Source organism: Phocoena sinus, chromosome 13, assembly GCF_008692025.1.
Source record: "Phocoena sinus isolate mPhoSin1 chromosome 13, mPhoSin1.pri, whole genome shotgun sequence".
NCBI classification, from domain to species: domain Eukaryota; kingdom Metazoa; phylum Chordata; class Mammalia; order Artiodactyla; family Phocoenidae; genus Phocoena; species Phocoena sinus.
Window position 1 is genome coordinate 58,281,727 of NC_045775.1, and position 56,648 is coordinate 58,338,374.

Here is a 56,648-nt window from a genome sequence, read left to right on the forward strand (position 1 = left end):
GCTCAGTAAGCTCCTGTATGTGCAGCATCCATCTAGGCTGCTCTGTCTTTTCTCACAGCAACTGGGGACAAGAGGAACAACAGAGACATGAAGCCTATCCTGCCTACTGTGTTGTGAGTAACAAAGTCCTTTGTCAAATTGTAAGGTCCAGAAGTCTGGTGTCTTCCAGCGGCTTCCGACAAAACTGTACAGACTAATTGTAAGCTTGCACGTAGGTAAACCTCAGACTTTTCTCTGGTTCTGACACCTTCATTTAGGTTGAGTACTAACCGTATTCCGATATTTCTCAGCTAGATGTAAGCCTTTTTTGGAGTTACCAATGCTGAAGAATAAGTTTTTAAAATTTTAAATTTAAAACGTTTCAAAATAAAATCATCACTCACATACAATAAAAGGAAAATTTTATTTAGCTCATGAATTAAAGTGGGAGCCAGCCAGCTGTCACAACTGGTTCAAAGGAGAAGTCAAAGACAAATTGATATGGAGTAAAGGAATGCTAAGATCAATTTACAAATGGACAAAAAACTGGCTTTTTCCACGGGGAGTAGGGTGGGGTTGAACCTCCACCAGACAGAATTTATTTGCATGTCCATAGACAAGAATTATTTGCATTGTTATCAGGTATCCACAATTTATAGAGTTGTACAACAATTCAAATACATGGAAAGCACAAACTCCATAGAATCAGATAACCTGGAAAGGTGTGCTGTAAATGATGCCTAGTTTTCCACTGGAGACATGCAGTAATCTTTTTTGCTTATTCCAAAGTCTTAAATATTCTTTACACCAATAAAATGTACTGTAAGAATTGTTTCCAAGGTATTGATCCAATGTGAGAGAATTAAAAGGAGGACAGAAAGAGATTTTTTAAAGTAAGACTAGAAATATACACATAAAAAAGATATTGGAAGAGGTTCTAATTATCTGATCTGGGAACAGAATCCATCAGAGCAGAAGAGCATTTGCTCAGACTCCGTCCAGTAAGAGAAGGAAGTCCTAATATGTCGTTGATTCAGACAGTTCCCTCTAGTGACCACTAGGGGTCGCTAAGCAGGCATTGTGACCCCTGACCGGAGAGGCAGGGGTGGCAGCATCTAATCCAGCCGTGGTAACGCTCACCTGATTAACACATTTGGGAAGCTCATTGGTGGCAAGAGATTTTTACCTAGTCCAGGGCCTGGCACATAGTAAGTATTCAATACATATTTCTTGAAAAGAATTATTCAGAATGCAGGGGGTGCTTTTACCCTGTAGGCATCTAAGAGATACGATATTTCAGAGTAAGGATTCGTTAAGACTTCTGGTCATATTAGGACAAAAGGAGAAAACATTATAAATTAGAAGTCACTAGGTTAATTAAACAAAAAGAGATACATTTAGCCATGAAATTAGACTTGGTAAATCTGTGAACAGTTTCCATTGCCTCTACAAACACCAACGCAGCAAAATACTTGTTTCAACGCGGACCTGCCAGTCCTCCTTTTCTTTTTGCTCAGGTGCCATCAAATGTAGATTCTTCTACTCCTATCCCCCAACACTTTCTAATTTCTTACTGATTTTGGTGCAATGAGAAACTGATGGCAAGTCATCTATAATTCTAAGGAATCGATTAGGATAAGATGAAAAGTGAAAAATAGAGGGGCAGTGACTATGGGTTAGATCCACAGCTGGAAGGAAGGAGGAGAGCGAATCAGGAGGCTCTTAGAAAACCCCAAGAACAGATCTTCTCCCTGCCCTTGACTTTCTGGCTCCTGACACGCCTTCTGTGGACATCTGTTGTTTTTGCCTGCCTAGGGGCTCTTCCCTCTTCTACTGTTGAGAGTGCCTTGATTTTACCCTGGGGGGATGAGCCCCTACCCGACTGGATGGGGCTGTTCCTTCATGTGCTCCCCCCATCCGATGGCTGAGGGGTAAGCACTAAGCCAAGCTAGGCCAACCAAAGGCCCAGTCACTGGAAACTCTTGTAGAGCCTGAAAACCACTGGACTTCTTTCAACTTGGTGTCTCAAAGAGACCGTCCATTACTTCTTGCTTTGTAGAATCCCACAGCTGTGCTGTTTTCCATCCTTTCAAAGACCTGAGTCTTTATTTTTTCCTTCAAGTCCATGAGCCACCCCACATTCATCTAGTAAACTCCTATTTGCCTATATAAGCCAGAGTTTGTTTCTTCGTGACTGCAGCCAAAGAATGCTGACTGATGTAATGGGAGAAGGAAACTAGTCAAAAACCTAGTCCTATGTTACTTCTATAATCTCAGTTGAACTTATCATTGAAAAGGACTAGCCGTAAGGAAACGGAGACTCCTTGAAAATGAGGCATTACTAACGTTTATGGACACATTATGTTCTAGACACTTTTCTAAACATTTACAAGTATTCTTATTTAAGAATACTTACCTAAGAATGACACCATTGAATAAATGTTATTTTTTCCCATTTTACAGATGAGAAAACTGAGGCACAGATGATTAAATAACCTGCCCATTTTCACATGGCCAGGTTAACATTCTCAAAGTTTATTCTGTAGAATACAAGTTTTTCAGACGTGTATTAGTTTCCTAGGGCTGCTATAACAAAGCACCACAAACAGGGTGACTTAAAACAATAGAAATGTATTGTCTCACAGTTCTGAAGGCTAGAAGTCTGAAATCAACTGGCAGGGCCGTGTTCGCTATGGCTGCTTTAGAGGAGAATCCCGGCCTGCCTCTTCTAGCTTCTGGTATTTGCCGGCAATCCTTGGCATTCCTTGGCATGTAGAGGTATTCCTCCCATCTATGCCTCTGTTTCTCTCTGTGTGTCTCACTCCTCTTCTCCTAAGGACACTAGTCATATTGGATTAAGGGCCCACCTACTCCAGTATGACCTCATCCTAACTGATTACATCTACAGCACATTATTCCCAAATAAGGTCACATTCTAAGGTACTGGGGGTTAGGACTTATTTTGGGAGTCGGTCATTTTTAGATATTCATGTTAAATATGTTTTTGAGGGGTTTTTTTCCACTTTAACTCGTCACAAGAATGTTGATAGCAATTGCTCAAAAAAAGAATTATGTGGTCAAATAAATTTGAAAAACACAGGATTAACCACCATTACAGTAGGATTCTCGGTTGTAGTGCTTTGGGAGGGTCTTTAATTTGTTAAGCTGAAAGGGAGCCAGCAAACGGGGACTGTAACACACAATTTCTCAAACATGTTTGGGTATGAACTTCTTTCTACTGTAGGGTTAGTGGTGTGTGTGACACAGATCACAGGCCCGATGCGAGGTAGCAGCACCCTCCCTACTCTTCTGGTCCTTAACACAACTGCTTTCTTCTCTGAGCATGAGTTTCCTTATGTCTAAGATAGAGGCAACAATATCCTTTCCCCTGTGGGTTTCTTATAAGAACTATGCTAAATGAGGTAGGCTGAAACACACCTAGGAGAACACCTGGGACAGAAGTAGACATTCACTTAATAGTCGTTGCCTTTGTTATGCTAACCAGACAGTTCTGAATTTCTGGGCATTTTGATTCAGCCTTTCTAGACTCTCGGATATAATTCCTAAGCCAGGAAAATTTCCACTAGTAGGGTTTTCTTGTTCATTTTCCTTTTCCGTTCACCATTTTTTTCTCTTTAGGAGAATTATTTCCTTTATGATAATAAAAATTGACCTTAGGTAAATATTCGACCCAACCGTACTTTTGACAAATCTCCAATGTTAGCAAAGAATGGGTTGTTTCACTCTGCAGTTCCTTATTCTAATCTTCCACCCCGGTGAGGGGAAGAGGATGTGATCACGCGATTGCCAGCAGAGGGGAAACTGTGAAAGGGCCCTCGCTCTAGAAAAGCAGCCCACAACGGCCCCAGCTCTCAGAGGAGGACGAGCTCCTGAGGCGACTTCTGCGGGGGGACTCGGCCATCTCTTTGTCCATCCGACATGGAACCAAAGCGGATCAGGGAGGGCTACCTTGTGAAGAGGGTAAGCAAAGTGCCACCTGCAAGGGTGTCCCTGGAGATAGGGTGGGGGAGGATTGGAGTCCAGCTTTGCACTCTCTACCTGCTGAACCTATTGGGCTGAAACGGGAGAGCATCGCAGCCTGTAGAAGGTCGGAGCGGTGCGGAGAAGCCAGTACGTGTTCCATTGCCTTCTGGTTCTTAAAAGTGAATGAATCCAGCTGAGGCGTCAGCACAGCTTGATTTTGTGGGGCTGAGAATTCCAGACGACAGGGTCTGGAAATCCTTCAGGATCTAAAGCATCCTTTTCAAGAGTCACACATGTGTGTTATGCTAGAAGACTGAAACTCTTCTATAGAGGTTACTAGGAGAAACTATTCATTTGTTATTTAAATTCTTCTTCCCCTCTTTTTTTTTTTGGAAAAGAGGAAGAAGAAAATATTAAAGATGAGCGGATATAATGATACAGTAATGGTAGCTTATTCATCCTTTTTTTATTGGACTGAAATCTCTTCACTCACAGTGAATTTGTATAACATGCTCTTAAGGTGGTAGGTAGATGCACCATTTTAAAGATTAGAAAACAGAGACACAAGTTTACTCAGAAATGCTTGGTTTCACTGGTGTGGCATCAGGAAATTGAATTTCGTTAGCACTGCTGGTTTTTCTCCTGATGGTGGGTGTATGCTGTGTCACTGTGATACTCCCCAAGAGGGTGAGTTCACACATAGGGCTCGTTGGCATCCTGTGGACAACACCTATATGAACATGTAACTCACAGTCACCCAAGTGAGTTCAGGGCGTTAGAAGTGAACTGAACTCAGTACGTTCCAGTTTTTAATTGAATGAGAGCATAATGGGACTCTGTTTTAGGCCATCCATGGTTTAACATTTTAACCTGAAAATTCTACTAAGAGGAGGTTAAACTGCTCACATTGCTGCCTGGTTCTGTTTTGATTTAAATCTGGAAGGGGCCTTAGACCGTCTGACCTCATTCCCTCATTTCCACAAGAGTAAGCTGAGACCCAGAAGCTGGGTGACTGCTCCAAGTCACATGGCTGTGACAGATTTGGGACCAGAAACTCACTCCCTGACTCCTGGCACTGAGCTCTGTCCAGTACACCGGGATTTTCATTGAGTAAATTCAATCTAAGTTAGGGTTTGTAATGTGTCTATGGTCGTGAGAGTTACGAGTAGATGCCAGAGAATAAATGAGCCCTCAGCTGGTATTCTTTCTAGCTAGCCATATTTTGAAACATCCTTTGGAAAAGACACATGTATGTACACAGAGGTGTATGTAGACTCTTTGCAATAGGCACTAATACTCTCTTGAGAGCCAACAGTAATTAATGTTGACATTTCTTTCCTGGTCACTTAGGCTAGTATCCTGAGAAGAACAGGTGAATGGAAACATTTTCTGCAAAGGTTTTTTGTTTGTTTGTTTGTTTAAAGAAGCAATTTAAGCATTTTGTAATTAAAATTGCTGTTATACTGTATACTTACATTTTAAACTCTATAAATTACAAATGATTAAAAGACTCAATCTCTAATAAGTGAATCTGCCCCACTAGAATATGACAATGAAAGAATTAGGGTTGGCAAGCATAGGGACTTAAATTAATAAATTTTTAAAGCAGTGAGGGTAATTCTCTCAGATCATAGCCTGTAAAAGTCAGTCTAGAAAAAGTACCTAGAAAAAAACATGGTGAAATTTCATATTTATTTTTCCAGTTTATATCTCCCATAATTTTCCTGTCTACAATTTACATCTTCATACTTTTTGCATTTTTCTCTGGGGCCTTTTGAACACTCTCTGTTATAATGTGTTAGGATTCTCTAATTCGTTATTTTAAAGAAATGCTTGATTCAGAGATTCCCTTTGCCAGCTGCAGAACTGAAGTCAGAATTTCCCAGTAAGGTGCTAAACTTCCTAACTTCTTTAGACGTCATTCTTTTTTCTTTCAGATACTTCATATACATGGGTTAAAAAGTATTTGTCAGGAACCTAGCACACAGTAGATGGTCCCTAAGTCACAATGATTATTAATATCAGTATTGCTATATACTTCAGTAGATAGGGAGTCCTCTCCTAGACGCTATTGGTCATATGCCCTGCTTCCTGGATTGGTTGCCAAGTTAATAGTGAAGAAAAGAGCATGAAGATCTTTCTCTGACAAGGCTGGGAGATGCCTTGACTATAGTCATTGACGTTAAAGCACGACAGGCGATAATATATGTCTCCCTCAGTTCACCTTTTTTTCTTACGCAGTTTAAGATATCTGGGTGGTAATAGAGAATATATTTCTCCTTATTCTTGTTTTATGAAATAATTTTATTGGCTATAAAGATGTTTTGGGTGGAAAAAAATATAACATTAGAATATGCTAGTACAAGGATTTTGTCAAGTCAGTAATCTTGGGGTCGGTAGTCAATGGTATCGACTATATAATGTTTCTGCTTTTCTTCTGTGAAAGATAACTGTCCACATTTCACAGCTCAGGTTTCCTCCTTTGCCTCCCTCCTGAGATCTTTAAATAGGGTTGATGGTTAAGAGCAGGAGGGAAAATACATGATTCTGTCATTTTGCAGCTTTTTCATTCTAAAGAAGACCCAGATTTTCTTGCCTCAAAGTCTTGCCACTTTGACTTCAAAAAAAGAGCACTTAGAGCCTGCCATGTAGCAACTAGCCACTGTATGAACTCCATCTCATTCAATCCTATCCACCCTATACCCTTATCCCCATCTTACAGATGAGAAACTGAGGCTCAGAGAGAATAAGTGGCTTGCCGGTAAGAGGACAACCTGGGATTCAAACCCAGGCTTGCCCAACCACAAAGCCCACCATCTCGTTGATCCCAGGCAGCCTTCTGAAAAGCAGGCTTCCCAAGCCAGCAAAAGGGAGGTGAGATGAACTTTGCAGAGCCAGAGTGGGGCCTGGACAAACTGTACTGTGGGCAAGAGTGTGTGTAGTGACCTCAACCTCCCTTTTCCTCTGATTAGGGGGTTACTTCCAGCTAATAAACATATTTTGGAGGTCCTTGAAAATATACTACTGATTTGGATATGTTTATAATCATAGCTTAAAAAAAGAGAGAGGAGCAGGTTACACGCAACCAATAACCTAGACTCCACCAAGTCACGCCACCAACCAGTCTCATTCCTAGAGGTTTATGCAGCCAACTTTCGTTTCTATGACAACAGCCAGCATGTTGAGTGGCAGGACTGACCCAAGGAGTGTATTAGGAATTTAGGTGGCCTGTGAGGCTGGGGGACAGCATAGGAATCGGGGTGGTGAGAAAGAGAAGGACAAGAGGCTTGGTCAGGAAAGAAAAGGGCTGCAAAAAAGCTGGTTCTGATAGAAGGAGGAAAGCCTGGGGCAAAACAGAGAGCAGGACTCAGGGGTCTCTGCCCAGCAATTCTTTCAAACGGCTACCTTGTCTTCCAGACACCATGAAATAATCCCTCTTGATTTGCACACATTGATTCATTGTCATCAGAGTAGCTAACATATGTAGAGCTTACCCTGCAGCAGGGACACATCTAAGCATTTAATGCATTAATGCAATATATATATATATATATATATGTATATAGTGGGTACAACTATTACCCTTACTTTACAGGGGAGAAAAGTAAGGTACAGAGAGGCAAAGGGCCTTACCTAAGGTCACACAGCTATTCAGTGGCCGAGATTGACTGGAACCCAGCAGTGTGGTCCCAGTGTCACAGACAGCTGTGCCTAACCGTGTTGTACGTGGACCTCATGGGCTCAGATTGCAGTGATTTTCTTTTCCAAAGCACTGTTGTGATGCGTGGTGCCCGGGAGAACCTTAGGCCAGAATGACTTCATAGTATTGCCTACAAAACTGTGTCATCTTATCTGCCTATATGGTTACCATTTTTTGAGCACCCACTACAAGCTAGGCATAGTGATCAGCCCTTTAAGTGTATTATCTTATTTAATCTTTAGAACAATGGGAAATTGGTAGTATTATTATTTTCATTTTATAAGTGAGGAGACTAAGTTTTGGAAAAATGAAGTAGCTTGCCTAAGGTCACACAGCTTAGAAGAGGCAAAGTTGAAATTTGAACCGAAATCCCTAAGGCTCCAGAAATCATGCTGTTAGACACTTTGTGGCATTTTTCTATCGCTAACCTTATATGTTTTTATTGAGAAATTGTCCAACCTGGAAGAATTTTTTTATGTAAAAAATATTCTACCGAACAGATTCGTTTCCTTGCCTTCAAAGTATTTAAACTGGCGCAAAATGACCATTGATCGGGTCACAAGTGATGTCATAGATCAGGTTGGCCAACTAGATGAAGCAATTTATGATGTAGCAGAAATAAGGACTTCATAGAAGCAACACCAACTTAAAATAACATGTCCCATGAGTGTGGGAGAATAGATGATACTAACTCACAGTTCTACTTTAGTTCAATATGTCCTTTTGGCCATCATATAGTTTTCCTTTAAATTCTAGCTATATGTCAACATAGGAAAAGAGAAGTTTGAAGAAAAGGAGAAGTGAAAGGAGGTGTCTTCACTTGGTGGGAGATGTCTGGGAGGGGCTCGACACCACAATCAAGCTGTCCCCTCCCTCGGCAATGAGTCATGGCTTCTTTCTGTGAAGCCACACATGCACAGGAAGGCCTGTCTCAGCTTGTGCATTCATCACACCGCCCTGGAGTTGCAGGTCAAGGTCACTCTCCCCCCTGTTAGATTGTGAACATCTTGAGAGCAAAGATGGCGTCTTGTTCATGTTTATACCCCAACACCCAGGCCAGTGTCTGAAGCATGGGAGCTGCTTTATCTATCATTATTTGTAGAGAAACCAAAAAAATCTCGGGGGTTCATATTATAGTAACTTAAAAAAATAATTTCTAATGGGGTCACTTTTAGATATTCATGTTAAATATGTTTCTGAGGGTTTTTTTTTTTTTTGCAGTTTTGTTTCATTTTTGCTTGCAGGTGAAGCCCAAGTGTTCAGATGAAGGCAAGGGCACCTGGAATTGGAAGACTAAAGGCATAATAGTAATAACACGTTTTTAGAACAGATGTGTAGAATCTGAGGATTGAAAGGAATGTAACATATTTTGATAAGCGTTTAATTGAACTTCTCATCTGTGGCCTGAATTTCTTTTACTACTCTGTTCACAAGCGTGCTAGAAGACCTCTTGTGCCAGGGAACTCACTAATTTAACTTTCTCCCTTAAGTTATGCAGCAAACTGTTTTTTTCTGAAACTTTCACCTACTGAGGCTTCAAAACAATCGAAATGTTTCACACCCTTGAAGACAGTCCTTATCTACCCTGCCTGTCCCTTTCTGGGCTAAAACCTACCAGTTCCAACAATTTCCCCAAGAGAGATGCCATCCTGTCACTCTCTTTTGAACAGGCTTCACTTTATCTGTAGCTTTGAGGTTTCCTGAGGTCAAGTTCATTCTCCAGGTGCAACCATAAGTACAGAATTACAGGGACTAGATAGTATTTATTGGGTGCTCCCTATGTTCTGGATATTGCCCTAAGCAATGTTCGTGGATTATTTTATTTAATCTCCCAATCATCCTAAGAAATAGGTGGTAGCATTATCCTCATTTGCCAGATGTAGAAAATGAGGTTTAGGGGCTTCCCTGGTGGCGCAGTTGTTGAGAGTCCGCCTGCCGATGCAGGGGACACGGGTTCGTGCCCTGGTCCGGGAAGATCCCACATGCCGCGGAGCAGCTGAGCCCGTGAGCCATGGCCGCTGAGCCTGCGTGTCCAGAGCCTGTGCTCCGCAACGGGAGAGGCCACAGCAGTGAGAGGCCCGCGTACCGCAAAAAAAAAAAAAAAAAAAAAAGCCTGGGCTACCCAGCTCCATGGTCACCTACCGGTGATGCTCCATTTAAAGTTCCAACGTTACTTTCCTATGCTTCTATTTATATAGCCTACAGATGACTTTAGTTATTTTGATAGCCCACATCAAACTGCTGACCAATAGAGCTCCATTTTTTTCCCCCACGCGCCCATTTTCCCAAATCTTCACCAATGCATTTTATAAATCTTTTTAAAAAAAGTATTGAAGAATAAGTTTATATTTTGTTTAATTTACATTTGTTTAAATGCTGTTGAAGCAGTACATTTTTATGTTTATTGGACGCAAGCATTTCTTCTTTTGAGAATTGGCTGTTTCTATTGTTTGTCCATTTAAAAAAAATTGAGAGGGTTTGTATATTTCTTTTTAATTCTAAAGGGTTAAAAAATATATTAAGGATATTAACCTTTAATTATATGATACTGTATTATAAATATTCATACCTTTTAATTTGCTTTTCAGTTGTTCAGGGTTTTTTTTGTTGTTGTTTGTTCATTTGTTTTTTTACTGTACAGAAATTCAATTTTTTTAAGTGGTCAAATATCTTGAGCTTTAAGATTTCTTCTTTTGGTGTCATGCAATGTCAGACTCTTATGCACTAAACTAACCACTTCCATGATGATGTACAGTGACTCACTTGGAAACTTTAAATTTGACTCAACATTTAAAACCTGCCCATTCTGACAATGTAATTGTATAGGTTTTGGCCTATAATGGAAGAAAGCAGGCATATGCCACATATATATTTACTTACATATATAAACCTTATATATTTATAGTATCATAAAACATATTATTATATAGGATCATATTATGATGTGATTTACAATTTAGATATGTTTTATGATTTTATGTACACACATATACACATATATGAGGTTATATATATATAGCTGGCTAAGTGGCCTAAAAATTGATTTATATTCAAGAATGACTCAGTGAGAACCAAAATGAAGATGGCGTCTAAGGGGAAATGGAAAGAACATAAAATTAGGAATCAGGAGGCCTGGATTTTAATCTCAGTCCCACATTAACTGGTCAGGTGTACTAGGTCCAGTCACTTAAAGTGGCCTCAGCTTTCTTACGTGTATGATGAGGATGTTGGTAGATGATCCTAAATGCCTTTCTAGCATGGGCAGTCCGTGATCACACTTCTGGGTTTGCTCTTGGGTGAGCACCAAGAAGGTTAAGGACAGAGAAGGGTAAATATAGCGGTCATGGAGAGGAGGTGCTGTCAGGTTATCCAGGGAGAAGCCAGCAGGTGCAGAGGAGAGAGATGACCCAGAATTCCATCATCCTAACCTAACTAACCACTACCAAGACTGGAACAAAGTCCCACTTTATAAACTGTCCGATTTCCCTTGTTTTACCAAGTATCAGCCTCCTCAATGGGCATAATGCCCCTGAATCCCAAATGACACATCCTCTACCCAGTGAGCTGTCAGACCCTGAGGCTACATTTGAATTAGTAAAGCACAAACTCATTTTGAATCGTTGGCTCCGGAGTAGTTTTATTTTATTTATTTTTTTTTTGCGGTACGCGGGCCTCTCACTGTTGTGGCCTCTCCCGCTGCAGAGCACAGGCTCTGGACGTGCAGGCTCAGCGACCATGGCTCACGGGCCCAGCTGCTCCGCGCCATGTGGGATCTTCCCAGACCAGGGCACGAACCCGTGTCCCCTGCATCGGCAGGAGGACTCTCAACCACTGCGCCACCAGGGAAGCCCGGGAGTAGTTTTATTTTAATGGTCTATGGAAGGAATGTAGTGCTGGCTGACGTCTCCTAATTTTATCCCGGTTCCAAGGTCAAAAGCCCTGAGTGACTCTGGCAGTTATAAATCTTTGATAGGTTGGAAGTGGAATATAGAATTTGAGACTTGAAAGGCATTTCAGCAGTCATCTAGTCCAACTTCTATATTTCCCTAAAAGCACATCCCAAATTTTAGTATGTAGTAGTATCATGTGTTGTTCATTTATTTATTAATTTTTCCCAATTATTTTGAACATTTTCAAATCCACAGAGAAGTGGAGCAAATAGTATGACTACCTATACACTCTTTCCCTAGGTTTATGAATTGTTAACACGTGGCTACATTTGTCTTATCTCTGTATTTCTATATAAATATACACACATATTTTTATGCTGAGATATTTGAGAATAAGTCAGCTTATCATGCTCCCTCATGCCTAAATATGTCAAAATATATCTTCTAAGAATTAGAACGTTCTCCACAGTTTTCTAAATTGGATGTACCATTTTGCACTCCTGCCAGCCATGTATGGGAGTTCCAGTTACGTCCTTGCCAAGTCTTGCTCTTCTCAAGCTTTCAAAATTTTAGATGATCTAGTGGGTGTGCAGAGGTATTTCACTGTGGTTTTAATCTGCATTTCCCTGATGGATAATGACGTTAAACACTTTTTCAGAGGTTTTTTTTTTAATGTAGTGCCTCTTCCAGTCTTCTGCCCATTAAAAAAAATAGATTACTTGTATTTTTTCTTATTGGTTTGCAGGAACTCTTTATATTATGAGTTTCCCTCTGATAGATGTAAAACAGAAGGACATTTGATTGAAATTATTTCATGTGTTGGCATAGTGTCTGACCTTGCCCATTTTTTCAGAAAGGGAAATAATTCAGTGCTAGCATGAATAATTATTCTGCATGTTCAGAAAAGAGATAGTGTGTATTAATTTAACACTTTTTTTCCCAGTAACTAAAACAAAGGAAACACTTGGACAAGCAAAATGATAGTCCCACAAGTATTTATCTTCTTTGTATAAATAGTTTTCCTTTTGGGAAACTGGACCTTTATATAGAGGCTCTTTGTATTTTAAGATAACCAGCAGGATCTTCTGGGAACTGGGTGATAATCCCATTTTGTGGTAGTCATGACAGGGTGACATCGTGGGGTCAAAGATAAGAGGCATAGAACCCTGTTCTCTTCCTTTTCCAGAACCCTCCCAAAATATAGATAAAAAAGAGAGACTTCCTTGATGTAGTCAGAATGGTTATCTGTTGATAAAGGGACAGTTGGCATTAACCCAAACTGAAAACTTTTAAAGTAAGGATATTCCTAAAGGCTACAGTGACATGAAAGCGTCATGCTGGCATTAGAGACGGTTCTGCAGGTGATTTTCATACCTCTTAGCCATGCCTGTACACAAGGCTGTGCTCTGAGTTTCTTCCTGATGTTCATATCCAGATAAAATCTGATTACACCAAGGGGTGGAAGTAACTGCAGCTAGCATGCCACCATTTATGGCACACGCTATTGATGGTGGCATTTTTCCAGTGAGTCCAGCTTCAGGCATCCTCTACTCTTCAGTCTGAGTCGGCACTTGAGGTAGAATCTATTTGCCATCCCTAAGTTGAATGGAACACAATGGGCAGGGTTGGGAGAAAATAAGCCACAGATAGTCAAGCTGAAATGTACAAGAAGGAGAGTTGAGATTCACACCCTATTCTCTTGGTAATGGCCCAGGAGAGGCTTATGGTCTAATTATGGATGTGTATATATTTTATCTTAAAACTTTTTTTTAAAAGTTCCAGCAGAATGGTACTCCCCTTGTCCCCTGAAGGCTGCTTTCCTAGCAGCCTGGTCACACAAATGTGGGTCGCCTGTGTCCACACTGGCCAAAGCTAGGCTATTTATCAAGCCCTTTGCCACCTATAGAAGAGTTTTAGAAAACATCATTACCCGGCTCTTTCTGTTGTCATTACAGGGGAGCATGTTCAACACCTGGAAACCCATGTGGGTTGTATTGTTAGAAGACGGAGTTGAATTCTACAAGAAGAAAAGTGATAACAGCCCCAAAGGAATGATTCCCCTGAAAGGAAGCACTCTGACTAGCCCTTGCCAGGACTTTGGCAAAAAGATGGTGAGTTGTTGTCGTTAACCACCATGAATACCTTGTCAGGGGCTGACCCTTGAGACCATGCATAGCCTGCAATGTGAATGGAGCTTCCTGGGCCAGTCCCTCTCCACACCACCCACCCTCTACCCTGGGCATTTGGGTCTTTCTTGGCCAAGCACTTCCAGAACAGGGTTGGCTCAACTGCTGTACTTCATAAGAGACCTCAGCCCCTTGAAAGGAGTCATTCCTAATGGGATGTGTTTTGATTTCAGTTTGTGTTTAAGATCACTACGACCAAACAGCAGGACCACTTCTTCCAGGCAGCCTTCCTGGAGGAGAGAGATGGCTGGGTTCGGGACATCAAGAAGGCCGTTAAATGCATTGAAGGAGGTCAGAAGTTTGCCAGGAGATCTACCAGGAGGTCCATCCGACTGCCAGAAACCACTGACTTAGGGTGATTTTCTTTTTTTAAAAATTATTTTTTATTTTTTTTAACATCTTTATTGGAGTATAATTGCTTTACAATGTTGTGTCAGTTTCTGCTGTATAACAAAGTGAATCAGCTATACATATACATATATCCCCATATCTCCTCCCTCTTGCATGTCCCTCCCTCCCACCCTCCCTATCCCACCCCTCTAGGTGGTCACAAAGCACCGAGCTGATCTCCCTGTGCTCTGCGGCTGCTTCCCACTAGCTGTCTATTTTACGTTTGGTAGTGTATATATGTCCACGCCACTCTCTCACTTCATCCCATAGGGTGATTTTCTATGTTTGCTTCCCTTCACTCTTCCCTCCTCCCACCCTGCTTCTTGAGGAAATCTCACAACAGATCCTGCTCCAAGGCCTGCTTTGGTCACCTCTGAAGGCTGTATCCACCCTTCCAGGTCCTTAGTACTGGCGCTTGGTATACTAAGATGTTTACCTGGGTCTGAAAGAGTGATTGTGGCTTCTCTAAGGTCTAGCAGCTGAGGAGAGGGGGCAGTGGAATTTAAATTCCCTCATTTTGGGTAATCTTGGCAGAGAGAGAGATGGGGGATGGAGAGAGAGAGAAAGAGAGAGAGAGAGAGAGAGAGAGAGAGATGCGTCATTGTATTTATGAAGTAGCCATAATAAATTACTCTTAAAAGAAAGCTTCAGGATCTATAGGTAGGTAGGAAAAGGCACGGGCTGTGTGTCCTAGTAGGTAAGGTTTCAAGTTCAAGTTCACACATTCAGCAAGGGTGAACACCTCTCCTAGCAGGAAGCCGTTTGTGCCTTGGCCTAGATTAATGACCTCTGATGTTGACTGGCCTGGAATTGCAGGTGATGGTTGTTGCCTAAAGGTTGATATCACATGAGCCCCTTTCTCTAGGAGTCTTTTTACTTTTTGCTGGTTTTTGCTTTTATGTGGAACGTATCCTGTAACAGGAGAGGACTGGCCATTCTGAAAAGCTCTTACTCATCCATGTGTTTTCATCTGTGCAGTGCCTTGTATTTGTCCATGAAAGACACTGAAAAAGGAGTAAAAGAGCTGAACCTAGAGAAGGACAAGAAGATTTTCAATCACTGCTTCACAGGTAAAAGGCTTTGTGAGTCTGAAGTGGGGCTTCTGGGGCAGGCGGTATGGAGGCCTCGCTCAGCCTCACATGTGGGTGATGGATGTAGAGCATGGGGGCGGGGAGTGGGGTCACGGAATGCAGGCTGGTGGACATGATCATTGAACTTCCCCAGCGTGGAAGGAGAAAGAAGGGTGAAACAAAACTTTGTCGTTCAAGATAAAAATCTCAGAAGTTCCAGCTATATCAATCAAAGGGTCATATTTTGTTTTCCAATAAATGGCAGGATGTTGAAATAGACACAGAGGTGAATAAGGTGATAAACAGGAATCAAGATACCCAATGTAGGGCTTCCCTGGTGGCGCAGTGGTTGAGAGTCCGCCTGCCGTTGCAGGGGACACGGTTCGTGCCCCGGTCCAGGAGGATCCCACATGCCGTGGAGCGGCTGGGCCCGTGAGCCATGGCTGCTGAGCCTGCGCGTCCGGAGCCTGTGCTCCGCAAGGGGAGAGGCCACAACAGTGAGAGGCCCGCGTATGGCAAAAAACTAAAAAAAAAAAAAAAAAAAAAAAGATACCCAATGTAAAATTTAGGTGGCAACATTCGGGATGTCTGAGGCTGCACAGGGTGAGGCATTATGTATTATGGGTTTAGGGAGGTGGTGTAGTGGCTTAAAGCATGTTCTTTGGAGGCAGACTTCCTTGGTTCAAATTCTAGCTCTTCAGCGTACTAGCTGTAAAAGCTTAGGCCAACAATTTAGCCTCTCTGTGCTTCACTTTCCTTGTCTATCAAATAGGGATAATCGTAGTGCACCTACCTGAAGGCTTGCTGTAACTGTAACGTGTTTAGAACACACGCTAAGCACTATATGGTACACGCTCTCAATGCAGTTATTATGATTAAGGAGTCACACGTCTGCACAGACAATCAATTCTGTGTTCAGAAAAGAGGAAGAACTCAGGGGTATTTGGGATGAATAGAAGGTGATACCTAAATTCTACTCTGGAAGGTGGGTAGAGCTTCTTTAAGTGTTTGTGGGAAGGAGTTCTGATAAGGATAGTTAGGCTGAGCAGATGGTGAGGACAAAGTTATGGGGCTGAGATTTCCAGAATATTCATCAGGGAAAGAAAATGACCAGCCTGGTAGGACTGATGGTTCCTTAGGGGAAAAAAAATGAGAAGTACAGTTCGGGACTAGGTTGTCAGATGTCAGACATGGCTGACTTATGGTGGCAATAGAGGTCAAGAGAGGAAAGCGCTGAGAAGATGATACAACAGATGGAATCTGAAGGGCTGTCCAATCAATAGATAATGCACAAAAAAACGGTAGAGGTCAAGGTTAGGAAGGTGGAGGATAAAGGGTGTGATCTGGGGTAATGGGGGGAGGGGGTGGGTAGTATCCCAGGGGAATTCAGCCTCAGAGAGTCGAGGCAGTAGCCCATTAGCATGAGAAAAGCCAGGGTTGAGATTTGGAATCCAGATGCCAAGAATAAGGCAGGGCCCTAACTCAAGTAGGACTGAGGTCACTAAGACAAAGCCTCTGGAAAAAGAAACCAAGGGGAAGTTCTGATATAGATCTGGGCACAAGGTCCAGGTCAGACTTATTTCCTGTGAAATGTCTTACTGAGTCCCAGAGTACTGGGCTTGAACTACTTAAGTTCTCTCCATCGAAGGTCAGACCAGATTCTAGAAATTCAGGTGGCTTGAGCCTTCATGTGGGACTCGGGTGGTCTCCGCAGAGAGACAAGCCTGTGGCAGAGACTGGGACTCAGGCACTGGTGACATGTGACGGAGGACCTTGAATGTCAGGTGATGGGGAGATTAGACTGAAATTGTCTTTCGAGCTTCGGCATGCCTAGCTGAACACATACGGAATCTAGGATTAGAACACTTAAGTGAAGGTCCATTGCAGGTGTAACTCGGGCCTAAGGTCACTTAAACCCTCTGAGTCTTAATTTTCTCATTCTTAAAAGAGGTCTGTAATTACCGCCCTACCTCTTTTACAGGGTCACTACAAGGATTAAAGTCAGAAATGCAGTATTAATTAGTTTATCCTTCTAGAGAAAGAAAAGTGGGCAAAGCATTTTGTATATGAAATTCATGGAAGGTGCACTAATCAACTGCTTTCACTCTTGTTTCAAGGATGGCATATCCTACTGCTCTTGCTTTGATGACCTGGGACCTGTTATGTTGGCTCCCTGGTTGGCTACATTTGTACAGAATACCTATGTGTGTGTGTGTGTGTGTGTGTGTGTGTGTGTGTGTGTGTGTGTGTATATATATATATATATGTATGTATGTATAAAATGTTTGAAAGAAATTTGTTTTATTTATTTACTTATTTTTATTGAAATATAATTGATTTACAATATTGTGTTAGTTTCAGGTGTACAGCACAGTGATTCATTTATACATACATATATATATATTCTTTTTCAGATTCTTTTCCCTTATAGATCATTACAAAATATTGGGTATAGTGCCCTGTGCTATGTGGTAGGACTTTGTTGGTTGTACAGAATATTTTTCATTAAAAGTTTCATTATAACCTGCTAATAATCCAGTTGATGGCTCCTTGCAATCCTCTCTTGAGGCAGAAGGCTGTTTGAATGGCTTCTCAAGGTCTCTGCTAGACCCTTGTCTAAGGTGTGACATTCGGTGCAAGGGACATCGTCAAATTCAAATTTAGGACATACACGTACTGTCATGGTGTTTTCTGCTTAAAAACTTGCAATAGCTCTTCACTGCCAAATATCCTAATGTACCATCAAAGCTCTCCCCACTCACACTGGGCCTTCCTCTCTCTCTCTTGTCATTGTTTGCCTTCTTTCCACCAACTCCTCCCCCTACCGACCAGCGGGGCTGCTTCATGCCTGTGTGAGTCTGTTCACACTGCAGCTCCCTCAGCCCCTGCTGGTTCCTCTCGGCCCCTGCCTGAGTAGATGCTTGGCAAGCATCCAGTCAGTGTCACTTCCTCTGTGAAACTTTTCCTGATGGCGCGCACACGGTAGCCCTGCCCCCACTGCCCCCACCCACCCCTCCACGCCTTCCTGCAGATTTGACCCAGCAGCTCCCTGTATCCATCCACAGCAAAGCACTTGTCACAACACTTAGCACGCAGATCCCCTTTTTAGATTCCCTGAGGAAGCCTCCCCAGTACCCATCACAGAACTTAGCTCCTAGCAGAAGTTCTAGGTCATTAATGGAATAAATGAGTGGGTTAGTAAAAATCATTTCTTTATGCACGCCTTGTTCCTTGAGGAGCATGTAGATGTTTTTCAAAACATTTTACATGGTTCCTTTTGTTTCCAGGTATCTGTCCCACGGATTTCATTTTTCCTTCTTGGAGTGACAGGGAAGATGAGACAAGTCCGACACTTGGGTCATCCGGAGCTCTCCAGGGGCAACTGTCAGTGGCTTGTTCTTTGGTAAAGAGAGCTAACATTCCCTCTGATGGTTCCATCCAGGTAACTGTGTCATCGACTGGCTGGTTTCCAATAAATCTGTTCGGAATCGCCAGGAGGGCCTGGTGATAGCCTCCTCCTTGCTCAACGAAGGGTACCTGCAGCCTGCTGGAGACCTCTCCAAATACGCAGTGGACGGAACTGCTGAGAACCCTTTCCTCGACAACCCCGACGCCTTCTACTACTTTGTGAGTGAGAGAGCTCCCCACCTACTCCTCCTGGCTTGGGGGCTGCTCTGGTTGGGTTCTGGGTTGGTCTCAGTTCATATCCGCCGTGAAAGAAAGAGCCCAGCCCTACAGCGTTGATCCATATCCCTGACTTGACGGCTGTCCCCCTCCACCATGCCTGTCACATCCAGTGAGATTGTTTAAAGGAAAATATTGTTCACTTGAATAGTTTTCTTTATTTACTTTAAAAAATTTGCTATATCTATTCTTATTCTAAGCAAGAATTCTTTTATAAAAACTTATTAGGCCCAGGGGCTTCCCTGGTGGCGCAGTGGTTGAGAGTCTGCCTGCCGATGCAGGGGACACGGTTCGTGCCCCGGTCCGGGAGGATCCCACATGCCGCGGAGCGGCTGGGCCCGTGAGCCATGGCCGCTGAGCCTGCGCGTCCGGAGCCTGTGCTTTGCAGCGGGAGAGGCCACAATAGTGAGAGGCCCGTGTACCGCAAAAAAAAAAAAAACAAACTTATTAGGCCCAAGGACATGACAGGCACCCACCTAGACAAAGGAGATACAGTAGTGGAAAGAAAAATAACAGGCAAAAATTATGGCCCTCCGGGAGCTTCCTTTCTAGAGGGAGATGTGTAAAATCACAATGGGCCAGTTTTATATTTCCAAATAAACATTAAAATATGTGACTCAATACAAAACGTGTTCATCCAGGTTCCTTCCCCCTGCACCATGAGTCTCCCCGGTGGCATGCTTACCACAGATTGGGAAACACTGTATTTGCACAATACGGACTTAATCTTGGGTTACATGAGAAATCTGGCAAAGTGGATTTCTAGGGGGATTTTGGCAATTTCGTTCCGATTTGGGGTCAGAGCACAGAAGTAAGGAAGCTGCTTATAAAAATGAAGTGACTGTCACAGAGAGAGTTTCATTTCACTTTGGGGAAGTTCCCCTGTCAGAATTTTTTTTTTTTTTTCAGAATTTTGATCTGGTTGTTTATAGCCATTTAAATGTGGGACTCTAAAAATACCCAGCACAGTGGCTCCTCTTCCTCTGTGTGATTCATTGCTCTCTTATAGCTGAGCAAGGCCCAGTCCCCTCCTGACCTCAGAGGATGTGGCTGGACACGTGCTTTTGGTCTTCTCAAAGCGGAGGAGCTGAGTGGCAGAGGGCGTCATGGAGATTGTGTCGTGTGCAGTGTCTTATAAACTAGCCAACTCCGCTTTCAGGGATTTGGCCATAAGGTCCCAAGAGAAGAAAGGCTTTGAAAAAAGATGTGCTGAGCTAGACTTCCAATATAGCTTGGGGAACCCAAGAAAATGAAAGGATATTGATAAAAACCACACTTGAGCGGAGACAAGAGAGCATCTAGCAACAAGAAATAAGCATCTAGATGGGACTTTCCTGGCAGTCCAGTGGTTAAGACTCTGAGCTTCCACGGCAGGGGGCGCCGGTTCAGTCCCTGATCAGGAAACTAAGATCCCACATGCCACGCTGCAAGGCCAAACCCAGAAACTTTAAAGTTCAGGTTGGAAGAAACCAATAAACCACAGGGGGAAGGAGTGGCTGGAGGGGAGAGGGAGATGGAGATGGTATAAGTAGCAATATGCCTAAGACTGGGAAAATAAACTTGCTCTTTGGTTCCCCAATAGCCAGACAGTGGGTTCTTCTGTGAAGAGAATTCTAGTGATGATGATGTGATTCTGAAAGAAGAGTTCAGAGGGGTCGTTATCAAGCAGGGATGTTTACTGAAGCAGGTGAGTGGTCACTACTCTTCCATTCTAACCTTTCTCCCTTACCAAGTCCTCTGTATTCTAAATCACCAGATGGTATTTTGTTTGTTTGGTCAATAGTCAATTAGAAAATGACACCCACCTAGTGAAAGATAGACGGATCGTTAAGTAGATGATCAAAGTGGCATTAGGTCAGGAGGACTGAGGCAGACAGGGCAGAAGCACCATAAAATAGGGAAATTCGGGACGTCCCTGACAGTCCAGTGGTTACGACTCCGTGCTTCCACTGCAGGAGGTATGGGTTTGATCCCTGGTTGGGGAGCTAAGATCCCACATGCTGTGTGGTGCAGCCAAAAAAAATAATAATAATAAATAAATAAAATAGGGAAATTCTTCTTCTATCAATGTTTCAAGAAAATGCTGACCCTTTCATTAGCTGGAGGATATCAGCTGGCTAAGAGATGCCTTCAAAAGACAGGGATGTTTCATGGTGAAAGTACTTCCATTGGCCTATCCCTCCTCCCTGCAAAGTAACCAGGAAATAGGAACAGGCCATTCCCAGAAGAGGAACGTCATAAACCACTGAGAGCACGGAAGTACCATTTCAGACTGTGGGTAGGTCACGGTGAGACCAAATCCAGACCAGCTCTGCAAGAGCAGCAGCAGACAAAGGTCAAATCTGCTCAGAGGGCATAGACTCAGTAATTACCAGGTGTCCACCAGTACTGGCCACTGTCAGTCTGGAAGGCAGGGACTGGGGTGAGCTGAAGAGCTCTGGTTAGTTACCGGGCTCCAAGGCACGGGATGCCAAGAGGTAAGAGAACACAAGGGCTGGAGCTGAGTGAAGAACTCAGGGCCAGCACCTCTACAGGAAAATATGTGAATATTCAGGGTGAAACAACTGAGGCTAGTATATGTTGTCGAGAAGCCAAAGCTGCTTTTTAAGGCCAAGGTCTTGCCCTCGTGGCTGTGCCGTGAGCTGTCTTAAAGGCACTTCTCAGTACGTAACAGAGAATCTGGTTGCCGTAAGGAGATTTCCATGCATTGTCTACAGGTCCCGTGGGACTGAGAGATTTGACTTATAATAGGACCCTGAACTTCCAGGGTGAAGAGAGAAGAACCAAAGTTGAACGTGTATTTATACTTCAAAAGGAGAACGTTGATATGGATTTTGAGTTTCACTAGGGGAAGTAGGGCATTAGTGTGGAAAACTTACCTTCACATCAGGTTTTGAGAGAACGAGGTCCTAGGGAATAATACAGCCATGGTTTAGAAAGGATTCTAGACTATTCTAATAACTTTTATGACAGGGTGCTCACTGACTAGATTAAAGGACGAGCATAGGAGCAGGGCCAGCCTTATACAGGGAAGGATCTGGCAGCTGCCCATAGGCAGAGCTTGTCCATCACCTGATTTCTCATTCGTTCTGACAAACGTTCCTACGTTATCTGGCTCTTTCATTACAGGTGCTGAAAGGTGGCTGTTAAAGCAGGAATCACTTGGTGGGGGGGAATTTCATTGTTTCCTTTTTGTTGATGTCTTCTATAATTCTATATTGTTATCAGCCATGAAGGACTTTTCTTGAGTTAGTTGATCTGACAAGCCTTAATTTAGAGCGGAGCCCTGAGGAAACTGAACATGAAGGTTGAAAAGGGGTAGACAAAGTCCCAGCCGGACTGGACTTGTGTATCCGTGGATCTGGAGGAAAGGGCGTGGGGCAGAAGCCTTAGTGTCCTCAGCCCGTGGGCAGCCTCAGCTAAGGCAAAGAGCAGGCACTCATAACAAGAATTCTAGAAACTGACACTTTACAAAAGCCATTCTGTATGTGATACTGCAGATAGAAATATTCTCTGTTCTCCCATGTGACTCTACAGCGTTCCTCGCTCCATGCTTCAGGCAAGTAAAAGGTTCTTTGGAGCTGAGCTCCTTGACCAGACGACCTGCCAACTAACTTAGACCCATTCCTGAAAGCTCTCTTTAGACTCTTCTGACCTGGCATTATGAAGGAGACACAGTTTGCTGAAATCACAAACGTTTCATCGCTTTCTACACAAGCGCAGTGAAAAATTTTGGAAAATCTGTATATGTGCCTCTTAGCATGTGGTGCTTCAGAAATAGCAGACAATATTCTTCATATTGGCACGATAGAAACTATATATTTTCTAATCTAATTTTTTTAGCTTCTTGAGTTGTCGTTTGAATTTACTGTGGGAAATCATAGAATCAGGTGTAACGGAACATTTTAAACAACTGCTATCAGCTAATCGAAATAACTGGGTAATTCAAGGCAATTACAAACAGATACCAAGGGGCTCCCGTGCGCCAGGCGCTGGGCATGGGAGAAACAAAGATAAACAGACACAAATCCCGCCTCAGAACCCACAGTCTAGACAATGTCAATGTTTAATTCTATGGGGAAGGGCCAAGTCCTATTCTTCATCATGTCTGTCACAACCACTATTGCTTCCAATTTCCATTGCTGCTACCCATTGTTAGTCCCTAATGATTTTATGCCAGGATTGTTGCAATCGTTTCTTGATGATCTTCTTATTACCATATTATCTTACCCCTGGCTTATCTTTAACCTAGCCAGCTGGTCCATCCTGTATGTTGTCTCCATATTAATCTTCCTAAAATGTCACTGTAATCTTTTTGCTTCCAACTCAAAAGCCACCAATGACAATACTCCCATGTTTCATTTTTTACTGTTTGCTTCCACTTCTCCAAACTTGCCTCTGCCGTTCCTCATGAGCCCTGCCTTCTAGCCTGACTGGTCTTACTCATCAGCGTCTGAATATGCCTTGGACATTCCCACCGCTGCTTTTTTTGTTGTCAGTGGTCTTCCCACCCACCTCTTTCTCACCTATATAACTCCTGTGTGTCCCACGTGGATAAATGTAGGTTTTTATGAGGCTCTCTTTGACATCCCAAACCCACAATTACATACCCTTCATTTAAATCCTTTGAAACCAGGACCTCCTGTATAGCACAGGGAACTATACTCAATATCTTGTGATAACCTATAATGGAAAAGAATCTAAAAAAGAATATATATACGTGTGTGTACATAACTGAATCAATTTTCTGTATACCTGAAACTAACACAACATTGTAAATCAACTGTATTTCGGTAAAAATTTTAAAAACCCCAAAAACCAAAAAAAAAAAAATCCCAAATTAAGTTTCCAAATAATAATAAATATTTTAAAAATCCTTTGAAACTCATTACCTATACATGTTATTTGATTTGGACATTTGCTATTTTATATTTCCATATAGGTTATAAACTCTTGGAAGCACAGGGCCATGTCTTAAATCTCTTGATAGCGCCCCATTACCTAACACAGTACGCTGTACATAGCACTGTCTTATATAATGCTAAATCTGTAAGACAATCTTAGAAATAACTTAATCCATGATTTAATAACATCTATCTACTGCTATCTCTCTGACAAGGGTCTGGGTTGTAGCCTGGTTTCTCCTGGAGTTAGGATTTCATCTTTATTTTTTTCTTATTTCAACTCAACAAGACTTATCACGTAGGTACTAGGTGTACTGACTGATGTGAAGAACTCATCCTTTCTTTTTCTGTGTTGATCTTGGATACAGGGGCATAGGCGGAAGAACTGGAAAGTGAGGAAATTCATTCTGAGAGAAGACCCTGCGTATCTGCACTACTATGACCCTGCTGGGGTGAGAGGCTGTGCTCGATAAACCCATCCCACTAGAAGCCTCTGCTGCTTCTATCCACTGGGCTTCCCAGGCCCCTTTCTGCTCTGCCGAAGCCCCTTTCCTCTTCACGATCCCCTCTTCTTTTTCCTCACCCTCCTCTACCTTTTCCTACCCCTTCTTATTGCAAAGATCTGAGATCTTAGGCTTTGAGGCCAGCAGAATCGCAGGGATGGAAGAAAATATCACTATATGGTCATTTATTTGGTCAACTCAACAGAATTTTCTTTGTTTGCCCCAATCTGATCTTTTCAGAGGAACTCAACCAATCCAACACTGTGCTCTTAGCTTAATATGCAAAAGAGTGATAATTCCTCTTCTAGGCCTACTTCAGTGAGAACACTGTTTGAGTCCAGCCATTTGGGCTGTAGATTATTCAGAAGAGGGCTTTTTTCCTCAATAAAATGAGCCATGTCTATCTGGGTCGGGTCCTCAGCCTCTGCTTGCAGGGCAGGGCTCTTCGATTCCCTCCTGTGGAGGTTATACTACTATGTCTGTTGCCTGGGGCCAAAGGGCTCTGGAAACGTGTGGTCCTTCTCTCGTGGGACGTGATGATTCAGCCTCACTGCCTTCTCTGCCTGCCACTTTCCTCCGGATGTGAAGCTCAGATTGACTTGTGTCTCCTCTTCCAGCTTCCACACCTCCCCGCTGTGTAAAGTGAGGGATGGAGGCTCCAGAAGGCGTTCTCTTTCATCTCTTTCTGCTCTTATCTACACCACAGTGAGTCTGTGTGGCTTTTGCACCAACACGATAAAGTATACCCATACATTTTACTTTGGAAACATAATGAAGGACTCCTCTCTCCTTTAGGGAGAAGATCCCTTGGGAGCGATTCGCCTGAGAGGCTGTGTGGTGACCTCAGTGGAGAGCAACCCAGACGGTAAGAATGAATTTTTGTGGGAGAGAGCTGTGTCTACCCAGGCTCCCTTCCCACACCTGGGCACCCTGGGTCAACAGCACTCACTCCATCACTCCCTCACTCACGCATGAAGGAATTTACTGTCTGAAAACTTTAGAGAGACCCAAAGCTATTCTCTCCCAACTGCTGCACTGGCTCTCTGGGCTTCAGGGACTTGGAGTGGTTTTGTGGATGCCTTGAATAAATCCTAGTGCAATGCTGAGAAAAATCCATCACCTCAGAACCGGCTTAGATGGAGACACCTGTTACCTCCTGATGCCTGAGACTGAGCCATGACGTTCCTTAAAGGGGACCTTTTACAGACCAGGAAATATCTCACAACAAAAGGAACATTTGTGCCGTGAGGCAGTGTGGGGAGCAGGAACTGCTCCTGGGTTATAGTTAGGTCTAGGCTAGTTAGTGAGTGGCACAACTTTGCGTTGAGTTGCGTAACTAATCTGGGCTCTCCCGTCTCCTCCGAGAATGATGGAGTCGCACCAGATGACCCTTGGGTCCTGATCACAAGTCTATGATTTGGTGATGAAATGACCGTGTCTCCTCAGGTGTAGGGATGAGTGGTGTCAGTGGGAAGATGCGGTTCGGACATCCAGACCCTGGTTTCTCCTTGTCATTTTGGGTTTATGAGGTTATAGAGGCTGACAAGAAAACACTGCAGCTGCAAAAGCCGAGATTTTTACTATTCCTGGATCTGCTCACTCGCCTCTCCCCGTAGGGTCTTCCTTAGGGTTGGGGTGGACAGCGTGCTGCTTTGTGATCCGAGATGGATGTGTTTTAAGTCTTGTCACAGTACTGGAAAGTGTGCTGCCTTCCGACCTTTCAGCAAAGAGTCTCACTTAGCCCTTGATAAAGACCAGTTCAGGCTATACTGATGGCACTGGTGGTGAATCTGGGTTTTTTTTTTGATGTTTTAAAAAAATATATTGAGGTCAGCTCTTGGTTTATTTTGTGAGTGGAGGAAAGATACTCACTGGACAGTATTACAGGGTTAAACACTATGTGTGTGCGAAAGTGAGAAATTTAGTTTGCTTATAAACTATAAAATGTTTCTCCTTGAATGTTTTACTTCTTAAACACACATACACACACAAGCACAAAATCATACTACATACCTGTATATATAAGCACTATATAGAAAATCATATAATGAATATGTATGATCACACAGTGATAGTAAGTTTGAAAATCACATATTTAATTTTTTTGGAACGCTTGAAAAATGGGGACTTCATTGCTTGCAGAAGGAGGGTGAACTAGGGGCCTTTCTGGTGCCCATGCCCACCGTCACTTTTTCTCTCACCAGGCAAGAAGGGTGAAGAAGAGAACCTCTTTGAGATCATCACGGCTGATGAAGTTCACTACTTCTTGCAAGCGGCCACCCCCAAGGAGCGTACCGAGTGGATCAAAGCCATCCAGGTGGCCTTCCGGACGGGGAAGTGAGGACACACCGGCGACCTGCACCACCCCGCTTCCCGAGGGAACCTCATGGATAAGCTCGGTCCAGGACCTGGCCACTTCTGCGACAGATCAATGAGAAAGGGCCCGGGGTGGGACACTGTCATCTTCGGGGGTCCTGAATGTAACTAACCACGTGCTGCGTGATGTTCGCTTACACCGACCGCATTGCTCACTGAAGCCTCTCTGCCACTCTCTGTGTCCCCCCAGGCAGATATGACAAGCTGTGTGGCCTGGGGACGTTGCTTACCCTCTCCAAGGCCTCAGGTTCCTCCTCTGGAAAATGAAGGAGTTGAACTAGGAGAGCCCTGAGGTCCCCCCTAGCTTCAAAAGCCCTGCGATTCTAGTACCCATGGCAGTGCAGCCGGAGTCCCTCTGTGGCCTTCAGAACCTGAAACAACTCTTCCCTTTAAAACTGTTGCCCATCTGTACTAAGAGCACTAGGTACAAACCTCTTTTTTTCCCTTTTGCTGCCTTCTCTTGCTCTTGGCCACAAGATCATATATCACGGTCAAGGAGAACCCTCTTCCTTCCTTGCCCTACCCAGAAACTTCCTGAGAGCCAGCGCCGCAGTGGTGGCTTTAGCTTGAAGCCTTGTGACGACAGCCTGGAAAATTATGTCTTCTGAGAAAAAGACCCGAGGAAACCAGGGCCCTCTCCACGTCCTGAAGCTGCCCAAAGCAGAAGTGTTCCACTCGCACTGGAGACTGATCTGACTCGGGGCTATCTTTGTCCCTTTCCAGAGCATTTCTCTACCATTTTTTCTAATTAGGAGCAGGAACTCCAAATCAGCAAGATTCTGTTTCATTTGAGTGTTTACAGAAAAAAGTGGCCAGAGGGGTTTTCTCTATGGGGTCTCTCCATGGGTGAAGGGGCTGGACAGCTGCCCGCCTGAAGTGTCCCCCCCAGCTCCAGAGGGTGGAGGGGCTGGATCACAGGCCAGCTGATTGGCTGATGAGTTTATACAAAGACAGCTCTGAAAGGACTTACATCTAGACAGCACGTGGAGGTGGCCGTCACATTGTGCCATGCCTTCAATTCTTGAGTTAAAGATACTGTGGTTGTGCCTTAAAGCATATGCTTTAAGGACAAGCTGTCCGGTCTCCTGCTTGGCCTCTGAGGGGCCTCATGGACCCATCATCAGCCAGCGAGATCTGACCTAGATTCAAATTGGGTACCTGTTTTCAATTTTTGACCCCATCCACCAACTAGTGATTCTAAACCAAAATTGAGAAGGAAATCTGGTATGTTGTGCAGGTGTATTTTCCAACTTCAGATTTTTAATTTTAAGGCCCTAGTAAGGAAAGGAGAGTAGAAAATTCTTCCTGGTTTTATCAGCTCCTCTCTTTCCCTCCCCCAATTCTACACAATATCCTTGAAGCTATTCCTACCTCCAGATTGTTTTCTCAGTGGCCGAGAGATGAAAGACTACCTTTTCTCTGATTCTTTAGTAAACTGTATTAGAACATGCATAGTAGTTTTTCTATATTCAGTGTTAAAAGTATTTATTAATATGGAATCAGTTTTGAGTTTTGAAATAAATGTTACCATGTTTAGCGTCTTCTTGGTATCATGACTCTGATGTTTTGCCTGACATTAGTGACTCCCCCTTTTTACCACCTACTTTCCCTTACTGAGGATAACACCATCTGTAATCTCTCAAGTTATCCCAATGACTTTGCAATTTTTTAAAAAACAAAGTTAGTGTATTCTAGGGAGCAAGATTATAGGGAAAATAAAATATGGGGAAAATAAAGATAAGGCATAGGGAAAAGGAAGATATACAGACAGTATATCTTCCTATTCCCTAAGTCTTTATCAGTAATTTTAAATTTATGAGACCTTGATTATAATGTTTAGGCAAGCAAAAGAGTCTATAAATGGCCATTATTTTTAAGAATGCAGAAAATGATTTACATTAGAGGAAAAGAAGTTTCCCACTGAAATGTTGCTAAGTATGGTAGCGCAGGGTGTGCACTGCTTAACTCCAGGGAGCATTAGTCACACTGTGGTCTAGGTGATTGTCACCTCTTGGGATTTGCATTGTACAATCTGCACATTTATATATTGTGATCTGCAGAGAATTCAAAGCATCATTATGGCTTCCTAACAGGGGGAACTGGAATGAAGGTGTCACTTGCCAAAGTAAATACTTAGAGTATAGGTATAGATATTATGTCTGAACCCCTTTGGCTTAGAAATCATATTCAGGCCCCTTCAGCACAGAAATAAGCAAACCCACACGGGGCTGAGCCCCAGAGAGACAGAGATTGCCCTCAGTGATATGGGTCAAGGAAAGTACTACCTGTCAATTCCATTTGAAGAACATTAGAAGCTGGAAAGAGGGCTGCTCAGCATTTACCCAGGGTTCCAGTTTAGAGTGGGGAGAAAAATAAATTGGAAGAGAATCATTTATGGGAGAATTAGGAAAGAATATATAAAGGGGGGAAATGGCTTCTTGCGTCATGTGATGATAACAAGTCAGAAAAACAAAGCATTAAATCTGATAAATCTAACACCCTTTTGGGAAAAAAAAAAAGTAGAAGGAGGCCTTGTAAGGTGAGAATCTTCCACTCAGGTGGAGAACAGAGTACTAATTTAAGGGAAGACGTTAAGTGTCTCATAGACACACATACAGTGACTAAAATCCTACCAAAGGGAGACGGCTTTCGAAAGCAGAACGAGGAACTTGCTTAGCTGAAAATAACAACCAGTGTCCCAGTGCTTGTTTGTAGACGTTCGAGAAAGCTAAACAGCGCATCCACATCATTTCCTGTGGATTTCAAGGGAAGCCTCCTACGGACAAACCCTCCTCCACCGCCGGCTGCCACCCCCTGTCACCCTTAGGGTAAAAAGGAAACCACAAAAGGAATTATTTAAGATTTCATGTTGTGTTCTGCTATGAATGAGGAGTTTCAGAACTGCATAGGGTGCTGGCCCCCACCTTTACTGCAGGATTATTTACAATAACCAAGATATGGAAGCAACCTAAGTGCCCATTGATGGATGAATAAAGATATGGTGTGTGTATATGTATGTGTGTGTATATATATATATATATATATATATATATGTATAGTGAAATACTACTCAGACATGAAAAGGAATGAAATCTTGTCATTTGCGACAACATGGGTACACACTGAAGATATTATGCTGATTGAAATAAGTCAGAGAAAGACAAATACTGTCTGATCTCACGCATATGTGGAACCAAAAAAAAAATGAACAAGCAAAATAAAACAAAAACAAACTCTTACATACGGAGATCTGATTAGCGGTTACCAGAGGGGAAGGGGGTTATGAGATGGGCAAAATGGGTGAAGAGGTGATGGATGGTAACTAGACTCATGGTGGTCACTCTGTAGGGTGTACAGAAAAGAGAATCCAGTTGTTGTGGGCTGAAAAAAATCCAGAGAATATAAATTACTACTTGTGAAGAGACTGATAATTTGTTTTTATTTTAATATATCGTAGGAACACACTAAAGAGCGAATGCATGGACATTTTCGTTTGATGTTCTCCAGAGCTTTACTTTACACTGTAATGCTGTACACCTGAAACTTATAAAAGAAAACAAAACTGCACAGGGTGAATTAGGAGATACCACAGAGGAAAGGGCGGAGGAAAAAGAAAGTTAGAAGAAGCTCGGTAGCAAGAACGAACTCCACTTGAAATGATGGCCCTCGGTGATTTTGGCCCAGCTTCAGGGCAAAGGGAAGGTAAATTCAGATTTCACTGGAGGAGAGAAATGAGGATGGGAGAAGAGTGCTTATGACGCCACATTTGCTACTGGACTTTGTCTGACCTGCACTAAGCTTCAGGAGAAAGACGCACATGGGTGTTTCTGGGGCAATCAGGTGATACAGTGGGAAGTACAGTCATCCTGGAGCCTGGGACCTGGGTTTGAAAGCCCTGTCTGTGGCTTACTGTGTTTGCAACACATCCAACTATTGGCTTCTTTATCCCTAAAATGAGAATCATAGCGTCCCCCTAATAGGACTGTTGTTAGGACTCAGTGAAAGAATACCTGTCAGTCCCCTGGCACGTGTGGGCACTCAGCAAATCCTAGTTTCCTTCCTTCTGACCTTTCTGCCATAGAAGCTGTTCGTGGTAATCCAGGTTTTCAAGGCTCTGTAGCAACGGCTTTCAACTTTCGAATAATGTCAGAACAGCCTGTGGAATTCTTTGTCTGAGCCTCAGTGTCAGGGATTCTGATTTCCCAAGTGTGCAGTGGGATCTGTAAGTTTGCACTTCTACTTTTCAACAAAAACGAGACGTGTAATTTTAATCAACATTAAAGTTAAAAGCTACCAATAAAGTCCTTCAATCCCCACTGCTTCTAGTGTAGACATTGAAGCAATAGCCTAGCTTTAAAGACTTTTCAAGAACTGGCCTCCACCTACCTTTCCTAACTGATTGCTCCTTTGCCCCCTAATCTCCACCTGCCCTCTCTCTGGTCCTTGGGAGACCAGCACCCCCAAGGGCACCCCTGAGGCATAGAGCACTCTGCTCCCTGTCTCTTTGGCGCTCTCATTTTTTTTTCTTTTTTTTTTTTGCGGTACGCGGGCCTCTCACTGTCGTGGCCTCTCCCATTGCGGAGCACAGGCTCCGGACGCGCAGGCTCAGCGGCCATGGCTCACGGGCCCAGCCGCTCCGCGGCATGTGGGATCCTCCCGGACCGGGGCACGAACCCGCGTTCCCCGCATCGGCAGGCGGACTCAACCACTGCGCCACCAGGGAAGCCCCGCTCTCTCATTCTTATTCCTCCTTCAAGTTCCAGCTCGATGCCCTGCCTTAGCTCCCCACGCCTCTCCCTTGTCCTTCTCTCCAAGTCCATGGTAGACCTTTCGCCTCTGAAATTCTCCATCATCTTTTGAATCAAGCATTTAGGAACAGTTGCATACCGTGTTGCTTGAAGTTACCAACCATGCTTCCTGATTTAGGGTTTGTGTTCTTTGGGGTAAGAAACGTACCTGTGTCTTACAACTCTTTCAATCCCTCCTAACATCTAGTTGAGTGGTTTGCATAGCAGGCACACTATAAATAGCTGTTGGTTAAGTAATGTGAATGAAGTAATCACTAGTCACATTCGGGAGGCTGCTGATACATTGCCTTGAGCTTAGGGAGATCACTGAAGCTGTAACAGCAAACAATTCCTGTCTGCTACCACCATTCTAAGGACTTTGCAGACATGAACTAAGTTAATGTTCATAATAACTCTAGGACATTTATCCCATATTATTCCCATTTTACGGATGAGAACATTGTGGCCCAGAGAGGTGAAGGGACTTGTCCAAGGACACACAGCTAGAAATTGTCAGAGTTGAACTTCTAGCCAGCTCTGGTTGACCCCAGAGTTCATGCTTTTAACCCCTACTTTAGACTTCCCCTTCATAAGAGCTGAAGTTTAATTAGTGCTGACTATGAGTGCTAGGAACTTGGCTACATACCACACAAGTTTTTCACTTAATTTGTACAACAATCGATTTTTTAAAAAAAACTGGGAGATATATTTGAGTCCAGGTTCTGATTTTAACTTGCATCATTTCACTATAGTTAGTAGCAGTTTATGGTAGAATGACCCCACTTAGAATTAACCCAACCATGTTGTGATTCCATATCTGCCTTTGTCTAGATGAAGGCTATTTTGCATCATCTTTTCCGAATTAATCTGCTAAGCTCTTGATAAATATTAGCTTCCTTATACTTAATCTACAGGTAATGGAGGGCATTATTATTATTATTTTTGTTGTTGTTTTGTTTTCTTGGCGGTACGCGGGCCTCTCACTGTCGTGGCCTCTCCCATTGCGGAGCACAGGCTCCGGACGCGCAGGCTCAGCGGCCATGGCTCACGGGCCCAGCCGCTCCGCGGCATGTGGGATCTTCCCGGACCGGGGCATGAACCCACGTCCCCTGCATCGGCAGGCGGACGCTCAACCACTGCGCCACCAGGGAAGCCCGAGGGCATTATTTTGATTGGAAAGAAGGGCGGCAGGGAAAGAGAGAAGTTGCATGCTATAGAAGTGATGCCGTTGGCAGAGAGTGGAGGAACAATTGGAAATGGGGTAGACATTTGTTGGGTTGTGTCCCCAGTTTGCAAATGAAGGAAATGAGGTTAATCATATTGCTCAAGGGCCCCAAGCTGGTCGCCCAATGAGATTCAAACACAGGTCAGCCTGGCTTCTGAATCCTGCTGCTTAAGTGCTCTGCTCTGTCGTGGATATATATCTGGCTCTGACCACCATTTGACTCGCTATCTTGTTGCCATGGGAACACCCAGCTTACTACACCCACCACGCATGCTCTGTCAGCCGCAGCAACATTTCCTGTTAGGCCAGGGCCCCCCTCTAGGCTTTTCTTTATCTAAAGGGAAACCTCTGTGGTTAGATACAGCTATGCAAATAGCTCTGCCCTCTTGATATTGGTTTTGAGGCTTCTGAGGATTTTATCCTCTAATGTTACATGTGGCAAAACATTTTCCTGAGTTGATTACTGTGTATGTGTCTATATATGTGTGTGTATATACACACACATATATACTTGTGCGCTTATTTGTGTATTTAAACTTTTTTAACCTAACTCTACTGATATCACCGGGTGTATCACAGGAAAAACTGCTATGTGGTCAAAAGCCATGTTTTGTCAATAATAAGAAGGCAAAACATAATAAAAAGGGGGACATTTTACTGAAGGCATGTGGTTGGCAGATAAGCACGTGGAAAGGTGCTCAACGTCATTAGTCATGAGGGAAATGCAAATTAAAACTGCAATGAGATGCCAAGGCAGGCCTAGTAAGATGTCCAGAATTACAAAGACTGACCACTCCGGGTGTGGGCAAAAGTGCAGAGGAACTGAAACTCTCGTAGGCTGCTGGTGGGAAAGAAAAATAGTTGCAACCACTTTGGAGAACAGTTTGAGAGTTTCTAAGACACTTAAACATACGCCAGCCATTCCACTCCTGGATATATATCAAGAGAAATGAAAGCATATGACTATGTAAAGCGTATACAGGAATGTAATAATCAAAAACTGGAAACAACCCAAATACAGAATAAAAGGTTAATAAAGAGACAAATGATGTATATTTATACAAGGGAATATTACTCAGCAATAAAAAGAAATGAATATTCATTTCATTTCTGGTGAGTGAAAAAAGCCAGACAAAAAAGAGTACGTCTGGATTGATATAAAGTTCTACAAAATGCAAATGAATCTACAGTGACAGAGAACAGTGGTGGCCTGGGGATGCGGAGGAGGGCAGAGAGGAGTGGAGGTGGATAAGAATTTCAAAGGGAAAAGGACATTTTTGAGAGCGATGGATGTGTCCATTTATCTTGATTGTGGTGATGGTTTCGCAGGCACATACATAGGTCAAAACTTACCGAGCTGTGTACTTTACATGTATGCAGCTCCTTGTATGTCAGTTTTATCTCAATAAAGCCATGCTTCACACATGAGAGGCTTTATATTTGGGGTTTGGCAGACACAAGTGTCCTGTAGCATGAGTAGCTGCTCGTGACTTTTTTAGCTGGACCCCCCTGCTCTCAGCACTCCTGAGGGGCTAGTTCAGAAGTCAGCGGAATTTAAAGCACCTTCCCTTGTTTCCTTCCCCAGTGGGACGAGGAGCAGCTGACAGTACAATCTGGATACCCAGAATGCTTTGGGAGTGTTCCGGCGAATGCAGATTTCTTGCTCTTTGCATATTAAGCGGGCAGCTTCCTAATATCAAGTGTTTAACTTGATAACCTTCCTAAAGCTGTAAGGCCAGGCTCCTGCCTTCCTAAGAAGTGCAGTGAAGCTGCCTGAGATTCTCTTTGCTGACTCAGGAGCTTGCCTTACTGGAGGTGGGCCTTCTGGGCTTCAGCTACCATTGCCGGGGGTGGGGCAGGAGAAGGGAATGGGCGAATGCGGAAGGAAGTGTTTGCAACTGGACAGAGTCAGGGCACCACTAGGAAGCTTTCTCTGAAACACCCCATGCCCCCTCTCCGCCCCCAATCTCTCACATTGACCTGCTGTCTTGTGACTTGCGTCTTTATTTTAAACTGTAATATAGAAGAAAGTTCATGTTATTTTGGAGTTCTGATCAGTTGGGTCTCGTCCAGTCAAGTGTTTCCTATAATTCCCATAATCAAATTTCCCTTTGAATGGCAGCTCAGAAGAAATAGATTGTCTGATGTGTGCAAATCTGTGAAGCTGAACACACTTCCAAGAAAGGCCAGAATGACAGAAAAAATGATGGCTTAGCTGATGAGCTCACATTAAAATTGAAGTGTGGTTGGCTTCATGTTCAGACAAAGAAGACTGTAGTTCCTTCTAACAGGGCACTTTTGACAGATCAACCCACTGAAGTCGAATAATTTTAAATGACTGTGAATTTTTCTACCCCTACTACAGAAGGGAGTTTTGTCTCCTAGTCAGTAGGCAGATCAAATGCCAGACCTCCTTCACAAGTTCCTAACTAACCTCTTTGAGCCTTCCATATGCATCTGTAATATAGGGAGGCTGGCACCAACATTGCACCGTTGACCTGAGGATTAAATGAGATCATGGAAGTAAAATGACTTAGGCGGGCATGGATGGTCAACATACAATAGTTTAGCAAGATGTTAAAATGGGATTCTTTTTTTCTCTATTTGGCTGGTACCCTTAAAAAGTCCAGGTACTCACACATCAAAACCACATGGGGGGCTTCCCTGGTGGCGCAGTGGTTGAGAGTCCGCCTGCCGATGCAGGGGACAGGGGTTCGTGCCCTGGTCCGGGAAGGTCCCACGTGCCGCGGAGCGGCTGGGCCCGTGAGCCATGGCCGCTGAGCCTGCGCGTCCGGAGCCTGTGCTCCGCAATGGGAGAGGCCACAACAGAGAGAGGCCCGCATACCGCAAAAACAAACAAACAAACAAAACAACATGGGACTTGCAAAGGAAGGATAAAAGCCAGATGTACGAGACACTTTGCTCTTCTCCCATCTGGAAGATCTAAATGAGAAGAATTTGGAGAGATCAGTTGGAAATCAGGGAGACTGTTTCTTTGGGGAAAGCACTTGCAATGCAATGGAATTTTCCTTTTGACTCCATGGGGGTGGCGTGAGGGTATTTCCCTTCAGCCTAAGTAGACCGTGGAAGGCTTCAAGAAGTCTCTGACCTTGACCTGTATCCGATGCAATCCATGTAGCCCAGAGGCTAGTGGCAGATCACGCCTGGAAACAGCCTAAGTCCAGAGGCTGTGACTGGTGTGCCCTGGTGGCAGAGGCAAGGAACAGAGGCTACTCTGGAATCAGCCTCTACTCCTGGATTGTTGGGGCAAAGCCTGTTTGAATGAGTGCATCCCAGTGTGAGCCACAGGCAAGAGAGGGCCACGTGGGGCTTTAAAAAATTCTGCCAGAGAGGACTGCCTGAACAGGAGGGATATGACCTCAACAAATGGAATGGACCATCGGATCCTCAGGGGCTGAAGGAGAAAATGCAGGCAGCCAGCCATGGGAACACACGTGGCCAGCCTCATGAGAAGTGCATCTTAATGCTGCTTGGGGTAGATGGGGGGCAGTGTCTTTGGGAACCCACCAAAACCTCCCTGAAGGGGCAGCTTTGAACTTGCACAAGTTGAGAGGAGAGTAACACAAGATAAGGTTGGTAACAGGAAAGTAGAACCTTTCCTGTCCCTTGCCTTCCTCGCCACCCCTCTCCCAACCCTTTTTACTTCTGGAGGAGCTGGAAGAAGCAGGGGCAGGGGTACGAGGCAGGGAAATGGAGCAGAACTTGCCATACTGTCACCCTTTCTCCTGCAGGGTTCTCAAGGCCCCCAGGCCTGATCCGTGAAAGGCAGACTCCTTACCTCTAAATGCGTTTTAGAGTATTGTACAGAAGGCTACATTTTAATTACCCAGTTGAGATGGTTTTGTGACTTGAAGTGACTGGAGGACTTTTCTTTACCCCAGAGACTGAAAATCTGATGGAACCGGCCTGAGTCCATCCAGGGTGGGGAAAGTTCTAGCCCCAGAGAACTGATTTGTGTTTTTTACAGTTTATTTTCCTGTAATTGATTTCTAATCTCATAGCGTTGTGGTCGGAAAAGATGCTTGACACGATTTCAATTTTCTTAAATTTACCAAGGCTTGATTTGTGACCCAAGATGTGATCTATCCTGGAGAATGTTCCGTGTGCACTTGAGAAGAAAGTATATTCTGCTGCTTTCGGATAAAATGTCCTATAAATATCAATTAAGTCTATCTGGTTTAATGTGTCATTTAAGGCTTGTGTTTCCTTATTAATTTTCCACCTGGATGATCTGTCCTTTGGTGTAAGTGGGGTGTTAAAGTCCCCCACTATTATTGTGTTACTGTCAATTTCCCCTTTTATGGCTGTTAGCATTTGCCTTATGTATTGAGGTGCTCCTATGTTGGGTGCATAAATATTTACAATTGTTATACCTTCTTCTTGGATTGATCCCCTTGATCATTATGTAGTGTCCTTCCTTGTCCCTTGTAACAGCCTTTATTTTAAAGTCTATTTTGTCTGATATGAGTATTGCTACTCCAGGTTTCTTTTGATTTCCATTTGCATGGAGTATCTTTTTCCATCCCCTCACTTTCAGTCTGTATGTGTCTCTAGGTCTGGAGTGGATCTCTTGTAAACAGCATATATACGGGTCCCTTCAGCCAGTCTATGTCTTTTGGTTGGAGCATTTACATTTAAGGTGACTATGGATTTGTATGTTCCTATTACCATTTTCTTAATTGTTTAGGGTTTGTTTTTGTAAGTCTTTTTCTCTTGTGTTTCCCACCTAGAGAAGTTCCTTTAGCATTTGTTGTAAACAGAGAATTGATATGAATGGGTTATGGGAGAGAAAAAATAAAGACTTATTCTGATTGCTTCTTACGAGACCAGCTTTCCAACATAATGGTTACAGTAGCTATGGTTATGACAGGAAGATATTATTCCTGAAGGTGTATGTGACAGTCCTGAAGGCTGTTCACTGCATAGTCCCAGCTCTCTCTTTTCCAGGAACCTGGTAGGATTGCCATTTCCCAGCCCCTTGGGGTTGGGTATTGTCATGTGACTTGCTCTGGGTTGAGCATTTCATTGTGGTGTAAGACCCTCCAGAGTTCTCTTTTCTCTATCAATGTCCACATCCACCCTGTAGCCACTGTGTAGTGACATGGAACCCCTGAGCACCCGAAAGTGACCAGTCCAAACTGAGATGTGAGTGTAAAAGACATATCAGATTTCAAGGACTTAGTAGCCCCAAAATTCTTGTAAATATCTCACTAATAATTTTTACATTTGTTACTTGTTGAAAAGATACTATTTTGAATATAGTGGGTTGAATGAAAATATCCTTAAAGTAATTTCATCTGTTTCTTTTTACTATTTAAAACATGGCTATGAGAAAATTTTAAATATACATGTGACTTGCATTATGTTTTTAAAAAATTTATTTTATTGAAGTATAGTTGATTTACAGTGTTGTGTTAATTTCTGCTGTACAGCAAAGTGCATAATGTTTTTATTGGATAGTGTGTTTCCTCCATCAGGCTGGAGGATTCCTAAAGTGCAGATGTCAAAAACATGGAGAAGCTCCTACAGTCAACCCATAATGAATGTGTAATATAAGCAAGAAAGAAAAGTTTGCTCTTTTAAACCATTGGGGTTTGGGGTTGTTTGTTATGGCAGCATTAGTAACCTAGCTGTTCTGATTGGGCCAACATGGAAGAGAAAAGGCAGCAGAAGAGAATTTCCTGACTCTCCTATCCTCTCAAATTTCCATGAAAGTCTTTTTTTTTCTTCTTTGAACTCCACATCTCCATGATCAATGACCAGAAATGTCAGAATCTTTTAGGATTTTCCTTGTCTTCTGAAGTGGACTCTGGTCTAGCAGTCATTTAGAAGAGAATGGCAAATCCAATAACGTTGTGTGGATTTTTCTTTTTTGGCAGTGTCTTAACGCACAGGAAGATAACCTTCCACTTGTCTCGTCTTTGGGTTAGTAAATGAGGTCAACATAAGGCCAGAAAACTCAGTGTCCCAGTTTGGTCATTTGTTTCCTGCCACAGTGAGTGACCCAGTTGGATAAACAGCCCACTCTTTCTGTTATGCCTCCCTTCCTATTCCTCTTGCCCTCTAGACCCTCTCTGTGAAGTGTTTGCATTCGCATTTTGCAAGCTCATTCTGACCGCAGTGTGGAGGGTATTTGGAGCTGAGTATCCCTGAGAGAACAGTGGCAGTCTAGCCTGTTATCGTAATCCAGGTGAGAGGTAACTGAATCACAGCCTCACGTGAAGGTAAAGCTGGTGAGAGTCCATTTCAGTCAACAGTTGGACAAATATTTACAAAAGGTCCATCATATATCTGGAGTTGTGCTGGCATGAGAAGTAGCCTAGCCTTACTCTCTGCCCTCAGAGAGCCCCTAAGCTGATGATTTCAATACCCTGTGATTGCTGAGTGCTATTATGGGTGGATAAAGAAGGGGAAATGGGCTGTTTAGGGAACACTTCCTGGAGATCATGATAACTGAGTGAAGTTTTGAAGGATGGATAAGATTTAGTAGGCAAAGAGTGTAGGAGACAGATTTGACAGATACTTAGGAGGAAGAACCAACAGGAAGGTAAGAAATCTAAGATGATTTCCAGTTTCTGACTTAGCGACCTGGAAGATGATCATTTCATTGATGAGTGTAAGAAATACAAAAACACTCCAGCCTAGTTCGTGGAAAGGATAATTTTTCTATTTAGATACAAAAATACTGAATTTAAAGTCCTACTTAGAATCTAGGAATGACTGCCCAGTAGCAGTTAGGGATCTACAGGACAGGAGCAGAGAAGAAGGGTCAAAGTAGAATTTGAGGTTTTGGCGTCATGAGCTTGTCTATGTACCTTTGAAGTTGTAATAATGAAGGAGAATGTCCAGGGAGAACAAGAGCCCATGTATGCATTCACTCACACATTCAATGTTTACTGTGTGCCCACTTCGTGGTAACTGAAGAAATGTGAGTTCAGCCTGGGTCAGTACTTTAATGACAAACAGGGGTATATACTCTTCTTTCAAGACTCTTGATGGTGCAGAGAACTAGATGTACGTTGAAGCTACCCTCTTTTCTCCATCTTCACAATTCTGTCATTAGCTGGCCTGGATTTTGTCAAGAGCCTCCTAACTGGTTTTGCTGTCTTGTTATTGGCTCCCTACAACATATTTTCTGTACCTACAGAGTCAATTATTTTAACTCTAAACTCCTCCACTTAGGATGAAGGACTCTTGAAAATTTAATCCCACCCGTTTCCCAAGTCTCAGCCTCATCTCTAACCATTCCCTTGCTTAAACCCTGTGATAAACACTAGTGAACTATGGGGAGTCCTCGTTAGTCAAGCACTGCTTATTTCAATCACCAAATCCAGGAGGTTCTACTGGATACAAACCCAATACGACACAAAAATTTAACTAGAAAGCAGACCATTTATAAAATTATGCCCCTCTCAAACATCCTTCCCACTTGATATTAATGTCCATGGCCTCACATCACATGAGTGTATTGTTGGTCAGCCAGGATGTTGGCTGGGATAAATATCTGGTAATAGAGTGAAAAATAAAATTGCAGGAATCCCAAAGGATGCAGGGTTCTAGGAGACCGATAAAGGCGTTTCAACAGTGGCTCAAAGAATGTGAAAGCTAGCGATAAAGAACCTAGAGGCAAGACGGGAATAAAGATGCAGACCTACTAGAGCATGGACTTGAGGATATGGGGTGGGGGAAGGGTAAGCGGTGACAAAGTGAGAGAGTGGCATGGACATATATACACTATCAAACGTAAAATAGATAGCTAGTGGGAAGCAGCCGCATGGCACAGGGAGATCAGCTCAGTGCTTTGTGACCACCTAGAGGGGTGGGATAGGGAGGGTGAGGCAAGAGGGAAGAGATATGGGGACATATGTATATGTATAACTGATTCACTTTGTTATAAAGCAGAAACTGACACACCATTGTAAAGCAATTATACTTTAATAAAGATGTTAAAAAAAGATTATACTGGAAGATGCAAAATTCAGCGGCGTTGATGCGAGGTAGACACTTCAAAAGAGAATGATTTGAAGATCAAAATGTTGAGGCCACAAAGATTTCTACAGAACACCTTAAGTTCACGCTGAAAAAGTAAACTGAAAAGAAGGATCTTGTGTTATGCAAACATACTCTTTAGTCACAAAAATTAGGTCCTTAAAAAAGAATCATCCCGGGCTTCCCTGGTGGCGCAGTGGTTGGGAGTCCGCCTGCCGTTGCGGGGGACGCGGGTTCGTGCCCCGGTCCGGGAGGATCCCACATGCCGCAGAGCGGCTGGGCCCGTGAGCCATGGCCGCTGAGCCTGCGCGTCCGGAGCCTGTGCTCCGCAACGGGAGAGGCCACAGCAGTGACAGGCCCGCGTACCGCAAGGAAAAAAAAAAAAAAAAAAAAAAAAAAAAAAAAAGAATCATCCCTGGATTCTCTTTTCATTTGCTCTAAATATTCAAGATTCAGACTCAGGGCTGTTTCCCTGCCTCTCCCTAAGGTCATATCTGCCTGTGTGAGGGCTGTGGTGTCTACGTACCATCACAGCAGTTGGGGAAAGGTATTTGGTCTATATGGATTTTTGAAAAAGCATTTCAGAAAATGTCCTTCTATATCTTACCCTGAGATTTCCCTTGTGTCTACTTAACTTTTAAATGAACTCCATCTCATCTTGCAGCTTTGACTCAATCGAACATAAAATTCCTTTCCTCTCCCAATAAAACCGAGCACTTGCTAATGAAAACATTGGCTTTCGTAACTGTTATCTCGAAAATGGGTATCGAAAGCCTAGTTTGAAACTAAAAGCTGAACACTGTTTCCCTTTTCTGTAGCTGGGTTCTGCTCACCCCTCTGAAGAGCCTAAGGGAGTAATAAAAATTGCCAGGAATAAAATGTGCTCTGACAATATTTCAAATTATTACCCTGCATGGATTAACCTCATAGATATTATGTTGCATGAAAGAAACTGGCCCCCAAAGAATATATACTGTATGATTCTCTTTATGTGAAGTCTAAGATCAGGCAAAATTAATGTTCATGAAAGTCAGAATATTGATTGCTTTTAGGGGGGTGGTATATAATCTGGGAAATTGCAGGACGGAATCTTATAGGATGCTGGAATGTTCTATAACTGGGAGTTGTGTATTAATATGGGGAAGACAAAATTTTGATCTGCACACTTAAGATTAATGTGCTTTTTGAATTTAATTGTATGTTGCCTTTCAATAAAAATTTATTATATTAGTTTCCTGTTGCTATTGTAATAAATTACCACAAATTTAATGGTTTAAAATAGCACAGGGCTTCCCTGGTGGCGCAGTGGTGGAGAGTCCGCCTGCCGATGCAGGGGACGCGGGTTCGTGCCCCGGTCCGGGAAGATCCCACATGCCGCGGAGCGGCTGGGCCCGTGAGCCATGGCCGCTGAGCCTGCGCGTCCGGAGCCTGTGCACCGCGGCGGGAGAGGCCACAACAGTGAGAGGCCCGCGTACCGCAAAAAAAAAAAAAAAAAAAAAATCAAAACAAATAAAATAGCACAAATTTATTATCTTATAATTCTGGAGGTTGGAAGCCCCAGATGAGCCTCACTGGGCTAAAATCAAGGTGTTGGCAGGGCAGCGTTCCTTTCTGGAGGCTTTAGGGGGACAAGCTGTGTTTTATTTTGCCTTTTTGAATTTCTGGAGGCTTCTCACATTCTCTGGCTCAGAATCCCTTTCCGTTTTCAAAGCCAAAAATGGCCACTTGATGCCATCTGCCTGCTTCTGACTCTTCTGTCTTCTGCTTCCCCAGTTAAGTACCCTTGTGATTGCATTGGGCCCACCTGAATAATCCAGTGGTCTCTCTATTTCAGAGTCTCACCAAGTAGCCTAATATTTCACAGGTTCCAGGGAATAGGATATGAATGTCTTTGAAGGGGCTCTTATCCTGCCTACCACAATTATTATTCTATGATAGTTTCTTACTTTATAATTAAAGTTTTCAAGGTAAAGTCCCAATCAAAAAAATTTCTTAACTATTCACCATCAAATTTGATCCCATTTTCAAGTGGCATCTCCTTAAATGGGCTTTTCCTAGTACCGATTATTCTTGGTTGAAAGAGTCCTCTTACTTAGTGCTCTCATGTTGATAACATGCCTCATGACCATCCAATCTCCTTGTCCTGGCCATTCTTTGAAATATGATAGAGAAAATTCAGCTATAAAGAATAAGAAACATAGGTTTCTGTGGGGAAAAGAATGGCAAAATGTACATCAAGAAAGAAAAATCGGTTGTGACTTCCATTTCAAGAAGCACCAAGTTCAACTCAACGCTCAAATAGTTTTATTTTCCTTTTGATGGAGAAGGACCTTTCCAGAAGCATCACAAATACGCAGCGACCTCCTTGACTAACCCAGAAGGCTGGCTCTGTCCTTGGTGTGGACTGGGCCTTTGTTTTCTGGGACTTTTGCCCTTTGCCTGTTATGCCATTCTCCTGGTGAGACAGTCCAGCAAAAGTTCTTCAATGGTAATGATTCAGTATATATGGGGCAGTTTCCAAATTTTTAGACAACACTTAATAAAAAACATATTTTCTGGGTAAGATAAGGCACACAATTAAGGTTGTTTATGTTGCATTTAATTTTAAGCAAGGTTGACTGGTCCTCATTCTCTTAACTACGTAGGATCTCGAATGTTCCATCGGTGAAGCACCGCTATTATGACGGTAATTTTGTAATCCTGTGTAATTTAGAAGTAGACAACCAACACGCAGTTTGATCACAAATAAGGCAATGGGATGAAGGCTGAAAGAATCCTAAGCTTGGATTTGACTTAAGCTTCTTTTTTTAAAAGAGCTTATGGCATGGGCTTCCCTGCTGGCGCAGTGGTTGAGAGTCCGTCTGCCGAGGCAGGGGACACTGGTTCGTGTCCCAGTACGGGAAGATACCACATGCCGCGAAGCGACTAGGCCCGTGAGCCATGGCCGCTGAGCCTGCACGTCCGGAGCCTGTGCTCCGCAACGGGAGAAGCCACAGCAGTGAGAGGCCCCATACCCCCCAAAAAAAAAGTGAAGTAAAAAGTTAAAAGGAAGCTATTATAGTGAAGCCTCTGAATAAAATATTGGATGTATAGTTTTTTAAAGAGTTAACTTAGGCAAATTACCATTTAAAAAGAAAGAAAATTGAAAGGAATATATAGGCATTATTATTGTATAATTCTTCTATTAACCAGTGTTTAAACAAAAGCTTATATAGTATATATTTTCTTATTCATTCTAAATGGGATCACAAACTTCAGAAACAGTTGTTACTGGATGGTATTCAGAAAATGGGAAAGAATTCACACTAGAGCTTTGAAGAGAATTCTCTCAGGTAGCCATTTACATCTTGATAGATAAAAGTGTGTGTGTGGGGATGTTTGCAAGACATTTGCCTTGTAGATTCTAAAAATATGCCCCTTAACCAAAGTTGGTGTTTTCACCGTTCTTGGCAGATGAATAATTATGCTGTATCTAGTTACTGTGAAAATATCCTGGCCAGTTATTTTTCATTCATTTCATTTATTTAATTAATGTTCATTCAAAATATTTATTGAATAACCACTGTGTCAGGCACTGTTTTGGCTTCTGATCTCATTGAGTTTATATTCTTGATAAATTATAATATGGCAATAATTGTTACATAAAAAGTTAGCTAATAGGAATAAACGGTTGGGGGTTCAGTGGCCAGGCGTACTCTTTTAGTGAAAGGAGTCACGGAAATCCTCTTCAATAAGATGGCATTGGAGCAGAAACATAAAGGAAGAAATTGAGCCGTGGTGATATCTGGAGGAAAAGCATTCTAGATAGAGGGAACAGCAAGTGCAAAGGCCATGAGGTGGGAGTATGGTTGAGGAACATCAAGGATGCCAGTACAGCAAAGGCAAATATGAGTGGGAGGTGGGGGAGAAAAAGGTCCTGAAGGTAAGGTCAGAGCATCAGTGGAGTCCAGGTCATATGGGACCATTTTAGGAAATACCACAAATAAGTGAACATTTCCATGCAATGTGTCCTATAAGTTCTCAGGCATTTTCTCAACTCTTGAGCAACAATATTTCCAATTAGATTTATAAATGCAATAAATTACACCTATCAGTTTCTTAGACACATAAGTGACCTCCACATTGTTCAAACCAATGGTCCCAGTGGTCCTATTATGTGACTTATCAGTGGCACCTGACGTCATTGATTCCACCTACCTCCTTAAAGTATTTCACTTTACTTCCTAGTTTTCCCCCTGCTTCACTTCTCAGTCTCCTTTGCTGTCTCCTCTTCATCCTCTTCGTTTCTGAGTCATGGGGTGTCTCAGGGCTCAATCCTTGGACCTTATCTACTTAATCCTGTGTTGTGAAAATGTTTTAATGTAATTAATGTGAATTAAATGTTTCAATGTAAGCTGATCAAAATGATTATGCTCCTGCGAAGGTTGGTGTTAACGCTGGACTTATTACAAAACTTAAATTCAGAGACAAACTATTTTGCATGGATCTGATGCATTCGGATGTCCATTACAGAGTCATCAAGAATACTGTGTCTTTAAAATAAAATGTGGAAAGCACTATGAAAGCATCACTATGAACTAACATGGCCCCATTGCTTAATACCCAAATAATTCTATACTCTGCTTAATAAATGAGCTGCAAAATGTGACAGCAGCAATTGAATGATTTAGTTCTGAAGAATGTTGAAGAGACTTGTTTAAAATGTAAAACAAAACAAAGCAAACAAACCAACTTGTTTTATGCCATTAAAAAAGAATCCCTACCTTAAATAACCAGCAAGATTGGATCAAAGGCTTGGCCATTCAGTTGACATTTCAACTCATCACACTGAATATTATCCTGCCTGGGCATCCTTAGTGGTGACATAAACATATTATGTAATCTACTCATTCCTGGAGAAGTCTTTCTTGAGGAAACTCAACTGGTGCATAATAATCTGACCCACTTTGCTACACTGAATTCAGTCTCCAAAAATAGAAATCATCATATGAAGTATAATTGTGAAACCAAGAACTAAATTTCAAAAAGTTCTCCGATTTAAAACTTTATGAAAATGAGCTAAAACTGTTATTTTTACCGTCTAACTGAATATTGATAGTGTGGAAAGTTGCTACAAAGGGAAGTTACTAAATTGCAGTTAAACAAAATCATAAAGAAGAAATAAGGGGATTTCAGAAGAACAGAATTTTACAAATATCTTGAGTGGTTAGTCTAGATATGAAAACCATGGGGCAAAAATTATATCCATATTTGGAAATACCTATTTTTGTGGTCGGCAGATTTCATTATGAATAAAAATGAGTATCTCCCTTACTTAAAGGATTTAAGGCTAAATTCTGCATTGCAAACTGTAACAAGAAATACAAACCTGACAGTGATGCCTTAGTGAGGAAGGAAATGTGTGAGATTTTAGTTCCAAATTAAAGGAGTAACGTATTTTTTTAAAAATGTAACTTAACAGAGGTGACATTTAGAGAAAAGTATTATTGTGCCTTTTCTAGTATATGATCATTTCCCTGGTTAACCTTGATCTGTTACAGAAGCAATGTGAGAGTAAGAATAAGGTAATATTCCTTTCATGACATTCTTTGAAACTTACTGCAAGACAGTAGGCTTAAAATCCAGTTAAAGGTGAGAGAGAAAGGGTTTAAGTTTTTTTAAGGTCTGAACACTGAGATCATTACTGTAAAGAAGACACTGCTGGGATGGTGAGGTGGTGAAGCTAGAGCACAGAAAGCACTGGTGGTCGTGGAAACCCACCCATTCTAGCTCTGGGATTGTGGGGAAAGGCAGAGAGAAAGAATCAGGAGGGATAGAGGGAGTGTGTTGTGATTGCCCATCTTTGGGTCTTGGTGTGGACGGTGGCAAGACTCAGATAAATTGAAGGGAGAGTGGCTTTTCCTGCTCCCAGTTTGAGATTCTGGAGGAGACTCCTGTGTAGAGGCTCCATGCCAATATGGGTGAACCAACACATCCAAGAGAGCTGCTGGGCATGGCCAAGAAGACAGTAGCTCTAGTTTAGACACCGAGTCTCTCTTGGTTCCATGCTGAGAGCCAGGGGGCTTGTCATCACGCCTGCCATTGGTAGGAGCAGGTTGTCCCACAGCAGATATTGAGGGTGGGAAACCAACTGGCTATGAGACTGTGTGGGAGACCTGGAGGAGACTCTCAGGTCTAAGCCAAGCGATAGCCAAAGGTAGACCTGAGCAGCATGAGACTGCAGAGAAAAGACCATGTATGCAGTAGATGTATGTCAGTAGCAGATGCCAGTAGAAAGCCCTTGGACAGTCCCAGTCAACTATGTATGCTTCAGCAGCCATAAGACCAGATGACAGGAGAACAGATGTCACCTGACTTCTTCTGGTGCAAAAATCACGTGAATCCCTCTGTCCCCAAGAATCCTTTACCATTTTGAATGACAGTAGTGTAGAAAGCGATGGAAATACAAGGTAATGAGCATTTTTCTCAAAAGTCTGAAATTTAATAATACTTTCTGTTATTGGATTGGTCTAAGGTTTAAACAATGGATTGGATAGTAAATCTTTCCCCTTCTGAAACTCAGAGGTAGGGGCTTGCAAGGAACATAGTTATATCAGCCAAATCAGGGGTCCCCAACCCCTGGGCCACAGATCGGTACTGGTCCGCAGACTGTTAGGAGCCAGGCTGCACAGCAGGACGTGAGCGGCGGGTGAGTGAGCAAAGCTTCATCTGCCGCTCCCCATCGCTCAGATTACCCCCTGAACCATCACTCGCATTACCACCTGAACCATTCCCCCCATAGAAAAATGTTGGGGACCACTGAGCTAAATACAGGAAAAACACCATTCTAGGTGTATATAAGTTATGTAAAACCTGTGGCAGGATTCAGGATAATTACATTTCTATTTTTCATTGTTTGGGTTGGATTTCCATTTCATTTTTCAAATAAAATTTCCAATATTTTACAAATGTGTATGAGATTGTGTGCTTAAGCCACAGCCGAATAAAAACAAAATATGTACGTGCTTCCTCAGTTGACTTTTCTTACGTTCAGTCTGCTTCATTCCTGTATATTGCCAGTTTGGCTCCTGAGGGCATTTGGGGTTTATAATTTCTGTATATAAAGAAATCAAATGACTCTTCAGGAGCTACTTGACTCTGAAAGGAATTCAAAGGGCGGAGAGTGAAGAAAACCCACACACTAAATTCAGACATTGAAAGGTTCTTTTAGTAATTCCCTAGAAAGTGGACACAAATCCAATTAAAATACACAGAAGTAGGCTTGTGAAGAATGGGTTTGCCTGGTTCCATAGGGCTTTGGGGGAAGGTTAAACATTATACGGTTCCTTACAAAAGTAAGCCTGAGTGTTAAGTTAAGGGGTCCTCCCTCTTCTTTCCTTTCATCCTTCCTTTTTCCATTCTTTCATTCAACAAATGTGTGCCTGGCCCGTGCTGCGCACTGGAGATATTATGGGGAGTAAGACAGGCAGGTTGGTACCCCATGTTGCTTAGACATTTGGGAATGAGACAAAGAGAAAGCAAATAGAGACATACATAAAGTAAGTGCAAAGTATACGTAATATGTCCTCCTTGTGAAGGCACCAGTACGTTGAAATGAGAACTAATGGGTGTTTGGGTGGGAACCCGCTGAGGACATCATGGGCCTGGAAAGCTTTGCTAAGGAATGATACTTGAGCTGAGACTTGAAAATAAATGATCAATTTGACGGACACAGTTTGTTCAGGACTTTCTTGGTTTTAAAGCTAAAAGTCCTGCATCCCTGGAATCCCTTTAGACCTGGGCAAACCAGGATGGCTGCTCAGGGAGGAAGCTCAAAGAACAAGCTGAGGGGGAAGAGACAGCCAGGGACCAGGTCACCAAGTGGAGGCTCTCGTAAAGAGTACTGATTTATTTGAGGTACAATGGGAAAATAGATATTGGCAGGTTTTACTCAGGGAGTGATATGATTTGATACATTAATAACTCACTTTGGCTGCTATATGAATAGAAGGGGTCAAATTTAGAAGCAAAGTTGGGATGATATGACAGTAGCCCAGGTGAGCAGTGAAGTTGAAGAGAAGGGGACAAATGTGCGATGTATGGAGGCAGAATGGATAGAATTTGCTGAGGGATGTCTCACGGGGTTCTGGCTTGAGCATCTGGTACCTGATTTACTGCTAAAGGGAAAATTGGAGGAAGAAGAGGTATTTTCGGCCTAAATCTCTACTCCATGTATTGACTAGCTATATATGTCATAGACCATAGATTTTAGAACATGTAGCTCCTTATAAAGGGCCCTCATTCCAGCATTTCAAATATGCTTTTTACATAAGTAGGAAGTTTAGAGGCACGTGAAGGAGTTCTCATTCCTGAGTTTCTGGTATGACCCAGTTAACATTTGTTTTTGGAGAAAAATACTGACTAAGACAGATGATCTGCCAAGCAGAGCCAGAGAGGTAAGCGTAGAGACAGCTAGAAGGAAAAGAGTATTCAACACTTCTGTTTGTGGTGTGGACCTCGCCACAGCTATGTTATTCCTAGACCCATAAATCCTGCCCACCATTATAGCTTGAGAGTTAAAAAAAAGAATAAAAGATTTTAAAATTACTGTGGACACAAGAGAAAACATTTAAAAAGAAAAACATGTGAGCAGAAATTTAAGTTAAAAGAATTAAAAAAAAAGAACTATAAATAAGAGGTCTGAGCCCAGAATGAATCAGAAAATTAAAGTAATATATTTGGCTGAAATTTTTAAAAAATAAAAAGGAAAGATGAAATTGGACATAACTAAAAGTGAAGCACAAATTAAGGATAAAAATTAGGGCTAAATAAAAAAGAATATAAACAGGATAAAATATACACTATAAAGTCAAAAATAGACACGGTAAAAGGTAAAAATTCTAGATCCCAAGATTTAAAAGGGTAAAATCATGACAAAGCTAAAATAAGCTAAATGATGAATACAGAGAACAAAAATAAAAAGGTGACAAAAGACCAAAGGAAGACGTATACAGTATAAAATCGAAATGTTACAACCTGTTAAAATCTAACTCCAAGTCCCCAAGTATTTGTGGAACGAAGGTCTGGAAAAGTAAGTTCCCGTTACTTAAAAAAAAAAACAACAAAGCTGACAAGTGACATGAGTTACTCAGAGTGACCGACCTCTGGGCTGAAGTTATTCCCGTGGGCTGGGGTCTCTAGCAGAGCATCTAGAAGGTCAAGATGACCTGAATTGTCAGGGTCTGTGATTCCTCAAGTGCCTCTAGTGCCAGCAGCTATGGGTCGACAGCAAGTAATCAGCCTGAAGTGTCACTACTAACTAGTGTTAGTAATATTTGTATTGCCCTAACTCTGCTCCTATTTATTACTGCACAGAAGTGTGTAATATAGAAAATACCAGAAGGACAATATGCCTTGAGTATCAGTGAATTGTTAATGACTTTGCAACTTCAGCTACAAAAGAGATATACTAGAGGTTGAGATTGGCGGGAAAGACAGCTCAATCACTTGGAAGTTTTTTTTGTTTTGTTTTTCGGGGGACAGTTTTTCTCTCTCCTCTTTATGAAACACTCAGCCAACTAAGGTGAAGTTAAAAAAACAAAAAACAAAAACAAAGTATCCTCCTGGGACACAGAATAGTCAAAACAATCTTTAAAAAGAACAAAGTTGGAGGACTCACACTTCCTGATTTCAATGCTTAGTACAAAGTTACAGTAATCAAGATAAAGCATAAGGATATATAGATCAGTGGAGAAGAATTGAAAGTCCAGAAATGAACCCATTCTTTTATGGTCATCTGATTTTCAACAAGGATGCCAAGACCACTCAATGGGGAAGAAACAGTTTTTTAAACAAATGGTGCCCAGACAACCAGAGAGTGAGGTCCAAAAGAATGAAGTCTCCTAATTCATACTATACAGTTGCCTTGAACAACGAAAGGGTTAGGGGTGCCCCCTCTCCGCACAGCCCAAAATCCACACAAAACTTTATAGTCTGTCCTCTGTATTCCACATCCATGGATTTGACCAACTTGGATCATGCAGTTCTATAGTGCATATTTAGTAAAAAAATTCGAGTGTAAGTGGAGACTTGCAGTTCAAGCCCATGTTGTTCAAGGGTCAAATGTATCAAGAAATTAACTCGAAATGAAATGTCCAGAATAGGCAAAGCTATAGAGACAGAAAGTAGATTCATAGTGGTTGAGGCAGAGCAGGAAGTTTGGGGAGATGGGACATCACTGCTAACCCTCATAGCAGCTCCATGAGGTGGACACTTTTGTAATTTTCATTTTATAGATGAAAATCAGAAGTATACACAAATTGCCCACATAGTTAATAGGGGACAGTTGCAGGAATGAAATACCTTCAAGGGTTGTTGGGAGGATACCTTCTCCATAGTAAGCACACACCTTAGGGTAGCTATAAATATCTATGCATTAAACTTGAGTGGTGACTTTTGTATCACAAATACACTGTGCTTTAAGCAAGGTCAGGAAAGTAGTCATATTGAGTCAAAACTAAGTCATATTGAGACGAAATTCTACATCATACTTGGGCACATTTGCTTTCCCTTTTGAGATGTGGATATTGTATTCATAATAAAGTGTGTAATTCAGGAGATGAATTTCAGAACTTACATATGATAGGTGTGTTTTCAAATGAAATGGACTCTTGCATGTGAATTTTGATCGCCTTGCTCAGCCCCTCAATGTCCCTGGCTCACTCTATCTGCCCAAGTAAGTTTCAAAGGGAAAGAATCAAACATGATTCTAGAAGAGTTTTGACCTCTGGGTGAATTCCTTTTATAGTCTTTTCATATATGGGAGTGGAATTTATTCACAATGTTAGTAAAATGGTGAGAAATTTCTTTACACCTAAAGACTGTTAAACCATGAATGTTTAATTCTAAGCTCTTAGAGCCAACAACCTCAGAGCTTGCATTCATTACTTCAGTATAATATACTCACTACTACAGCTCAACCTCAAAGAGCTACAGAATCAGTGGAGGCACTGAACTGGAGATTTGGAGAACAAACCCATGGAAAATGAAATAATACCCCTATGGAAAAACATCTACACGGAATAATGGCTTGGACATTTTTTTTTGACAAAAAAAAAAAGTTGGATTCAAATGTTCTTAATTGTGCCTTTCTAGATTAAGGTAGAAACCCTTTGGATGGTCAGGCCAGGAGTGGAGGATGGTCTAGGATGAGAATTCTCTTCATTGGAGTATTATGTTTCCTGACATCTTAACTTTCTAGCTGTAGAATCTGTTTGTCATTTTTGGATCGACAAATGTTCTCTTCCAGGAAAGACTCCACTTCACTCTCAGTCCATCCCTCTCACCTGGGATGGGCAGGACTAGTTTTAATTCTGTCATTTGCAACTAAAAGCGTTTGGACAAATTCTGATGTCTGAAATTTTCCAATCAGCAAACAGGGTTGAAATGAGCTCTTTGCTCTCTGACTCAAGTTCTTTGTCTGTCTAGGTTTCAATAGAAACATTGCTCCCTCTGCTGGCAGCCGGTTAGCATTGACCAGCTCTCAAGGATTGTGCGGCAGAAACAGTTGGAGTCAGACCTAGGGTCAGGGTGTCTCTCCTCCATGTAAAAGCTGTTTGATACTACTCAAGTTACTTTGCTCTTATGAGCCTTGATTTTTGCATCTTTAAAATAGTAACGTTAAAAAGACTACCTTTCAAGACTGTTTTATGGGTAAATGGCCACATAAAAGGTACTTAACAAGTGAAAGGTATAAGACACTTTTGGAGAAGAAAGCCAGCTTGTTCAGCAAGTTTTTCAAAGTTGTAATATATGATCTTCAATACTGTTGGTTTTCTGGATCTGAGAAAACATACATGTGTTATGTCAACCTAAGAAGCTATCCTTATAGTGTATAGAATATTAACATAACATGTGTAAAGTTCTTAAAAATTCTCAAGTGAGAAATGCATAACTTAAATTATAGATGCCCCGAAGTCCTTTAATAAAATACAGTATGCATTCCTAATGAGAGTATTAGATGAAATAGAAATCAATGGATATTCCCCCAACATGATTATACATATTATATATGTATGACACACACACACACACACACACACACACACACACACACATATATATATATATATATATATATATATATATATATATGATAAGAGAGGGAATGTTATGATGGAGAAATACTGGAAGCATTCCTACTGAGGTAAGGAACAATGCAGAGATGTTCACTGTTTAACAACATACTGGATGCATTAGTCAGTGTACTCATTAAGGGAAAAAATATATATAAATATCAGAAAAAAAGGAAAATTCCATTTGCAAGTGATATAATAATACATCTGGAAAACCCAATACTGATATGAACAAAAGAATTCAGTAAGTTAGCAGGCTACAAAACTAACGTACAAAAATTAATAGTGTGTGTGCGTTTGTGTGTGTGTGTGTTTGTAATGGTAACCAATTAGAAGATAAAATAAGAGAAAATCCCATTTACAATAACAGCATAAAAGAGAAAAATACTTGAAAAATAAACTTAAAAAGAAATGTCTAGGAAAAATGTAAAACATTCCTGAAAGACAAATTCCTTGGTCTTGGATAAGATAACTTGACATCAAAAAGATGTAACTTACCCTTAATTTAACACTACTTCCATAAAATTCCAACAAGCATTTTTCTAGAAACTAGACAAATTGATTCTAAATTTGCATGGAAAAATGAACACACATATATAGGAAAATCTGTGGGAAAAAAGGGTCAGTGAGGAGAGATCACCCTGTTAAATACAAATACACTATAAATCCTCTATAACTAAAACAATATGGCACGAATAGATGGATAGATCAGGAACATAACTGAAAATTCAGAAATAGAACCAAGTAAACTTTATTAATGAGTAAAGTGGCATCTCAAATCACTGGGTTAAAGACAGACTTTATAAAAATGCTGTTAGGACAACTGCACAGCTATTTGAAAAAAAAATTTGGGATCCACAAGACACTTCATATTTCATACTTCAAATGACAAAATGAGCCAAAAATGCACTAGGAAAAAAACCCCAAGTTAATTTATTCATAGTCTTGCTGTGGGGGGAAACTTTTAAAATACACTCATCATCCAGATGCAATAGCAGAAAGAATCAGCAAAATTGACTATGTTAATAGAAAGAAGTTTTATGGAAAAAGCGCTACAAGCAAAATCAAAAGACAAGTGACAAACTGGGAGAAATATAGCTGCAACATATACCACAGATAAAGAGCTAACTTTCCCTATTTACAAAGCACTCAGAAGTCGAGAAAAGCAAAGATTCAGACACACCAAAAATATAAGCACCTTTAAACATATGAACTTTGTTTTGACAAGAGAAATGCAAATCAACTCTACAGTGAGAAAGTTCTTTCAGCTTTACTGTATGTTTGAAAAAGTTCGTAATAAATCATTGCAAAAAGCTACATGAAGATATCATTTCTTACTAACAGATTGACGAGCGTTCAAAAGCTTGAAATCATACTTTTCTGTGATCAACGGAGTGAAATTTGGATCTGAGCTGGGGGTATTAGATGATATATTATTGTATGAAAGTTAAATTTCTTGGGTGTGATTATGGGGCTGTGATTTTGTAGGAGTGTGCATGTGTGTGTCCTGAGGAAAAACATACTGTAGTATTTATGGGTAAAGTATGAGGCCTGAAAACCTACTTTCAAATACTTCAGCTCAACGGAAGTGGTATGTATTTTTATCATAGACCAGTTCTATATCAGGGACATTTGGCAATGTTTGGAGACAGTTTTGTGTCACTACTTGGGAACGGGTACTCCAGGCGTCTAATGAGTAGAGGCCAGGGATGCTGTTAAACATCCTACAAAGTACAGGACAGCCCCCTAAAGAACCCATAATGTCAATAGTGCCAAGGTTTTGAAACCTGGTATAGATAACGCAGATGTGGCTAAAGTTAACGACTGGATAATCTAGGTGATTGTACGATTACCTTATTCTTTCAAGTCTCTGTATGTTTGGATTTTTTCAACAAAACATTTACGGAAAAGGTAAATTTCATAAATATATAATAAAAGAAGTCTAGGAGAGAAAAAAGAAGCTGAACTGATTAAAACAATAGGCCACACATGGAAAAACAATGGTAAAAATTCTTTTATTATTCTTATTCTTATGAGAATAAAGAAAAGACAGAAAATTCTGCCTAATCTACTTATTGGCAACAAAAACCACAGGACATCACATTAAGTTGGGAAAATTTCAAATGTGATTTTTAGAAAACTTCTTTTATGTGTTTATGTAAATATTTTCTCCCAGGCTTTCACTGATGTTCAAATAGATAATTTTGTCCTATTAAAACTAAATCAAAACAAGCAGATTGGGAAACCAGCAGTCGGTTTCTTCTCTACATGACTCAGAAGACCCATAGCTGAAAAACAGGCCTTAGAAAATGGATATTAAAAAAATTTTCCTTGACAAGTTAATGTTTATGGTAACACAGCATAATTGGTGTGGTTTGCAAACCTCTAGTTTTATCTTATTTTACCATCCATTCTGCCTGTCAGGGACTAGGGAGGTGTTGGAAAAATGCGAAATGGGTTTAGTAAAAAAGCGGGTTTATTTATAGTAGGGCTGAATACAAAAATGCTGAGCTTTAATCAGACCTGACTTGCATCCTTCATTTGTACTATGACCTTCTTTGGTCTCATTTCAGTCTCTGTTTTTCTTAATCTTTCTTCCTTTTCCCGAATTGTTTTATTGTGTAGAGTAATAATAGAATGAGTTGATTTTTTGGTAACACTTTGCACTGTACTTTCCACTCCCAGTGAGTCTTATTTCTCTGCCGCTCTCCACCTGTGAAGGCAGGCCTCCAGAGCTTTGTGGGGAGAGTGGATTTGGCTAAGAACAAAGGAGTCAGAGCTGCTTTGAATTTCAAAAGACTAAAAGAAAAAAAAAAAAAAGCACAGAGGACACAAAGGTTTTCATAGTCAGGCTTTCAATGCAAAGACCCAGGCACTTGAGAAGGGTGTTCTGAATTCCAAAAGATTCACTTTAAATAAATCTAGAACAGTGTTTCCTAAATGAACTACCATATGATAGGAAGGATGCAAGATACAACTAAAGTTCGGCATTCCCACTCAAAAAGCAATTGAGATGTTTGCCAGTTGGTGGAAGGAAGAAAATCAGAGAAGACTAAAGGATGTCTATATGGGGCGCCTCTGAGAGTCCTGCTCCTACATTCTCTGAGAGTGGAACCCCCAATCCCAGACATGTTTGAGGGATTTCACGGCAGAACATTCTATATTCCTCCCCAAACCTGGGAGAACTCCTGTGTCCTATAACAGCATGAGGCAGCAGCAGGGGAGTGGCAAGGGGCATGCTGCAGGTGGGTGCTTAGGCAGAGTGGGCCTGAGAAGAGGCTGGGTTACCTTACAGGGTCATGGCTTCGTCAGCAACCATTTTGTGTTCATTGAGGGGTGTGGAGTTGGGAGGGGGGATGGGACATGCCGTGAGACCTAACCTTGCCTATTAAACGTTCTCCAGTCATTTCCAGGTTAACTCAGGCCCAGCACCTTACTCCGTCTTTCAGGGTTAGGGTTGCCAGGGAAAAAACAGATGCCTAGTTAAATTTGGATTTCAGATAAAAAAGGAACAATTTATGTTTTAGTGTAAGTATATCCTATTCAGTATAGTAAAATGATTTGTTGTTTATCTAAAATAAAAATTTAACTGGGCACCTTGTGTTTTTATTTGCTAAATCTGGCAATCATATTTGGAGTTCCTCTTTCCTTTTTCCTTTCTCCTTCCCCTTTCCTGGCATCCAGGCAGAGCAGGAAGCTTGAGTAACAGCGTCAAGGGCAAAGCCTGTGGTTGCCCTGCAAACCAAGTGAGGCCTTCACTTCTAACAGCCTCCTGAAAGGCCTCTTTCCCTGTGGGCAGTAGCTTTTCCTCACACTGTATCCTTTGTCCCTGTAATTTGCAGTCTCT

The 56,648-nt window shown here is 42.0% G+C and overlaps 1 protein-coding gene across 1 annotated transcript; it reads left to right on the plus strand.

The window, feature by feature from the left end:
• Window positions 1-3,801: 3,801 nt before the first annotated feature.
• Window positions 3,802-28,207, plus strand: PLEK (pleckstrin). The gene is made up of 9 exons (XM_032653252.1): window positions 3,802-3,960; window positions 13,509-13,664; window positions 13,913-14,094; window positions 15,108-15,199; window positions 18,642-18,826; window positions 20,466-20,570; window positions 24,156-24,239; window positions 25,086-25,155; window positions 26,495-28,207. The coding sequence occupies exons 1-9, from the start codon at window positions 3,919-3,921 to the stop codon at window positions 26,629-26,631; spliced, it is 1,053 nt and encodes a 350-aa protein (XP_032509143.1). The 5' UTR covers window positions 3,802-3,918; the 3' UTR covers window positions 26,632-28,207.
• The last annotated feature ends 28,441 nt before the right edge of the window (window positions 28,208-56,648 follow it).

Coding starts and splice junctions, on each gene's coding strand:
- PLEK (XM_032653252.1), top strand. CDS start 3,919: ATGGAACCAAAGCGGATCAGGGAGGGCTACCTTGTGAAGAGG. Junction 3,961..13,508: donor AGGGCTACCTTGTGAAGAGG/GTAAGCAAAGTG, acceptor TTGTCATTACAG/GGGAGCATGTTCAACACCTG. Junction 15,200..18,641: donor TTTCAATCACTGCTTCACAG/GTAAAAGGCTTT, acceptor GGTTCCATCCAG/GTAACTGTGTCATCGACTGG.